The sequence below is a fragment of the Taudactylus pleione genome, unplaced genomic scaffold (assembly GCF_031769625.1).
Source record: "Taudactylus pleione unplaced genomic scaffold, aTauple2 ptg001299l, whole genome shotgun sequence".
NCBI lineage: Eukaryota > Metazoa > Chordata > Amphibia > Anura > Myobatrachidae > Taudactylus > Taudactylus pleione.
Genome location: NW_028285699.1, coordinates 78,005 through 150,093, shown reverse-complemented (window position 1 = coordinate 150,093; position 72,089 = coordinate 78,005). Strand labels below are relative to the sequence as shown.

At 47.2% G+C, this 72,089-nt stretch overlaps 1 protein-coding gene across 2 annotated transcripts; it reads right to left on the bottom strand.

Moving 5' to 3' along the window:
• Positions 1-21,756: 21,756 nt before the first annotated feature.
• On the bottom strand, positions 21,757-57,569 carry LOC148443328 (beta-enolase). 2 transcript variants are annotated; one of them, XM_088462970.1, is made up of 12 exons: positions 57,507-57,569; positions 45,247-45,336; positions 44,553-44,648; positions 43,062-43,120; positions 41,386-41,455; positions 41,129-41,262; positions 35,700-35,922; positions 28,704-28,901; positions 25,627-25,828; positions 23,531-23,639; positions 22,534-22,592; positions 21,757-22,323 (listed from the first exon to the last, which is right to left on the bottom strand). In XM_088462970.1, exons 2-12 carry the CDS (start codon positions 45,329-45,331, stop codon positions 22,254-22,256), a joined length of 1,305 nt encoding a protein of 434 aa, XP_088319096.1. In that variant the 5' UTR covers positions 45,332-45,336; positions 57,507-57,569; the 3' UTR covers positions 21,757-22,253. The 2 variants fall into 2 exon arrangements, with proteins under 2 accessions (XP_088319096.1, XP_088319097.1); XM_088462971.1 differs by lacking the exon at positions 57,507-57,569 and adding an exon at positions 54,705-54,768.
• Positions 57,570-72,089: the final 14,520 nt, after the last annotated feature.

Here is a 72,089-nt window from a genome sequence, read left to right as displayed (position 1 = left end):
GTATATCAGACATGAAGACCGGGTGCAGGACACAGTGGATGTACAGGGGATAGGCTATACCGTATATCAGACATGAAGACCGGGTGCAGGACACAGTGGATGTACAGGGGATAGGCTATACCGTATATCAGACATGAAGACCGGGTGCAGGACACAGTGGATGTACAGGGGATAGGCTATACTGTATATCAGACATGAAGACCGGGTGCAGGACACAGTGGATGTACAGGGGATAGGCTATACCGTATATCAGACATGAAGGCCGGGTGCAGGACACAGTGGATGTACAGGGGATAGGCTATACCGTATATCAGACATGAAGGCCGGGTGCAGGACACAGTGGATGTAGGCTATACCGTATATCAGACATGGAGACCGGGTGCAGGACACAGTGGATGTACAGAGGATAGGCTATACCGTATATCAGACACGAAGACCGGGTGCAGGACACAGTGGATGTACAGCGGATAGGCTATACCGTATATCAGACACGAAGACCGGGTGCAGGACACAGTGGATGTATAGGGGATAGGCTATACCGTAGATCAGACACGAAGACCGGGTGCAGGACACAGTGGATGTACAGGGGATAGGCTATACCGTATATCAGACATGAAGACCGGGTGCAGGACACAGTGGATGTACAGGGGATAGGCTATACCGTATATCAGACATGGAGACCGGGTGCAGGACACAGTGGATGTACAGGGGATAGGCTATACCGTATATCAGACATGAAGACAGGGTGCAGGACACAGTAGATGTACAGGGGATAGGATATACCGTATATCAGACATAGGATATACCGTATATCAGACATGAAGACCGGGTGCAGGACACAGTGGATGTACAGGGGATAGGCTATACCGTATATCAGACATGAAGACCGGGTGCAGGACACAGTGGATGTACAGGGGAAAGGCTATACTGTATATCAGACATGAAGACCGGGTGCAGGACACAGTGGATGTACAGGGGATAGGCTATACTGTATATCAGACATGAAGACAGGGTGCAGGACACAGTGGATGTACAGGGGATAGGCTGTAACGTATATCAGACATGAAGACCGGGTGCAGGACACAGTGGATGTACAGAGGATAGGCTGTACCGTATATCAGACATGAAGACCGGGTGCAGGACACAGTGGATGTACAGAGGATAGGCTGTACCGTATATCAGACATGAAGACCGGGTGCAGGACACAGTGGATGTACAGGGGATAGGCTATACCGTATATCAGACATGAAGACCGGGTGCAGGACACAGTGGATGTACAGGGGATAGGCTATACCGTATATCAGACATGAAGACCGGGTGCAGGACACAGTGGATGTACAGCGGATAGGCTATACCGTATATCAGACATGAAGACCGGGTGCAGGACACCGTGGATGTACAGCGGATAGGCTATACCGTATATCAGACATGAAGACCGGGTGCAGGACACCGTGGATGTACAGGGGATAGGCTGTACCGTATATCAGAAATGATGACCGGGTGCAGGACACCGTGGATGTATAGGGGATAGGCTGTACCGTATATCAGACATGAAGACCGGGTGCAGGACACAGTGGATGTACAGGGGATAGGCTATACCGTATATCAGACATGAAGACCGGGTGCAGGACACAGTGGATGTACAGGGGATAGGCTATACCGTATATCAGACATGAAGACCGGATGCAGGACACAGTGGATGTACAGGGGATAGGCTATACCGTATATCAGACATGAAGACCGGGTGCAGGACACAGTGGATGTACAGCGGATAGGCTATACCGTATATCAGACATGAAGACCGGGTGCAGGACACCGTGGATGTACAGCGGATAGGCTATACCGTATATCAGACATGAAGACCGGGTGCAGGACACCGTGGATGTACAGGGGATAGGCTATACCGTATATCAGAAATGATGACCGGGTGCAGGACACCGTGGATGCATAGGGGATAGGCTATACCGTATATCAGAAATGATGACCGGGTGCAGGACACAGTGGATGTACAGGGGATAGGCTATACCGTATATCAGACATGAAGACCGGGTGCAGGACACAGAGGATGTACAGAGGATAGGCTATACCGTATATCAGACATGAAGACCGGGTGCAGGACACAGTGGATGTACAGGGGATAGGCTATACCGTATATCAGACATGAAGGCCGGGTGCAGGACACAGTGGATGTATAGGGGATAGGCTATACTGTATATCAGACATGAAGACCGGGTGCAGGACACAGTGGTACGTACAGGGGATAGGCTATACTGTATATCAGACATGGAGACCGGGTGCAGGACACAGTGGATGTATAGGGGATAGGCTATACTGTATATCAGACATGGAGACCGGGTGCAGGACACAGTGGATGTATAGTGGATAGGCTATACTGTATATCAGACATGGAGACCGGGTGCAGGACACAGTGGATGTACAGCGGATAGGCTATACCGTATATCAGACATGGAGACCGGGTGCAGGACACAGTGGATGTACAGGGGATAGGCTATACCGTATATCAGACATGATGGCCGGGTGCAGGACACAGTGGATGTACAGGGGATAGGCTATACCGTATATCAGACATGAAGACCGGGTGCAGGACACAGTGGATGTACAGAGGATAGGCTATACTGTATATCAGACATGAAGACCGGGTGCTCAGACATGAAGACCGGGTGCAGGACACAGTGGATGTACAGGGGATAGGCTATACCGTATATCAGACATGAAGACCGGGTGCAGGACACAGTGGATGTACAGAGGATAGGCTATACCGTATATCAGACATGATGGCCGCGTACAGGACACAGTGGAACGTACAGTGGATAGGCTATACCGTATATCAGACATGAAGACCGGGTGCAGGACACAGTGGATGTACAGGGGATAGGCTATACTGTATATCAGACATGAAGACCAGGTGCAGGACACAGTGGATGTACAGGGGATAGGCTATACCGTATATCAGACATGATGGCCGCGTGCAGGACACAGTGGATGTACAGGTGATAGGCTATACCGTATATCAGACATGAAGACCGGGTGCAGGACACAGTGGATGTACAGGGTATAGGCTATACCGTATATCAGACATGAAGACCGGGTGCAGGACACAGTGGATGTACAGGGGATAGGCTATACCGTATATCAGACATGAAGACCGGGTGCAGGACACAGTGGATGTACAGGGGATAGGCTATACCGTATATCAGACATGAAGACCGGGTGCAGGACACAGTGGAGGTACAGGGGACAGGCTATACCGTATATCAGACATGAAGACCGGGTGCAGGACACAGTGGATGTACAGGGGATAGGCTATACCGTATATCAGACATGAAGACCGGGTGCAGGACACAGTGGATGTACAGGGAAATAGGCTATACCATATATCAGACATGAAGACCGGGTGTAGGACACAGTGGATGTACAGGGGATAGGCTATACCGTATATCAGACATGAAGACCGGGTGCAGGACACAGTGGATGTACAGGGGATAGGCTATACTGTATATCAGACATGAAGACCGGGTGCAGGACACAGTGGAGGTACAGGGGACAGGCTATACCGTATATCAGACATGAAGACCGGGTGCAGGACACAGTGGATGTACAGGGGATAGGCTATACCGTATATCAGACATGAAGACCGGGTGCAGGACACAGTGGATGTACAGGGAAATAGGCTATACCATATATCAGACATGAAGACCGGGTGTAGGACACAGTGGATGTACAGGGGATAGGCTATACCGTATATCAGACATGAAGACCGGGTGCAGGACACAGTGGATGTACAGGGGATAGGCTATACCGTATATCAGACATGAAGACCGGGTGCAGGACACAGTGGATGTACAGGGGATAGGCTATACTGTATATCAGACATGAAGACCGGGTGCAGGACGCAGTGGATGTACAGGGGATAGGCTGTACTGTATATCAGACATGAAGACCGGGTGCAGGACACAGTGGATGTACAGGGGATAGGCTATACCGTATATCAGACATGAAGACCGGGTGCAGGACACAGTGGATGTACAGGGGATAGGCTATACTGTATATCAGACATGAAGGCCGGGTGCAGGACACAGTGGATGTACAGGGGATAGGCTATACAGTATATCAGACATGGAGACCGGGTGCAGGACACAGTGGATGTAGGCTATACCGTATATCAGACATGAAAACCTGGTGCAGGACACAGTGGATGTACAGGGGATAGGCTGTAACGTATATCAGACATGGAGACCGGGTGCAGGACACAGTGGATGTAGGCTATACCGTATATCAGACATGAAAACCTGGTGCAGGACACAGTGGATGTACAGAGGATAGGCTATACCGTATATCAGACATGAATACCGGGTGCAGGACACAGTGGTACGTACAGGGGATAGGCTATACTGTATATCAGACATGAAGACCGGGTGCAGGACACAGTGGATGTATAGGGGATAGGCTATACTGTATATCAGACATGGAGTCCGGGTGCAGGACACAGTGGATGTACAGCGGATAGGCTATACCGTATATCAGACATGGAGACCGGGTGCAGGACACAGTGGATGTACAGGGGATAGGCTATACCGTATATCAGACATGATGGCCGGGTGCAGGACACAGTGGATGTACAGGGGATAGTCTATACCGTATATCAGACATGAAGACCGGGTGCAGGACACAGTGGATGTAGGCTATACCGTATATCAGACATGAAAACCTGGTGCAGGACACAGTGGATGTACAGGGGATAGGCTGTACCGTATATCAGACATGAAGACCGGGTGCAGGACACAGTGGATGTACAGAGGATAGGCTGTACCGTATATCAGACATGAAGACCGGGTGCAGGACACAGTGGATGTACAGGACACAGAGGATGTACAGGGGATAGGCTATACCGTATATCAGACATGAAGACCGGGTGCAGGACACAGTGGATGTACAGGGGATAGGCTATACCGTATATCAGACATGAAGACCGGGTGCAGGACACAGTGGATGTACAGAGGATAGGCTATACCGTATATCAGACATGAAGACCGGGTGCAGGACACAGTGGATGTACAGGGGATAGGCTATACCGTATATCAGACATGAAGACCAGGTGCAGGACACAGTGGATGTACAGGGGATAGGCTATACCGTATATCAGACATGAAGGCCGGGTGCAGGACACAGTGGATGTACAGGGGATAGGCTATACCGTATATCAGACATGAAGGCCGGGTGCAGGACACAGTGGATGTACAGGGGATAGGCTATACCGTATATCAGACATGAAGGCCGGGTGCAGGACACAGTGGATGTACAGGGGATAGGCTATACCGTATATCAGACATGAAGGCCGGGTGCAGGACACAGTGGATGTACAGGGGATAGGCTATACCGTATATCAGACATGAAGACCGGGTGCTCAGACATGAAGACCGGGTGCAGGACACAGTGGATGTACAGGGGATAGGCTATACCGTATATCAGACATGAAAACCGGGTGCAGGACACAGTGGATGTACAGGGGATAGGCTATACCGTATATCAGACATGGAGACCGGGTGCAGGACACAGTGGATGTACAGGGGATAGGCTATACCGTATATCAGACATGAAGACCGGGTGCAGGACACAGTGGATGTACAGGGGATAGGCTATACCGTATATCAGACATGAATACCGGGTGCAGGACACAGTGGTACGTACAGGGGATAGGCTATACTGTATATCAGACATGGAGACCGGGTGCAGGACACAGTGGATGTATAGGGGATAGGCTATACTGTATATCAGACATGGAGTCCGGGTGCAGGACACAGTGGATGTACAGCGGATAGGCTATACCGTATATCAGACATGGAGACCGGGTGCAGGACACAGTGGATGTACAGGGGATAGGCTATACCGTATATCAGACATGATGGCCGGGTGCAGGACACAGTGGATGTACAGGGTATAGGCTATACTGTATATCAGACATGAAGACCGGGTGCTCAGACATGAAGACCGGGTGCAGGACACAGTGGATGTACAGGGGATAGGCTATACCGTATATCAGACATGAAAACCGGGTGCAGGACACAGTGGATGTACAGGGGATAGGCTATACCGTATATCAGACATGAAAACCGGGTGCAGGACACAGTGGATGTACAGAGGATAGGCTATACTGTATATCAGACATGAAGACCGGGTGCTCAGACATGAAGACCGGGTGCAGGACACAGTGGATGTACAGGGGATAGGCTATACTGTATATCAGACATGAAGACCGGGTGCAGGACACAGTGGAGGTACAGGGGACAGGCTATACCGTATATCAGACATGAAGACCGGGTGCAGGACACAGTGGATGTACAGGGGATAGGCTATACCGTATATCAGACATGAAGACCGGGTGCAGGACACAGTGGATGTACAGGGAAATAGGCTATACCATATATCAGACATGAAGACCGGGTGTAGGACACAGTGGATGTACAGGGGATAGGCTATACCGTATATCAGACATGAAGACCGGGTGCAGGACACAGTGGATGTACAGGGGATAGGCTATACTGTATATCAGACATGAAGACCGGGTGCAGGACGCAGTGGATGTACAGGGGATAGGCTGTACTGTATATCAGACATGAAGACCGGGTGCAGGACACAGTGGATGTACAGGGGATAGGCTATACCGTATATCAGACATGAAGACCGGGTGCAGGACACAGTGGATGTACAGGGGATAGGCTATACTGTATATCAGACATGAAGACCGGGTGCAGGACACAGTGGATGTACAGGGGATAGGCTATACCGTATATCAGACATGAAGGCCGGGTGCAGGACACAGTGGATGTACAGGGGATAGGCTATACCGTATATCAGACATGGAGACCGGGTGCAGGACACAGTGGATGTAGGCTATACCGTATATCAGACATGAAAACCTGGTGCAGGACACAGTGGATGTACAGGGGATAGGCTGTAACGTATATCAGACATGGAGACCGGGTGCAGGACACAGTGGATGTAGGCTATACCGTATATCAGACATGAAAACCTGGTGCAGGACACAGTGGATGTACAGAGGATAGGCTATACCGTATATCAGACATGAATACCGGGTGCAGGACACAGTGGTACGTACAGGGGATAGGCTATACTGTATATCAGACATGAAGACCGGGTGCAGGACACAGTGGATGTATAGGGGATAGGCTATACTGTATATCAGACATGGAGTCCGGGTGCAGGACACAGTGGATGTACAGCGGATAGGCTATACCGTATATCAGACATGGAGACCGGGTGCAGGACACAGTGGATGTACAGGGGATAGGCTATACCGTATATCAGACATGATGGCCGGGTGCAGGACACAGTGGATGTACAGGGGATAGTCTATACCGTATATCAGACATGAAGACCGGGTGCAGGACACAGTGGATGTAGGCTATACCGTATATCAGACATGAAAACCTGGTGCAGGACACAGTGGATGTACAGGGGATAGGCTGTACCGTATATCAGACATGAACACCGGGTGCAGGACACAGTGGATGTACAGAGGATAGGCTGTACCGTATATCAGACATGAAGACCGGGTGCAGGACACAGTGGATGTACAGGACACAGAGGATGTACAGGGGATAGGCTATACCGTATATCAGACATGAAGACCGGGTGCAGGACACAGTGGATGTACAGGGGATAGGCTATACCGTATATCAGACATGAAGACCGGGTGCAGGACACAGTGGATGTACAGAGGATAGGCTATACCGTATATCAGACATGAAGACCGGGTGCAGGACACAGTGGATGTACAGGGGATAGGCTATACCGTATATCAGACATGAAGACCAGGTGCAGGACACAGTGGATGTACAGGGGATAGGCTATACCGTATATCAGACATGAAGGCCGGGTGCAGGACACAGTGGATGTACAGGGGATAGGCTATACCGTATATCAGACATGAAGGCCGGGTGCAGGACACAGTGGATGTACAGGGGATAGGCTATACCGTATATCAGACATGAAGGCCGGGTGCAGGACACAGTGGATGTACAGGGGATAGGCTATACCGTATATCAGACATGAAGGCCGGGTGCAGGACACAGTGGATGTACAGGGGATAGGCTATACCGTATATCAGACATGAAGACCGGGTGCTCAGACATGAAGACCGGGTGCAGGACACAGTGGATGTACAGGGGATAGGCTATACCGTATATCAGACATGAAAACCGGGTGCAGGACACAGTGGATGTACAGGGGATAGGCTATACCGTATATCAGACATGGAGACCGGGTGCAGGACACAGTGGATGTACAGGGGATAGGCTATACCGTATATCAGACATGAAGACCGGGTGCAGGACACAGTGGATGTACAGGGGATAGGCTATACCGTATATCAGACATGAATACCGGGTGCAGGACACAGTGGTACGTACAGGGGATAGGCTATACTGTATATCAGACATGGAGACCGGGTGCAGGACACAGTGGATGTATAGGGGATAGGCTATACTGTATATCAGACATGGAGTCCGGGTGCAGGACACAGTGGATGTACAGCGGATAGGCTATACCGTATATCAGACATGGAGACCGGGTGCAGGACACAGTGGATGTACAGGGGATAGGCTATACCGTATATCAGACATGATGGCCGGGTGCAGGACACAGTGGATGTACAGGGTATAGGCTATACTGTATATCAGACATGAAGACCGGGTGCTCAGACATGAAGACCGGGTGCAGGACACAGTGGATGTACAGGGGATAGGCTATACCGTATATCAGACATGAAAACCGGGTGCAGGACACAGTGGATGTACAGGGGATAGGCTATACCGTATATCAGACATGAAAACCGGGTGCAGGACACAGTGGATGTACAGAGGATAGGCTATACTGTATATCAGACATGAAGACCGGGTGCTCAGACATGAAGACCGGGTGCAGGACACAGTGGATGTACAGGGTATAGCCTATACTGTATATCAGACATGAAGACCGGGTGCTCAGACATGAAGACCGGGTGCAGGACACAGTGGATGTACAGGGGATAGGCTATACTGTATATCAGACATGAAGACCGGGTGCAGGACACAGTGGATGTACAGGGGATAGGCTATACCGTATATCAGACATGAAGACCGGGTGCTCAGACATGAAGACCGGGTGCAGGACACAGTGGATGTACAGGGTATAGGCTATACTGTATATCAGACATGAAGACCGGGTGCTCAGACATGAAGACCGGGTGCAGGACACAGTGGATGTACAGGGGATAGGCTATACTGTATATCAGACATGAAGACCGGGTGCAGGACACAGTGGATGTACAGCGGATAGGCTATACTGTATATCAGACATGAAGACCGGGTGCAGGACACAGTGGATGTACAGGGGATAGGCTATACCGTATATCAGACATGAAGACCGGGTGCAGGACACAGTGGATGTACAGGGGATAGGCTATACCGTATATCAGACATGAAGACCGGGTGCAGGACACAGTGGAGGTACAGGGGATAGGCTATACCGTATATCAGACATGAAGACCGGGTGCAGGACACAGTGGATGTACAGGGGATAGGCTATACCGTATATCAGACATGAAGACCGGGTGCAGGACACAGTAAATGTACAGGGGATAGGCTATACCGTATATCAGACATGAAGACCGGGTGCAGGACACAGTGGATGTACAGGGGATAGGCTATACCGTATATCAGACATGAAGACCGGGTGCAGGACACAGTGGTACGTACAGGGGATAGGCTATACTGTATATCAGACATGGAGACCGGGTGCAGGACACAGTGGATGTACAGGGGATAGGCTATACTGTATATCAGACATGGAGACCGGGTGCAGGACACAGTGGTACGTACAGGGGATAGGCTATACTGTATATCAGACATGAAGACCGGGTGCAGGACACAGTGGATGTACAGAGGATAGGCTATACTGTATATCAGACATGGAGACCGGGTGCAGGACACGGTGGATGTACAGGGGACAGGCTATACCGTATATCAGACATGAAGACCGTGTGCAGGACACAGTGGATGTACAGGGGATAGGCTATACTGTATATCAGACATGAAGACCGGGTGCAGGACACAGTGGAACGTACAGTGGATAGGCTATACCGTATATCAGACATGGAGACCGGGTGCAGGACACAGTGGATGTACGGAGGATAGGCTATACCGTATATCAGACATGAAGACCGGGTGCAGGACACAGTGGATGTACAAGGGATAGGCTATACCGTATATCAGACTTGAAGACCGGGTGCAGGACACAGTGGATGTACAGAGGATAGGCTATACTGTATATCAGACATGGAGACCGGGTGTAGGACACAGTGGAACGTACAGGGGATAGGCTATACTGTATATCAGACATGGAGACCGGGTGCAGGACACAGTGGATGTACAGGGGATAGGCTATACCGTATATCAGACATGAAGACCGGGTGCAGGACACAGTGGATGTATAGGGGATAGGCTATACCGTATATCAGACATGAAGACCGGGTGCAGGACACAGTGGTACGTACAGGGGATAGGCTATACTGTATATCAGACATGAAGACCGGGTGCAGGACACAGTGGATGTACAGGGGATAGGCTATACCGTATATCAGACATGAAGACCGGGTGCAGGACACAGTGGATGTACAGGGGATAGGCTATACCGTATATCAGACATGAAGACCGGGTGCAGGACACAGTGGATGTACAGGGGATAGGCTATACCGTATATCAGACATGGAGACCGGGTGCAGGACACAGTGGATGTACAGGGGATAGGCTATACCGTATATCAGACATGAAGACCGGGTGCAGGACACAGTGGTACGTACAGGGGATAGGCTATACTGTATATCAGACATGGAGACCGGGTGCAGGACACAGTGGATGTACAGGGGATAGGCTATACCGTATATCAGACATGAAGACCGGGTGCAGGACACAGTGGTACGTACAGGGGATAGGCTATACCGTATATCAGACATGGAGACCGGGTGCAGGACACAGTGGATGTACAGGGGATAGGCTATACCGTATATCAGACATGGAGACCGGGTGCAGGACACAGTGGATGTACAGGGGATAGGCTATACTGTATATCAGACATGAAGACCGGGTGCAGGACACAGTGGATGTACAGGGGATAGGCTATACTGTATATCAGACATGAAGACCGGGTGCAGGACACAGTGGATGTACAGGGGATAGGCTATACTGTATATCAGACATGAAGGCCGGGTGCAGGACACAGAGGATGTACAGGGGATAGGCTATACCGTATATCAGACATGGAGACCGGGTGCAGGACACAGTGGATGTACAGGGGATAGGCTATACCGTATATCAGACATGAAGACCGGGTGCAGGACACAGTGGATGTACAGGGGATAGGCTATACCGTATATCAGACATGAAGACCGGGTGCAGGACACAGTGGATGTACAGGGGATAGGCTATACCGTATATCAGACATGAAGACCGGGTGCAGGACACAGTGGTACGTACAGGGGATAGGCTATACTGTATATCAGACATGGAGACCGGGTGCAGTACACAGTGGATGTACAGAGGATAGGCTATACCGTATTTCAGACATGAAGACCGGGTGCAGGACACAGTGGATGTACAGGGGATAGGCTATACCGTATATCAGACATGAAGACCGGGTGCAGGACACAGTAGATGTATAGGGGATAGTATATACCGTATATCAGACATAGGATATACCGTATATCAGACATACAGACCGGGTGCAGGACACAGTGGATGTACAGGGGATAGGCTATACCGTATATCAGACATGAAGACCGGGTGCAGGACACAGTGGAACATACAGGGGATAGGCTATACCGTATATCAGACATGAAGACCGGGTGCAGGACACAGTGGATGTACAAAGGATAGGCTATACCGTATTTCAGACATGAAGACCGGGTGCAGGACACAGTGGATGTACAGGGGATATGCTATACCGTATATCAGACATGAAGACCGGGTGCAGGACACAGTGGATGTACAGAGGATAGGCTATACCGTATATCAGACATGAAGACCGGGTGCAGGACACAGTGGTACGTACAGGGGATAGGCTATACCGTATATCAGACATGAAGACCGGGTGCAGGACACAGTGGATGTACAGGGGATAGGCTATACCGTATATCAGACATGAAGACCGGGTGCAGGACACAGTGGATGTACAGGGGATAGGCTATACTGTATATCAGACATGAAGACCGGGTGCAGGACACAGTGGATGTACAGGGGATAGGCTATACCGTATATCAGACATGAAAGCCGGGTGCAGGACACAGTGGATGTACAGGGGATAGGCTATACTGTATATCAGACATGAAGACCGGGTGCAGGACACAGTGGATGTACAGGGGATAGGCTATACCGTATATCAGACATGAAGGCCGGGTGCAGGACACAGTGGATGTAGGCTATACCGTATATCAGACATGAAAACCTGGTGCAAGACACAGTGGATGTACAGGCATAGGCAATACCGTATATCAGACATGGAGACCGGGTGCAGGACACAGTGGATGTACAGAGGATAGGCTATACCGTATATCAGACACGAAGACCGGGTGCAGGACACAGTGGATGTACAGGGGATAGGCTATACCGTATATCAGACATGAAGACCGGGTGCAGGACACAGTGGATGTACAGGGGATAGGCTATACCGTATATCAGACATGAAGACCGGGTGCAGGACACAGTAAATGTACAGGGGATAGGCTATACCGTATATCAGACATGAAGACCGGGTGCAGGACACAGTGGATGTACAGGGGATAGGCTATACCGTATATCAGACATGAAGACCGGGTGCAGGACACAGTGGTACGTACAGGGGATAGGCTATACTGTATATCAGACATGGAGACCGGGTGCAGGACACAGTGGATGTACAGAGGATAGGCTATACTGTATATCAGACATGAAGACCGGGTGCAGGACACAGTGGATGTACAGGGGATAGGCTATACTGTATATCAGACATGGAGACCGGGTGCAGGACACAGTGGTACGTACAGGGGATAGGCTATACTGTATATCAGACATGAAGACCGGGTGCAGGACACAGTGGATGTACAGAGGATAGGCTATACTGTATATCAGACATGGAGACCGGGTGCAGGACACGGTGGATGTACAGGGGACAGGCTATACTGTATATCAGACATGAAGACCGGGTGCAGGACACAGTGGATGTACAGGGGATAGGCTATACTGTATATCAGACATGAAGACCGGGTGCAGGACACAGTGGAACGTACAGTGGATAGGCTATACCGTATATCAGACATGGAGACCGGGTGCAGGACACAGTGGATGTACGGAGGATAGGCTATACCGTATATCAGACATGAAGACCGGGTGCAGGACACAGTGGATGTACAGGGGATAGGCTATACCGTATATCAGACATGAAGACCGGGTGCAGGACACAGTGGATGTACAGAGGATAGGCTATACTGTATATCAGACATGGAGACCGGGTGTAGGACACAGTGGAACGTACAGGGGATAGGCTATACTGTATATCAGACATGGAGACCGGGTGCAGGACACAGTGGATGTACAGGGGATAGGCTATACCGTATATCAGACATGAAGAACGGGTGCAGGACACAGTGGATGTACAGGGGATAGGCTATACCGTATATCAGACATGAAGACCGGGTGCAGGACACAGTGGAACATACAGGGGATAGGCTATACCGTATATCAGACATGAAGACCGGGTGCAGGACACAGTGGATGTACAGGGGATATGCTATACCGTATATCAGACATGAAGACCGGGTGCAGGACACAGTGGATGTACAGAGGATAGGCTATACCGTATATCAGACATGAAGACCGGGTGCAGGACACAGTGGATGTATAGGGGATAGGCTATACCGTATATCAGACATGAAGACCGGGTGCAGGACACAGTGGTACGTACAGGGGATTGGCTATACCGTATATCAGACATGAAGACCGGGTGCAGAACACAGTGGATGTACAGGGGATAGGCTATACCGTATATCAGACATGAAGACCGGGTGCAGGACACAGTGGATGTACAGGGGATAGGCTATACCGTATATCAGACATGGAGACCGGGTGCAGGACACAGTGGATGTACAGAGGATAGGCTATACTGTATATCAGACATGGAGACCGGGTGCAGGACACGGTGGATGTACAGGGGACAGGCTATACTGTATATCAGACATGAAGACCGGGTGCTGGACACAGTGGATGTACAGGGGATAGGCTATACTGTATATCAGACATGAAGACCGGGTGCAGGACACAGTGGATGTACAGGGGATAGGCTATACTGTATATCAGACATGAAGACCGGGTGCAGGACACAGTGGAACGTACAGTGGATAGGCTATACCGTATATCAGACATGGAGACCGGGTGCAGGACACAGTGGATGTACGGAGGATAGGCTATACCGTATATCAGACATGGAGACCGGGTGCAGGACACAGTGGATGTACAGGGGATAGGCTATACCGTATATCAGACATGAAGACCGGGTGCAGGACACAGTGGATGTACAGAGGATAGGCTATACTGTATATCAGACATGGAGACCGGGTGTAGGACACAGTGGAACGTACAGGGGATAGGCTATACTGTATATCAGACATGGAGACCGGGTGCAGGACACAGTGGATGTACAGGGGATAGGCTATACCGTATATCAGACATGAAGACCGGGTGCAGGACACAGTGGAACATACAGGGGATAGGCTATACCGTATATCAGACATGAAGACCGGGTGCAGGACACAGTGGATGTACAGGGGATATGCTATACCGTATATCAGACATGAAGACCGGGTGCAGGACACAGTGGATGTACAGAGGATAGGCTATACCGTATATCAGACATGAAGACCGGGTGCAGGACACAGTGGAACATACAGGGGATAGGCTATACCGTATATCAGACATGAAGACCGGGTGCAGGACACAGTGGATGTATAGGGGATAGGCTATACCGTATATCAGACATGAAGACCGGGTGCAGGACACAGTGGTACGTACAGGGGATTGGCTATACCGTATATCAGACATGAAGACCGGGTGCAGGACACAGTGGATGTACAGGGGATAGGCTATACCGTATATCAGACATGAAGACCGGGTGCAGGACACAGTGGATGTACAGGGGATAGGCTATACCGTATATCAGACATGGAGACCGGGTGCAGGACACAGTGGATGTACAGGGGATAGGCTATACCGTATATCAGACATGAAGACCGGGTGCAGGACACAGTGGTACGTACAGGGGATAGGCTATACCGTATATCAGACATGGAGACCGGGTGCAGGACACAGTGGATGTACAGGGGATAGGCTATACTGTATATCAGACATGGAGACCGGGTGCAGGACACAGTGGATGTACAGGGGATAGGCTATACTGTATATCAGACATGAAGACCGGGTGCAGGACACAGTGGATGTACAGGGGATAGGCTATACTGTATATCAGACATGAAGACCGGGTGCAGGACACAGTGGATGTACAGGGGATAGGCTATACTGTATATCAGACATGAAGACCGGGTGCAGGACACAGTGGATGTACAGGGGATAGGCAATACTGTATATCAGACATGAAGACCGGGTGCAGGACACAGTGGATGTACAGGGGATAGGCTATACTGTATATCAGACATGAAGGCCGGGTGCAGGACACAGAGGATGTACAGGGGATAGGCTATACCGTATATCAGACATGAAGACCGGGTGCAGGACACAGTGGATGTACAGGGGATAGGCTATACCGTATATCAGACATGAAGACCGGGTGCAGGACACAGTAGATGTATAGGGGATAGTATATACCGTATATCAGACATAGGATATACCGTATATCAGACATACAGACCGGGTGCAGGACACAGTGGATGTACAGGGGATAGGCTATACCGTATATCAGACATGAAGACCGGGTGCAGGACACAGTGGAACATACAGGGGATAGGCTATACCGTATATCAGACATGAAGACCGGGTGCAGGACACAGTGGATGTACAGAGGATAGGCTATACCGTATTTCAGACATGAAGACCGGGTGCAGGACACAGTGGATGTACAGGGGATATGCTATACCGTATATCAGACATGAAGACCGGGTGCAGGACACAGTGGATGTACAGAGGATAGGCTATACCGTATATCAGACATGAAGACCGGGTGCAGGACACAGTGGATGTAGGCTATACCGTATATCAGACATGAAGACCGGGTGCAGGACACAGTGGATGTACAGGGGATAGGCTATACCGTATATCAGAAATGAAGACCGGGTGCAGGACACAGTGGATGTACAGGGGATAGGCTATACTGTATATCAGACATGAAGACCGGGTGCAGGACACAGTGGATGTACAGGGGATAGGCTATACCGTATATCAGACATGAAGGCCGGTGCAGGACACAGTGGATGTACAGGGGATAGGCTATACTGTATATCAGACATGAAGACCGGGTGCAGGACACAGTGGATGTACAGGGGATAGGCTATACCGTATATCAGACATGAAGGCCGGGTGCAGGACACAGTGGATGTAGGCTATACCGTATATCAGACATGAAAACCTGGTGCAGGACACAGTGGATGTACAGGGATAGGCTATACCGTATATCAGACATGGAGACCGGGTGCAGGACACAGTGGATGTACAGAGGATAGGCTATACCGTATATCAGACACGAAGACCGGGTGCAGGACACAGTGGATGTACAGGGGATAGGCTATACCGTATATCAGACATGAAGGCCGGGTGCAGGACACAGTGGATGTACAGGGGATAGGCTATACCGTATATCAGACATGAAGGCCGGGTGCAGGACACAGTGGATGTAGGCTATACCGTATATCAGACATGAAAACCTGGTGCAGGACACAGTGGATGTACAGGGATAGGCTATACCGTATATCAGACATGGTGACCGGGTGCAGGACACAGTGGATGTACAGAGGATAGGCTATACCGTATATCAGACACGAAGACCGGGTGCAGGACACAGTGGATGTATAGGGGATAGGCTATACCGTATATCAGACACGAAGACCGGGTGCAGGACACAGTGGATGTACAGGGGATAGGCTATACCGTATATCAGACATGAAGACCGGGTGCAGGACACAGTGGATGTACAGGGGATAGGCTATACCGTATATCAGACATGAAGACCGGGTGCAGGACACAGTAGATGTACAGGGGATAGGATATACCGTATATCAGACATAGGATATACCGTATATCAGACATGAAGACCAGGTGCAGGACACAGTGGATGTACAGGGGATAGGCTATACCGTATATCAGACATGAAGACCGGGTGCAGGACACAGTGGATGTACAGGGGATAGGCTATACTGTATATCAGACATGAAGACCGGGTGCAGGACACAGTGGATGTACAGAGGATAGGCTATACCGTATATCAGACATGAAGACCGGGTGCAGGACACAGTGGATATACGGTACAGCCTATCCTCTGTACATCAGACATGAAGACCGGGTGCAGGACACAGTGGATGTACAGAGGATAGGCTATACCGTATATCAGACATGAAGACCGGGTGCAGGACACAGTGGATGTACAGAGGATAGGCTGTACCGTATATCAGACATGAAGACCGGGTGCAGGACACAGTGGATGTACAGGGGATAGGCTATACCGTATATCAGACATGAAGACCGGGTGCAGGACACAGTGGATGTACAGCGGATAGGCTATACCGTTTATCAGACATGAAGACCGGGTGCAGGACACCGTGGATGTACAGGGGATAGGCTATACCGTATATCCGAAATGATGACCGGGTGCAGGACACCGTGGATGTACAGGGGATAGGCTATACCGTATATCAGAAATGATGACCGGGTGCAGGACACAGTGGATGTACAGGGGATAGGCTATACCGTATATCAGACATGAAGACCGGGTGCAGGACACAGTGGATGTACAGAGGATAGGCTATACCGTATATCAGACATGAAGACCGGGTGCAGGACACAGTGGATGTACAGGGGATAGGCTATACCGTATATCAGACATGGAGACCGGGTGCAGGACACAGTGGATGTACAGAGGATAGGCTATACCGTATATCAGACATGAAGACCGGGTGCAGGACACAGTGGATGTACAGGGGATAGGCTATACCGTATATCAGACATGAAGACCGGGTGCAGGACACAGTGGATGTATAGGGGATAGGCTATACCGTATATCAGACATGAAGGCCGGGTGCAGGACACAGTGGATGTACAGGGGATAGGCTATACCGTATATCAGACATGAAGACCGGGTGCAGGACACAGTGGATGTACAGGGGATAGGCTATACCGTATATCAGACATGGAGACCGGGTGCAGGACACAGTGGATGTACAGGGGATAGGCTATACCGTATATCAGACATGGAGACCGGGTGCAGGACACAGTGGATGTATAGGGGATAGGCTATACTGTATATCAGACATGAAGACCGGGTGCAGGACACAGTGGTACGTACAGGGGATAGGCTATACTGTATATCAGACATGGAGACCGGGTGCAGGACACAGTGGATGTACAGCGGATAGGCTATACCGTATATCAGACATGGAGACCGGGTGCAGGACACAGTGGATGTACAGGGGATAGGCTATACCGTATATCAGACATGATGGCCGGGTGCAGGACACAGTGGATGTACAGGGGATAGGCTATACCGTATATCAGACATGAAGACCGGGTGCAGGACACAGTGGATGTACAGGGTATAGGCTATACTGTATATCAGACATGAAGACCGGGTGCTCAGACATGAAGACCGGGTGCAGGACACAGTGGATGTACAGGGGATAGGCTATACCGTATATCAGACATGAAGACCGGGTGCAGGACACAGTGGATGTACAGGGGATAGGCTATACCGTATATCAGACATGAAGACCGGGTGCTCAGACATGAAGACCGGGTGCAGGACACAGTGGATGTACAGGGTATAGGCTATACTGTATATCAGACATGAAGACCGGGTGCTCAGACATGAAGACCGGGTGCAGGACACAGTGGATGTACAGGGGATAGGCTATACTGTATATCAGACATGAAGACCGGGTGCAGGACACAGTGGATGTACAGGGGATAGGCTATACCGTATATCAGACATGAAGACCGGGTGCAGGACACAGTGGATGTACAGAGGATAGGCTATACCGTATATCAGACATGAAGACCGGGTGCAGGACACAGTGGAGGTACAGGGGACAGGCTATACCGTATATCAGACATGAAGACCGGGTGCAGGACACAGTGGATGTACAGGGGATAGGCTATACCGTATATCAGACATGAAGACCGGGTGCAGGACACAGTGGTACGTACAGGGGATAGGCTATACTGTATATCAGACGTGGAGACCGGGTGCAGGACACAGTGGATGTACAGGGGATAGGCTATACTGTATATCAGACATGGAGACCGGGTGCAGGACACAGTGGTACGTACAGGGGATAGGCTATACTGTATATCAGACATGAAGACCGGGTGCAGGACACAGTGGATGTACAGAGGATAGGCTAAACTGTATATCAGACATGGAGACCGGGTGCAGGACACAGTGGATGTACAGGGGATAGGCTATACTGTATATCAGACATGAAGACCGGGTGCTGGACACAGTGGATGTACAGGGGATAGGCTATACTGTATATCAGACATGAAGACCGGGTGCAGGACACAGTGGAACGTACAGTGGATAGGCTATACCGTATATCAGACATGAAGACCGGGTGCAGGACACAGTGGATGTACGGAGGATAGGCTATACCGTATATCAGACATGAAGACCGGGTGCAGGACACAGTGGATGTACAGGGGATAGGCTATACTGTATATCAGACATGAAGACCGGGTGCAGGACACAGTGGAACATACAGGGGATAGGCTATACCGTATATCAGACATGAAGACCGGGTGCAGGACACAGTGGATGTACAGGGGATATGCTATACCGTATATCAGACATGAAGACCGGGTGCAGGACACAGTGGATGTACAGAGGATAGGCTATACCGTATATCAGACATGAAGACCGGGTGCAGGACACAGTGGATGTATAGGGGATAGTCTATACCGTATATCAGACATGATGGCCGGGTGCAGGACACAGTGGATGTACAGGGGATAGTCTATACCGTATATCAGACATGAAGACCGGGTGCAGGACACAGTGGATGTACAGGGTATAGGCTATACTGTATATCAGACATGAAGACCGGGTGCTCAGACATGAAGACCGGGTGCAGGACACAGTGGATGTACAGGGGATAGGCTATACCGTATATCAGACATGAAGACCGGGTGCAGGACACAGTGGATGTACATGGGATAGGCTATACTGTATATCAGACATGGATAGGCTATACCGTATATCAGACATGAAGACCGGGTGCAGGACACAGTGGATGTACAGGGAATAGGCTATACCGTATATCAGACATGAAGACCGGGTGCAGGACACAGTGGATGTACAGGGGATAGGCTATACCGTATATCAGACATGAAGACCGGGTGCAGGACACAGTGGATGTACAGGGGATAGGCTATACCGTATATCAGACATGAAGACCGGGTGCAGGACACAGTGGATGTACAGGGGATAGGCTATACCGTATATCAGACATGAAGACCGGGTTCAGGACACAGTGGATGTACAGGGGATAGGCTATACCGTATATCAGACATGAAGACCGAGTGCAGGACACAGTGGATGTACAGGGGATAGGCTATACCGTATATCAGACATGAAGACCGGGTGCAGGACACAGTGGATGTATAGGGGATAGGCTATACCGTATATCAGACATGAAGACCGGGTGCAGGACACAGTGGATGTACAGGGGATAGGCTATACCGTATATCAGACATGAAGACCGGGTGCAGGACACAGTGGATGTACAGGGGATAGGCTATACCGTATATCAGACATGAAGACCGGGTGCAGGACACAGTGGATGTACAGGGGATAGGCTATACCGTATATCAGACATGGAGACCGGGTGCAGGACACAGTGGATGTACAGGGGATAGGCTATACCATATATCAGACTTGAAGACCGGGTGCAGGACACAGTGGAACGTACCATTCAGGTACCAATAACGCTATTATTCCCCATTATTCTACATAGTAACATTATGAGGTGTGCAGCAGCTATGCCAACACACACAGAGATAAGCAGATCTGGGTGACAGAATCTGGCGGTGGCAGCAAGTACTCCCCTATAGCTAGCGCACAGTTGGCACTCGCAGCCAGTGAGGTTCTGGTGGTGCCGGGTAAACGCATTCTATGACTATTCTCTTATAGATAAATCCCCTGCACCCCGGGATATACCTGTCCCTTAGTCCTTCTCAGAGTCCTCGCCTGGACACCGGGACGTAATGTTCTCCATAAATAACATTTCTATATGACTGATATTAGTCAGTACAACAGCCCGGTGCTTTGTCAATGTATTATTACTTACGTGCCGCGCCGTACATACAGTCGGGGGGTTTGTCGTTGTATTATTACTTACGTGCCGCGCCGTACATACAGTCGGGGTGTTTGGGAGTAAAACGCTTTATGTCGTCTGATAAATAAGACAATTACTCATTTCTGTTTTTCATTTACATTTTTTTTTTTATTATTTAATTTGGAATTAGTGTTGGAGGCCCAGAGCCGTTACCTTACAGTGTATTACCTTCTCTGTATGTCACTTTCTATGCATATAGTACACACGTGATGTCACCCCTGTGACCTGTACAATCGGAGAGTTCTGAGGTCATCCCTTATATCTGTGTATTACGCTGCTCCCCTGTACTATAAATGGTTATGACTTGTGTACTGCTATGTAGCAGGGGAGAGGGTGTTATATCATGTAGAGGTCTCTGTACTGATTGCCCACCTCATGTTGTACATGCACATATATGTTCGGGGGTACCCATGTTGCAGGTAGACACTTTGCCCCTGACTGTAAGGTCACATTATAAGGTTACGGCAGATAACGTGGCGGTTTCAGGGTGGTGGATCCCTATAGGAGATGGTTCTGGGGTGTTGGTGCGAGGTGCTGCAGAGGGTGCGGGGATATTGGGGTGGTACTGCCAAGGTTCCAGGCACGGAGAGGTCTCTCTTTACTTGGCCCTGGGGTTCCTGAATTTCCGTCCGGCAAACTGAGCTTTGTCCCCCAGCTCCTCCTCGATCCTGTAATAAGTCAGGAGACGCGGATGAGGTTCCAGACATGTTTATAAAGCGTTTCAGTTACTGATGTGGTTACATGCACAGCATCAATGTCCAGGAGGATCCCCCCCCCCTAATATACTACGTCAGTATTAGCCACACTCCCAGGTACCCCAGGCCCAATATCTCTGACCCTCTATAGGACATCCGCATCACTGGGAGTAATGCTCTTACCTCATCAGCTGGTTGTACTTGGACAGTCTCTCTGACCTACAGGGGGCGCCAGTTTTAATCTGAGGAGAGAGAGGAGGGTATTAAGCATTTAACTTTATGTTACAGAAGAGTCTGTTTTATTCTCTATGGCAGAGCTCCCAAAACTCCGCCATTACAGGCCAGATGTTAAGGATATCCATGCTTGAGCACAGACTTATTCAGTACCTCAGTGAATTTGATTTAACCTTCTGGATTCTAGCATGGATATCCTTAAAACCTGGACTGTACTAGTTTGGGAACCTCTGCTCTATGGTATCAGCCCCTTCCTAACCCACCATATATGTGCTCATATTATTCCCCTGCTCATTCTGATGAGTGCAGTTGTATTTCCAGTGCCAGCCCTGCATTGTTACACTGTAATCCCTCTATCCGCTCATTGTGTATAGGAGTTATGTAGGAGTAATTACACACAGCCCCTCCAGGTGCACCAAACCCTCCCTCATCAGTCCTATACTGTACATCAGTGCCCTTCCCTCCCTCACCTGCCCCGGGCACAGGCCCCTCCCTCACCTGCCTCGGGCACAGGCCCCTCCCTCACCTGCCCCGGGCACAGGCCCCTCCCTCACCTGCCCCGGGCACAGGCCCCTCCCTCACCTCTCCCGTACACGGGCCCCTCCCTCACCTCTCCCGTACACGGCCCCTCCCTCACGTACACATCACCTCCCTCACCTGTCCCGTACACGCCCCCTCCCTCACCTCTACCGTGCACGGCCACTCCCTCACGTACACATCCCGTCCCTCACCCGTCCCATACACGGCCCCTCCCTCACCTCTCATGTACACATCCCGTCCCTCACCTGTCCCTTGCACGGCCCCTCCCTCACCTGTCCCGTACACAGCCCCTCCCTCACCTCTCCTGTGCACGGCCCCTCCCTCACCTGTCCCGTACACGGCCCCTCCCTCACCTGTCCCGTGCACAGGCCCCTCCCTCACCTCTCGTACACATCCCCTCCCTCACCTGTCCTGTACACAGTCCGACCACCAGATCAGCAATGAAAGTGTCCTCCGTCTCTCCGGAGCGATGGCTGACCATCACACCCCATCCGTTGGACTGGGCCAGCTTACACCTGCAGAGGTGATACTCCAATGATTATAGAGGTACACAGGTAGGATCTGTACACACACAATGTAAGGACAATCGGTGCCTTTATGGGAACAGCTTGTAACACACATAACAGGCATGTTCTAAGCGTGTGCTTCATGTGTCTTCAGCTTCAGAGCTGCAGGTAATGTCTACCATTATATAGAACAAATGGACACTCAGAGATAATGTACAAATTGTCCGCAGAGCAAAATGCACCTGTGCTCCCTCAGTTAGCCGGATACACAGAGCAAGATGGCGGCCTATGCGGGGGAACAAGTGTTTGTAGAGGAAATTTAGAGGATCTGGGCATATTGTGGGCGCACCTACTGATGTACAGAACACGGGCACTGGTGCTCCTGGGTCTTGCAGAGCTGTGTAGGTGGGGGGGGGGGGGTACTAAATAAAGTGGTCAGAGGGTAGACTTACAGTCAGGTGCATAAATATTGGGACATTGACAGAATTTTCATATTTTGGCCTCTATTCACCACCATGATGGCTTTGAAATGAAACAAACAAGATGTGCTTTACCTGCAGACTTTCAGATTTAATTTGAGGGTAATTACATCCAAATCGGGTGAACGGTGTTGGAATTACAACAGTTTCAATATGTACACTCACGCCTGCAGACAGCGCCCCACACTCACGCCTGCAGACAGCGCCCGATACTCACGCCTGCAGACAGCGCCCGATACTCACGCCTGCAGACAGCGCCCGATACTCACGCCTGCAGACAGCACCCCATACTCACGCCTGCAGACAGCACCCCATACTCACGCCTGCAGACAGCACCCCATACTCACGCCTGCAGACAGCACCCCATACTCACGCCTGCAGACAGCGCCCGATACTCACGCCTGCAGACAGCGCCCGATACTCACGCCTGCAGACAGCGCCCGATACTCACGCCTGCAGACAGCACCCGATACTCACGCCTGCAGACAGCACCCGATACTCACGCCTGCAGACAGCGCCCCATGCTTACGCCTGCAGACAGCGCCCCATACTCACGCCTGCAGACAGCGCCCCATACTCACGCCTGCAAACAGCACATGATACTCACGCCTGCAGACAGCGCCCCATACTCACGCCTGCAGACAGCGCCCGATACTCACGCCTGCAGACAGCACCCGATACTCACGCCTGCAGACAGCACCCGATACTCACGCCTGCAGACAGCACCCCATACCCACGCCTGCAGACAGCACCCCATACTCACGCCTGCAGACAGCACCCCATACCCACGCCTGCACACAGCACCCCATACCCACGCCTGCAGACAGCACCCCATACCCACGCCTGCAGACAGCACCCCATACCCACGCCTGCAGACAGCACCCCATACCCACGCCTGCAGACAGCACCCCATACTCACGCCTGCACACAGCACCCCATACTCACGCCTGCACACAGCGCCCCATACTCACGCCTGCACACAGCGCCCCATAATCACGCCTGCACACAGCGCCCCATACTAACGCCTGCAGACAGCGCCCGATACTCATGCCTGCAGACAGCGGCCGATACCCACGCCTGCAGACAGCGCCCGATACCCACGCCTGCAGACAGCACCCCATACTCACGCCTGCAGACAGCGCCCGATACTCACGCCTGCAGACAGCACATGATACTCACGCCTGCAGACAGCACCCGATACCCACGCCTGCAGACAGCACCCGATACCCACGCCTGCAGACAGCACCCGATACCCACGCCTGCAGACAGCACCCGATACCCACGCCTGCAGACAGCACCCGATACTCACGCCTGCAGACAGCACCCGATACCCACGCCTGCAGACAGCACCCGATACTCACGCCTGCAGACAGCACCCGATACTCACGCCTGCAGACAGCACCCGATACTCACGCCTGCAGACAGCACCCGATACTCACGCCTGCAGACAGCACCCGATACTCACGCCTGCAGACAGCACCCCATACTCACGCCTGCAGACAGCACCCGATACTCACGCCTGGATGGACTCGCTCACTGATCCGATCTGATTGACTTTCAGCAGGAGACAGTTACAGGCCTTCTGCTCCACAGCCTTCTGTATCCTCTTAGGGTTTGTCACAGTCAGATCATCCCCAACTACCTGGATGTCAACAGTGGACAGGAAGCTCTTCCAGGTGTCCCAGTCATCCTGATCAAAGGGGTCCTCAATGGAGACCACTGCGGGAAGAAGAAAGGTCAATGTATAGGGGAGGCAGGGCCGGATTAAGGCTTGTGGGGGCCCCGGGGCAACTAAATTATGGGGGCCGCCTCCAAGTCACACGGCGCCTGTGCTAATAATCTAACCTGTGACTACGTCCGGTCCCGCACCCCCCAGCCCCATAAGGAGCCTCTCTTACCTTAAGTGTCCCGGCCGGCAGACCGGGCAGAGCTGCTCCTGGGTTCCCTCCTCAGCGTCACGGACATGTGTCACATGACGCTGATAAGGGGAATCGGGAGCCGCTCAGAGTCTGTGCTGCATACAGCAGCACATACAATAGAACAGCCATGGCTTCTAAGCCCGGCCCCCATTCGGGAACAGGTTCCGCTGGACACCTGTTCTCGGCAGGGTCACATCGACCCTGTGGGGGCCCCTCTATGTGTGGGGGCCCAGGGATGACCCCCCCTGTCGCCCCCCCCCCTCCTTAATCCGGCCCTGGGGGGAGGGATAGGCTCATAGCTCCCTTCTGTCTGTGTCACCCTGCAGGGGGAGGGACAGGCTCATAGCTCCCTTCTGTCTGTGTCACCCTGCAGGGGGAGGGACAGGCTCATAGCTCCCTTCTGTGTGTGTCACCCTGCAGGGGGAGGGACAGGCTCATAGCTCCCTTCTGTCTGTGTCACCCTGCGGGGGGAGGGACAGGCTCATAGCTCCCTTCTGTCTGTGTCACCCTGCGGGGGGAGGGATAGACTCATAGCTCCCTTCTGTCTGTGTCACCCTGCAGGGGGAGGGACAGGCTCATAACTCCCTTCTGTCTGTGTCACCCTGCAGGGGGAGGGACAGGCTCATAGCTCCCTTCTGTCTGTGTCACCCTGCAGGGGGAGGGACAGGCTCATAGCAACCTTCTGTCTGTGTCACCCTGCAGGGGGAGGGACAGGCTCATAGCAACCTTCTGTCTGTGTCACCCTGCAGGGGGAGGGACAGGCTCATAGCTCCCTTCTGTCTGTGTCACCCTGCGGGGGGAGGGATAGACTCATAGCTCCCTTCTGTCTGTGTCACCCTGCAGGGGGAGGGACAGGCTCATAGCTCCCTTCTGTCTGTGTCACCCTGCAGGGGGAGGGACAGGCTCATAGCAACCTTCTGTCTGTGTCACCCTGCAGGGGGAGGGACAGGCTCATAGCAACCTTCTGTCTGTGTCACCCTGCAGGGGGAGGGATAGGCTCATAGCTCCCTTCTGTCTGTGTCACCCTGCAGGGGGAGGGACAGGCTCATAGCTCCCTTCTGTCTGTGTCACCCTGCAGGGGGAGGGACAGGCTCATAGCTCCCTTCTGTGTGTGTCACCCTGCAGGGGGAGGGACAGGCTCATAGCTCCCTTCTGTCTGTCTCACCCTGCAGGGGGAGGGACAGGCTCATAGCTCCCTTCTGTCTGTGTCACCCTGCGGGGGGAGGGACAGACTCATAGCTCCCTTCTGTCTGTGTCACCCTGCAGGGGGAGGGACAGGCTCATAGCTCCCTTCTGTCTGTGTCACCCTGCAGGGGGAGGGACAGGCTCATAGCTCCCTTCTGTCTGTGTCACCCTGCAGGGGGAGGGACAGGCTCATAGCTCCCTTCTGTCTGTGTCACCCTGCAGGGGGAGGGACAGGCTCATAGCAACCTTCTGTCTGTGTCACCCTGCAGGGGGAGGGACAGGCTCATAGCAACCTTCTGTCTGTGTCACCCTGCAGGGGGAGGGACAGGCTCATAGCTCCCTTCTGTCTGTCTCACCCTGCAGGGGGAGGGACAGGCTCATAGCTCCCTTCTGTCTGTCTCACCCTGCAGGGGGAGGGACAGGCTCATAGCTCCCTTCTGTCTGTCTCATCCTGCAGGGGGAGGGACAGGCTCATAGCTCCCTTCTGTCTGTCTCACCCTGCAGGGGGAGGGACAGGCTCATAGCTCCCTTCTGTCTGTCTCACCCTGCAGGGGGAGGGACAGGCTCATAGCTCCCTTCTGTCTGTCTCACCCTGCAGGGGGAGGGACAGGCTCATAGCTCCCTTCTGTCTGTCTCACCCTGCAGGGGGAGGGACAGGCTCATAGCTCCCTTCTGTCTGTCTCACCCTGCAGGGGGAGGGACAGGCTCATAGCTCCCTTCTGTCTGTGTCACCCTGCAGGGGGAAGGACAGGCTCATAGCTCCCTTCTGTCTGTCTCACCCTGCAGGGGGAGGGACAGGCTCATAGCTCCCTTCTGTCTGTCTCACCCTGCAGGGGGAGGGACAGGCTCATAGCTCCCTTCTGTCTGTCTCACCCTGCAGGGGGAGGGACAGGCTCATAGCTCCCTTCTGTCTGTCTCACCCTGCAGGGGGAGGGACAGGCTCATAGCTCCCTTCTGTCTGTGTCACCCTGCAGGGGGAAGGACAGGCTCATAGCTCCCTTCTGTCTGTGTCACCCTGCAGGGGGAGGGACAGGCTCACAGCTCCCTTCTGTCTGTCTCACCCTGCAGGGGGAGGGACAGGCTCATAGCTCCCTTCTGTCTGTCTCACCCTGCAGGGGGAGGGACAGGCTCATAGCTCCCTTCTGTCTGTCTCACCCTGCAGGGGGAGGGACAGGCTCATAGCTCCCTTCTGTCTGTGTCACCCTGCAGGGGGAAGGACAGGCTCATAGCTCCCTTCTGTCTGTGTCACCCTGCAGGGGGAGGGACAGGCTCACAGCTCCCTTCTGTCTGTGTCACCCTGCAGGGGGAGGGACAGACACATAGCACCCATCTTTCGGGAAGTATTGGCAGGTACCCTTGTACAAAAAGGGGGAGTGGCCCTTTGCCCGTTCAAGGGTCGCGACCTTGCAAGAAATGCTATGCCAGCGATCCGTGATGGCGGGCAGTGCCTGAAAAGTGGGAGTTGTGAGACCCTCAGTCTCCTCTCTTACCGGGATAGTTCTTGATAAATGTCTTATACAGGTTGCCGAGCTCTTCCCCAGAGATGTACCGGTTTGGGTCATCGGGAGATTTGAAGTCCAGATCGTATTTCCCTTTGCGGAAGAATTCAGACGCAGCAACGTCCATCCCTATCACGATCTTGTCGGGATACCCGGCCTTCTCAATGGCCGCTTTCAGGAGTTCCAGAGCTGGAGAGACAGACCAGCAGCATTCATGTACATGTCCTTCTACAAAGCCCTTATATTATATAGCCTGCAGCCATTGTATTATATAGTGTTATATCACAATATACAGCACCATACAGAGCGTTTTGTGCAATTAGAATGTTTTTGTTGTGACGGTAGAGAACTGGGAATACCCGGAGGAAACCCAATAGAAGATGCAATATCCACACAGACCCCCCAGAGCTGAGTGTCAGCAATGCTAACCACTGTGCCACTGTGTATTATTTTATATTCAGCTCGTTTCAGAGACTGGGGATATGTGCACAGGTCGTCATGATACACAAATTGTATTACTCTGCGGGATTCATGTTCTCAGCTCTTTTTCTCTAGTCCTATAATAGATCAGCAGCCCAGTATAGGAGTGTAATGGTGGAACTTCTGAGTTTAGACCCACATTTCATTCATATAATCATCAATGGGCATAGAAGTGGGGTACACTGCTAGTACAGTCTCACAGATGGGTATAGATGTGGGGTACACTGCTAGTACAGTCTCACAGAAGGGTATAGATGTGGGGTACACTGCTAGTACAGTCTCACAGATCGGTTTAGATGTGGGGTACACTGCTAGTAGTGTCTCACAGATCGGTATAGATGAGGGGTACACTGCTAGTACAGTCTCACAGATCGGTATAGATGTGGGGTACACTGCTAGTACAGACTCACAGATCGGTTTAGATGAGGGGTACACTACCGGTAACAGTCACAGATGGGTATAATATTTATTACAATCAAAGATGGGCATAGATGTGGGGTACAGTACCAGTTACAGTCACTGATGGGTATATATGTGGGGTACAGTACCAGTGATGAGTATAGATTTGGGGTACAGTAGCAGTTACAGATGGGTATAGATGTGAGGTACAGTATTGGTTACAGTCACAGATGGGTATAGATGTAGGAAACACTACCGGTTACAGTCACAGATGGGTATAGATGTAGGAAACACTACAGGTTATGGTCTTGGATGGGTATAGATGTGAGGTACAGTACCAGTTACAGTCACTGATGGTATAGATGTGGGGTACAGTACCAGTTATGGGTATAGATGCGGGGTACACTACAGGTTACAGTCTTGGATCGGTATAGATGTGGGGTACACTGCTAGTAGTGTCTCACAGATCGGTATAGATGTGGGGTACACTGCTAGTACAGTCTCACAGATCGGTTTAGATGAGGGGTACACTACCGGTAACAGTCACAGATGGGTATAATATTTATTACAATCAAAAATGGATATAGATGTGGGGTACAGTACTAGTTACAGTCACAGATGGATATAGATGTGGGGTACAGTACTAGTTACAGTCACAGATGGGTATAGATGTAGGGTACAGTACCAGTTACAGTCACAGATGGGTATAGATGTGGGGTACAGTACCAGTGATGGGTATAGATGTGGGGTACAGTACGAGTTACAGTCACTGATGGGTATAGATGTGAGGTACAGTACCAGTGATGGGTATAGATGTGGGGTACAGTACGAGTTACAGTCACTGATGGGTATAGATGTGAGGTACAGTACCAGTGATGGGTATAGATGTGGGGTACAGTACTAGTTACAGTCACTGATGGGTATAGATGTGGGGTACAGCACCAGTTACAGTCACCGATGGGTATAGATGTGAGGTACAGTAGCAGTTACAGATGGGTATAGATGTGAGGTACAGTATTGGTTACAGTCACAGATGGGTATAGATGTAGGAAACACTACAGGTTATGGTCTTGGATGGGTATAGATGTGAGGTACAGTACCCGTTACAGTCACTGATGGGTATAGATGTGAGGTACAGTACCAGTTACAGTCACTGATGGGTATAGATGTGGGGTACAGTACCTAGTGAATGGTGTGGATGCGGGGTACACTACATGTTACAGTCACTGATGGGTATAGATGTGAGGTACAGTACCAGTGATGGGTATAGATGTCAGGTACAGTACCAGTTACAGTCACTGATGGGTATAGATGTAGGAAACACTACATGTTACAGTCTTGGATGGGTATAGTTGTGGGGTACAGTACCAGTGATGGGTATAGTTGTGAGGTACAGTACCAGTGATGGGTATAGATGTTGGGTACAGTACCAGTGATGGGTATATGTGTGGGGTACAGTTCCAGTGTTGGGTATATGTGTGGGGTAGACTACATGGTACAGTCACTGATGGGTATAGATGTGAGGTACAGTACCAGTGATGGGTATAGATGTTGGGTACAGTACCAGTGATGGGTATATGTGTGGGGTACAGTTCCAGTGTTGGGTATATGTGTGGGGTAGACTACATGGTACAGTCACTGATGGGTATAGATGTGAGGTACAGTACCAGTGATGGGTATAGATGTGGGGTACAGTACCAGTGATGGGTATAAATGTGAGGTACAGTATCAGTGATGGGTATAGATGTGAGGTAAAGTATCAGTGATGGGTATAGGTGTGGGGTACAGCACCAGTGATGGGTATAGGTGTGGGGTACAGGTCGAGTGATGGGTATAGATTTGGGGTACAGTACCAGTTATGTGTATAGATGTGGGGTACACTACATGTTACAGTCACTGATGGGTATAGATTTGGGGTACAGTACCAGTTACAGTCACTGATGGGTATATATGTGGGGTACAGTATGGGTTACAGTCACTGATGGGTATAGATGTGAGGTACAGTACCAGTGATGGGTATAGATATGGGGTACAGCACCAGTTACAGTCACCGATGGGTATAGATGTGAGGTACAGTACGAGTTACAGTCACTGATGGGTATAGATGTGGGGTACAGTACCAGTTATGGGTATAGATGTGGGGTACACTACAGGTTACAGTCTTGGATCGGTATAGATGTGTGGTACACTACCAGTAACAGTCACAGATGGGTATAATATTTATTACAATCAAAAATGGATATAGATGTGGGGTACAGTACTAGTTACAGTCACTGATGGGTATATATGTGGGGTACAGTACCAGTGATGGGTATAGATGTGGGGTACAGTACTAGTTACAGTCACAGATGGGTATAGATGTGGGGTACAGTACCAGTTACAGTCACAGATGGGTATAGATGTGGGGTACAGTACCAGTTACAGTCACTGATGGGTATAGATGTGAGGTACAGTACCAGTGATGGGTATAGATGTGGGGTACAGTACCAGTTACAGTCACTGATGGGTATAGATGTGAGGTACAGTACCAGTGATGGGTATAGATGTGGGGTACACTACAGGTTACAGTCTTGGATGGGTATAGATGTGAGGTCCAGTACCAGTGAGTGGTGTGGATGTGGGGTACAGTGCCAGTTACAGTCACTGATGGGTATAGATGTGGGGTACAGTACCTAGTGAATGGTGTGGATGCGGGGTACACTACATGTTACAGTCACAGATGGGTATAGATGTGGGGTACAGTACCAGTTACAGTCACAGATGGGTATAGATGTGGGGTACAGTACCAGTTACAGTCACTGATGGGTATAGATGTGGGGTACAGTACCAGTTACAGTCACTGATGGGTATAGATGTGAGGTACAGTACCAGTGATGGGTATAGATGTGGGGTACAGTACCAGTTACAGTCACAGATGGGTATAGATGTGGGGTACAGTACCAGTTACAGTCACAGATGGGTATAGATGTGGGGTACAGTACCAGTTACAGTCACTGATGGGTATAGATGTGAGGTACAGTACCAGTGATGGGTATAGATGTGGGGTACAGTACCAGTTACAGTCACTGATGGGTATAGATGTGAGGTACAGTACCAGTGATGGGTATAGATGTGGGGTACAGTACCAGTTACAGTCACTGATGGGTATAGATGTGAGGTACAGTACCAGTGATGGGTATAGATGTGGGGTACAGTACCAGTTACAGTCACTGATGGGTATAGATGTGGGGTACAGCACCAGTTACAGTCACCGTTGGGTATAGATGTGATGTACAGTAGCAATTACAGATGGGTATAGATGTGAGGTACAGTATTGGTTATTGTTACAGATGGGTATACATGTAGGAAACACTAGAGGTTATGGTCTTGGATTGGTATAGATGTGAGGTACAGTACCAGTTATGGGTATAGATGTGGGGTACACTACAGGTTACAGTCTTGGATGGGTATAGATGTGAGGTCCAGTACCAGTGAGTGGTGTGGATGTGGAGTACAGTGCCAGTTACAGTCACTGATGGGTATAGATGTGGGGTACAGTACCTAGTGAATGGTGTGGATGCGGGGTACACTACATGTTACAGTCACTGATGGGTATAGATGTGAGGTACAGTACCAGTGATGGGTATAGATGTGGGGTACAGTACCAGTTACAGTCACTGATGGGTATAGATGTAGGAAACACTACAGGTTACAGTCTTGGATGGGTATAGTTGTAGGGTACAGCACCAGTGATGGGTATAGTTGTGAGGTACAGTACCTGTGATGGGTATAGATGTTGGGTACAGTACCAGTGATGGGTATATGTGTGGGGTACAGTTCCAGTGTTGGGTATATGTGTGGGGTACACTACATGGTACAGTCACTGATGGGTATAGATGTGAGGTACAGTACCAGTGATGGGTATAGATGTGGGGTACAGTACCAGTTACAGTCACTGATGGGTATAGATGTGGGGTACAGTACCAGTGATGGGTATAAATGTGAGGTACAGTATCAGTGATGGGTATAGATGTGAGGTACAGTACCAGTGATGGGTATAGGTTTGGGGTACAGGTTCAGTGATGGGTATAGGTGTGGGGTACAGGTTCAGTGATGGGTATAGGTGTGGGGTACAGTTCCAGTGATGGGTATAGGTGTGGGGTACAGTTCCAGTGATGGGTATAGGTGTTGGGTACAGTACCAGTGATGGGTATAGATTTGGGGTACAGTACCAGTTATGTGTATAGATGTGGGGTACACTACATGTTACAGTCACTGATGGGTATAGATTTGGGGTACAGTACCAGTTACAGTCACTGATGGGTATATATGTGGGGTACAGTACGGGTTACAGTCACTGATGGGTATAGATGTGAGGTACAGTACCAGTGATGGGTATAGATGTGGGGTACAGCACCAGTTACAGTCACCGATGGGTATAGATGTGAGGTACAGTAGCAGTTACAGATGGGTATAGATGTGAGGTACAGTATTGGTTACAGTCACAGATGGGTATAGATGTAGGAGACACTACCGGGTACAGTCACAGATGGGTATAGATGTAGGAAAGACTACAGGTTATGGTCTTAGATGGGTATATATGTGAGGTACAGTACCAGTTACAGTCACTGATGGTATAGATGTGGGGTACAGTACCAGTTATGGGTATAGATGTGGGGCACACTACCGGTAACAGTCACAGATGGGTATAATATGTATTACAATCAAAAATGGATATAGATGTGGGGTACAGTACTAGTTACAGTCACAGATGGGTATAGATGTGGGGTACAGTACCAGTTACAGTCACTGTTGGGTATAGATGTGGGGTACAGTAACAGTGATGGGTATAGATGTGGGGTACAGTACGAGTTACAGTCACTGATGGGTATAGATGTGAGGTACAGTACCAGTGATGTGTATAGATGTGGGGTACAGCACCAGTTACAGTCACCGATGGGTATAGATTTGAGGTACAGTATTGGTTACAGTCACCGATGGGTATAGATTTGAGGTACAGTTACAGTCACAGATGGGTATAGATGTAGGAAACACTACAGGTTATAGTCTTGGATGGGTATAGATGTGAGGTACAGTACCAGTTACAGTCACTGATGGGTATAGGTGTGGGGTACAGTACCAGTGATGGGTATAGATTTGGGGTACAGTACCAGTTATGTGTATAGATGTGGGGTACGCTACATGTTACAGTCACTGATGGGTATAGATGTGAGGTACAGTACCAGTGATGGGTATAGATGTGAGGTACAGTACCAGCGATGGGTATAGGTGTGGGGTACAGTACCAGTGATGGGTATAGGTGTGGGGTACAGTACCAGTGATGGGTATAGGTGTGGGGTACAGTACCAGTGATGGGTATGTGTGTGGGGTACAGTACCAGTGATGGGTATATGTGTGAGGTACAGTTCCAGTGATGGGTATATGTGTGGGGTACAGTTGTGTCTAACCAGAAATGTGGGGTTAGTGACATAGATCAGCACCTGTGATAGGTGTAAAAGTCGGTCCCTAAATATATATTTCTCGGTTACCCTCTGATATTCCCCATTTTGGTTCCTGACGTGAATCTTTCCCATTACATAGACTCGGTGGAGCTGACCATGCTGTGTGCTGCACAAATAGCTGTGATAGTACGCTCGGATCCAGGACCCCATGACTGTATATAGTGACTGGAAGTGACGCTCATTGTAACTGGCTACCGGCCATCATACAATACCTTCACATTCCCCCCTCATTCCAGCCACACCCGGCCATGGTCACCTATCGCCAATGGTGGCTGTATTACTGCTGGCTGGAAGTGGTATTCTCTTACAGTATTCATACGCTCTGTCCATACTGACATATGTAACATGTTTCCCCGCACTCCTAGATTGTAAGCTCATGGGGCAGGGCCATCTTTCCCTAGTGATTCAAGTCCACGTAGTATCCCCTCAGCGCACAGCACTGACTAATATATCAGTTCTGTATGAATAAAGGATAGTAATATACAGTATAGTAATAATATCTTTAGAAGTGGATACAGTACATGATGTATAGACAATTACTGTTCTGCAATTGAATATTATTAATTCATTATACAATGTCCCTTCTTGTTCATCCTCCCAATCTCACCCTCATTGTTCTCCAAGATATTGGGGGCGAAGCCGCCCTCATCACCAACATTGGTAGCGTCCTTGCCATACTTTGACTTGATGACACCCTTCAGGTTATGATAGACCTCCGCTCCGATGCGCATGGCCTCCCGGAAGGTTGCTGCCCCCACTGGTAGGATCATGAATTCCTGCATGGCCAACTTGTTCCCGGCGTGTGAGCCTCCATTAATGACATTGAATGCCTGAGCAGAGACAAACAGCAGTCTACCGTCACCAGGGGAGAGAGATAGAGGGAGCAGAGGAGGACAGTAACAGTATGAGGAGAGGGGACAGTATCAGAATGGGGCGATGAGGACAGTATCAGAATGGGGCGATGGGGACGGGACAGTAACAGTATGAGGAGAGGAGGACAGTAACAGTATGAGGAGAGGAGGACAGTAACAGAATGGGGAGAGGAGGACAGTAACAGAGTGAGGAGAGGAGGACAGTAACAGAATGAGGAGAGGAGGACAGTAACAGAATGAGGAGAGGAGGACAGTAACAGAATGAGGAGAGGAGGACAGTAACAGAATGAGGAGAGGAGGACAGTAACAGTATGAAGAGAGGAGGACAGTAACAGTATGAGGAGATGGGGACAGTAACAGAATGGGGAGAGGAGGACAGTAACAGTATGAGGAGATGGGGACAGTATCAGAATGGGGAGAGGAGGACAGTATCAGAATGGGGAGAGGAGGACAGTATCAGAATGGGGAGAGGAGGACAGTATCAGAATGGGGAGAGGAGGACAGTATCAGAATGGGGAGAGGGGTCAGTATCAGAATGAGGAGAGGGGGACAGTAACAGTATGAGGAGATGGGGACAGTATCAGAATGGGGAGAGGAGGACAGTATCAGAATGGGGAGAGGAGGACAGTATCAGAAGGGGGAGAGGGGGACAGTATCAGAATGGGGAGAGGGGGACTGTATCAGAATGGGGAGAGGGGGACTGTATCAGAATGGGGAGAGGGGGACAGTAACAGTATGAGGAGAGTAACAGTATGAGGAGAGGGGGACAGTAACAGAATGAGGAGAGGGGGACAGTAACAGTATGAGGAGAGGAGGACAGTAACAGAATGGGGAGAGGAGGACAGTATCAGAATGGGGAGAGGAGGACAGTATCAGAATGGGGAGAGGAGGACAGTATCAGAATGGGGAGAGGGGGACAGTATCAGGGGAGAGGGGGACAGTATCAGAATGGGGAGAGGGGGACAGTATCAGAATGGGGAGAGGAGGACAGTAACAGTATGAGGAGAGGAGGACAGTAATAGTATGGGGAGGGGAGGACAGTACCAGAATGGGGAGAGGAGGACAGTAACAGTATGAGGAGATGGGGACAGTATCAGAATGGGGAGAGGAGGACAGTATCAGTATGAGGAGAGGAGGACAGTAATAGTATGAGGAGAGGAGGACAGTATCAGAATGGGGAGAGGAGGACAGTAACAGAATGAGGAGAGGAGGACAGTATCAGAATGGGGAGAGGGGGACAGTATCAGAATGGGGAGAGGGGGACAGTAACAAAATGAGGAGATGGGGACAGTAACAAAATGAGGAGAGGGGGACAGTAACAAAATGAGGAGAGGGGGACAGTAATAGTATGAGGAGAGGAGGACAGTATCAGAATGGGGAGAGGGGGACAGTATCAGAATGGGGAGAGGGGGACAGTATCAGAATGGGGAGAGGGGGACAGTATCAGAATGGGGAGAGGGGGACAGTATCAGAATGAGGAGATGGGGACAGTAACAGTATGAGGAGACAGTAACAGAATGAGTAGAGGAGGACAGTAACAGAATGAGGAGAGGAGGACAGTAACAGAATGAGGAGAGGAGGACAGTAACAGAATGAGGAGATGGGGACAGTAACAGAATGGGGAAAGGAGGACAGTATCAGTATGAGGAGAGGAGGACAGTAATAGTATGAGGAGAGGAGGACAGTATCAGAATGGGGAGAGGGGGACAGTATCAGAATGGGGAGAGGGGGACAGTATCAGAATGGGGAGAGGGGGACAGTATCAGAATGGGGAGAGGGGGACAGTATCAGAATGAGGAGAGGAGGACAGTAACAGAATGGGGAGAGGAGGACAGTAACAGAATGAGGAGATGGGGACAGTAACAGTATGAGGAGACAGTAACAGAATGAGTAGAGGAGGACAGTAACAGAATGAGGAGAGGAGGACAGTAACAGAATGAGGAGAGGAGGACAGTAACAGAATGAGGAGATGGGGACAGTAACAGAATGGGGAAAGGAGGACAGTATCAGTATGAGGAGAGGAGGACAGTAATAGTATGAGGAGATGAGGACAGTATCAGAATGGGGAGAGGGGGACAGTATCAGAATGGGGAGAGGGGGACAGTATCAGAATGGGGAGAGGGGGACAGTATCAGAATGAGGAGATGGGGACAGTAACAGTATGAGGAGACAGTAACAGAATGAGTAGAGGAGGACAGTAACAGAATGAGGAGAGGAGGACAGTAACAGAATGAGGAGAGGAGGACAGTAACAGAATGAGGAGATGGGGACAGTAACAGAATGGGGAAAGGAGGACAGTATCAGTATGAGGAGAGGAGGACAGTAATAGTATGAGGAGAGGAGGACAGTATCAGAATGGGGAGAGGGGGACAGTATCAGAATGGGGAGAGGGGGACAGTATCAGAATGGGGAGAGGAGGACAGTAACAGAATGAGGAGATGGGGACAGTAACAGAATGGGGAAAGGAGGACAGTATCAGTATGAGGAGAGGAGGACAGTAATAGTATGAGGAGAGGAGGACAGTATCAGAATGGGGAGAGGGGGACAGTATCAGAATGAGGAGAGGAGGACAGTAACAGAATGAGGAGAGGAGGACAGTAACAGAATGAGGAGATGGGGACAGTAACAGAATGGGGAAAGGAGGACAGTATCAGTATGAGGAGAGGAGGACAGTAATAGTATGAGGAGAGGAGGACAGTATCAGAATGGGGAGAGGGGGACAGTATCAGAATGGGGAGAGGGGGACAGTATCAGAATGGGGAGAGGGGGACAGTATCAGAATGGGGAGAGGGGGACAGTATCAGAATGAGGAGAGGAGGACAGTAACAGAATGGGGAGAGGAGGACAGTAACAGAATGAGGAGATGGGGACAGTAACAGTATGAGGAGACAGTAACAGAATGAGTAGAGGAGGACAGTAACAGAATGAGGAGAGGAGGACAGTAACAGAATGAGGAGATGGGGACAGTAACAGAATGGGGAAAGGAGGACAGTATCAGTATGAGGAGAGGAGGACAGTAATAGTATGAGGAGAGGAGGACAGTATCAGAATGGGGAGAGGGGGACAGTATCAGAATGGGGAGAGGGGGACAGTATCAGAATGGGGAGAGGGGGACAGTATCAGAATGGGGAGAGGGGGACAGTATCAGAATGGGGAGAGGGGGACAGTATCAGAATGAGGAGATGGGGACAGTAACAGTATGAGGAGACAGTAACAGAATGAGTAGAGGAGGACAGTAACAGAATGAGGAGAGGAGGACAGTAACAGAATGAGGAGAGGAGGACAGTAACAGAATGAGGAGATGGGGACAGTAACAGAATGGGGAAAGGAGGACAGTATCAGTATGAGGAGAGGAGGACAGTAATAGTATGAGGAGAGGAGGACAGTATCAGAATGGGGAGAGGGGGACAGTATCAGAATGGGGAGAGGGGGACAGTATCAGAATGGGGAGAGGGGGGACAGTATCAGAATGGGGAGAGGGGGACAGTATCAGAATGAGGAGAGGAGGACAGTAACAGAATGGGGAGAGGAGGACAGTAACAGAATGAGGAGATGGGGACAGTAACAGTATGAGGAGACAGTAACAGAATGAGTAGAGGAGGACAGTAACAGAATGAGGAGAGGAGGACAGTAACAGAATGAGGAGAGGAGGACAGTAACAGAATGAGGAGATGGGGACAGTAACAGAATGGGGAAAGGAGGACAGTATCAGTATGAGGAGAGGAGGACAGTAATAGTATGAGGAGAGGAGGACAGTATCAGAATGGGGAGAGGAGGACAGTAACAGAATGAGGAGAGGAGGACAGTATCAGAATGGGGAGAGGGGGACAGTATCAGAATGGGGAGAGGGGGACAGTAACAAAATGAGGAGAGGGGGACAGTAACAGTATGAGGAGATGGGGACAGTATCAGAATGGGGAGAGGGGGACAGTATCAGAATGAGGAGAGGAGGACAGTAACAGAATGGGGAGAGGAGGGCAGTAACAGAATGAGGAGATGGGGACAGTAACAGTATGAGGAGACAGTAACAGAATGAGTAGAGGAGGACAGTAACAGAATGAGGAGAGGAGGACAGTAACAGAATGGGGAAAGGAGGACGGTATCAGAATGAGGAGAGGAGGACAGTAACAGAATGAGGAGAGGAGGACAGTAACAGAATGGGGAAAGGAGGACGGTATCAGAATGAGGAGAGGAGGACAGTATCAGAATGAGGAGAGGAAGACAGTAACAGAATGAGGAGAGGAGGACAGTAACAGAATGAGGAGAGGAGGACAGTATCAGAATGGGGAGAGGAGGACAGAAATAGAGGAGAGGAGGACAGTATCAGTATGAGGAGAGGAGGACAGTAACAGTATGAGGAGAGGAGGACAGTAACAGTATGAGGAGAGGAGGACAGTATCAGTGTGAGGAGAGGAGGACAGTATCAGAATGGGGAGAGGAGGACAGTATCAGAATGGGGAGAGGAGGACAGTATCAGAATGGGGAGAGGAGGACAGTAATAGAGGAGAGGAGGACAGTATCAGTATGAGGAGAGGAGGACAGTAACAGAATGGGGAGAGGAGGGCAGTAACAGAATGAGGAGATGGGGACAGTAACAGTATGAGGAGACAGTAACAGAATGAGTAGAGGAGGACAGTAACAGAATGAGGAGAGGAGGACAGTAACAGAATGGGGAAAGGAGGACGGTATCAGAATGAGGAGAGGAGGACAGTAACAGAATGAGGAGAGGAGGACAGTAACAGAATGGGGAAAGGAGGACGGTATCAGAATGAGGAGAGGAGGACAGTATCAGAATGAGGAGAGGAAGACAGTAACAGAATGAGGAGAGGAGGACAGTAACAGAATGAGGAGAGGAGGACAGTATCAGAATGGGGAGAGGAGGACAGAAATAGAGGAGAGGAGGACAGTATCAGTATGAGGAGAGGAGGACAGTAACAGTATGAGGAGAGGAGGACAGTAACAGTATGAGGAGAGGAGGACAGTATCAGTGTGAGGAGAGGAGGACAGTATCAGAATGGGGAGAGGAGGACAGTATCAGAATGGGGAGAGGAGGACAGTATCAGAATGGGGAGAGGAGGACAGTAATAGAGGAGAGGAGGACAGTATCAGTATGAGGAGAGGAGGACAGTAACAGAATGAGGACGACAGTAACAGTAATACTTACAGGGACAGGAAGTATAATATCGGGGTTTCCTGCCAGGTCGGCAATGTGTCGGTACAGGGGGACCCCTTTTTCTGCTGCACCAGCCTTGCATACCGCCAGTGACACCCCCAGAATGGCATTAGCACCAAATTTTGCTGGTAAAGTAGAAAATATCAGCATTATAACCTCGTCCTGCACTGACATGGTCACGGGGCCCAGATCCCCAACTCCCTTTCACGCTCAGCGACGCCATTTATACGCTCACTGGTCTTACTTACATTTATTCTCCGTCCCATCGAGCTCAAGCATTAACTTATCGATCTTTTCTTGCTCCACAACGCTGAATTTCTGAGAGTAAAGAGCAGAGATTACAGTCGTTAATGGGAAACCCTCACTATGCTCTGCGGAGTGAGCATCTCACCTGGGGCGCACTGCAAGATGCACCGGGCAGGTCTATAGGGCACCTAGGGCTTGGTTCTGTGTTACGACTTTGGGTAGGAGGATGAGATAAGGGGGCAGACATTGAGCTGAGACATCGGATGCACAGGACTTTGGGTAGGAGGATGAGATAAGGGGGGCCATACATTGAGCTGAGACATCAGATGCACAGGACTTTGGGTAGGAGGATGAGATAAGGGGGGCCATACATTGAGCTGAGACATCGGATGCACAGGACTTTGGGTAGGAGGAGGAGATAAGGGGGGGGGGCAGACATTGAGCTGAGATATGTTAGATGCACAGGAATTTGGGTAGGAGGATGAGATAAGGGGGGGCAGATATTGAGCTGAGACATCAGATGCACAGGACTTTGGGTAGGAGGATGAGATAAGGGGGGCCATACATTGAGCTGAGACATCAGATGCACAGGACTTTGGGTAGGAGGATGAGATAAGGGGGGCCATACACTGAGCTGGGACATCAGATGCACAGGACTTTGGGTAGGAGGATGAGATAAGGGGGGGCAGATATTGAGCTGAGATGTTGGATGCACAGGAATTTGGGTAGGAGGATGAGATAAGGGGGGGCATACATTGAGCTGAGACATCGGATGCACAGGACTTTGAGTAGGACTATGAGATAAGGGCAGGGCAGATATTGAGCTGAGGTGTCTTTGAGGTGGTGTTGATCCTGAGAATCCGGCTTCTCAGTGGGGTCCAGGGTATCTTACCAGTTTTTGGTGGCTTGCGTTTATGGTAAGACCTGGAATGAAGTAACAGCACCTGATTCAGAGGTGGAAGGAGTTGCAGTACCGGCTGCAATTTTTGTCGCAGACGATCCTGCCAATTTATGCCAAATCTACAGCCGATGGGCCTCCTACTGAGATGCCCGCCAGCTGCGGCTCTAATCTGCCATTGTGCGCAAATTGTCACAACATTGATCGGACATCGGCTGCACTATCGGGCATTAGAGTGGTACATGGCCACCAGTGCCAATGGAACCGAGACAGTCATGCCCGCCGCCGATAGCCACCTCTCCAGCCAGCACCCAGGAACAGCCATCGGAATTACATAGATCTCCATGCAATTCCGAGCTGCGCCCCCCGGCGGTAAGCATTGCAGATCTGACAGCTGCAGCCCACGAGGGCGAAGTAGAAGCCCCCTCAGTTAAATCAATATGGAATGTTCTGTGGAATCCCCTATATAGAACAGCCACAAAACTGCCATGTTGGGCCTTGATGGAAGTCACTCCTTTGATGTCCCAAATGTTGGCATAACAATTCTGTCATGCAGAACATCGAGCTAAATTCTGTAGATCGAACTAAAAAGAGATAACTATATATCTGCGTCAGTGTACGTCGGGCGCACAAAACGTAGAGATGAGACTTGACCACGTTAGCTGTAACAAACGTGGCATTACCCTATTCGTACACAACATAATGTAGGGAAGTTGGACATACACAAGATGCAACAGCGGCTTCACAGCGTTAGTGATAGATGCCCACGTGGCAATGTACCTTTTCCAGCAAAGCTGGTACGATGGTCTTATTGATGTGATCCACGGCCTTCAGGACACCTGCAGAGAAGGCGAAAGATGGGTGAGATAATCTGCAGTGCTCTCTATACAGCAACATACAGTAAACACGTTACTGAAATAAAAAGTAACAATATATAGCAAACAGGCTTAATCGTGAGCTAAAATTGGTGCTTGGCATATAACGATATGTTTTGGCATGAGGACATCGTATTCTAGAAGAGTTATAATTCCTGACATCTAGGCGTATTGCAAAAGGTTACATCTTTGTAATCTTTTATTGCATTTGACGTAACTAAATATCCCTTTTAAGTTACATTTACCCCATTTTTGGTCTCATAGAACCCGCATTGATAAAAAGGAGTAGCGTGGCGAGTGACACCTCTAGAATCAAGTAGAACAGAGAGCTGAAGTGTCTAATCTTCTTCCCTAGTCTATGGACGTCCTGTATGATGCCCGCAATGGTTTGAGTCACTGAGTTTTTGATGACAAGACGCATTTTGCACCGAGGCTCCTGTAGAATGGCAGTGTCTGGTGACTGTCCTGGTGCCTGGCGACTGTCCTGGTGACTGTCCTGGTGCCTATCCTGATGTCTGGTGACTGTCCTGGTGCCTATCCTGGTGCCTGGTGACTGTCCTGGTGCCTGGTGACTGTCCTGGTGCCTGGTGACTGTCCTGGTGACTGGTGCCTGTCCCGATGCCTGGTGACTGTCCTGGTGCCTGGTGACTGTCCTGGTGCCTGGTGACTGTCCTGGTGTCTGGTGACTGGCCTGGTGCCTGGTGACTGGCCTGGCGACTGTCCTGTGCCTGGCGACTGTCCTGGTGCCTGGCGACTGTCCTGGTGCCTGGTGCCTGTCCTGGTGCCTGGTGCCTGTCCTGGTGCCTGGTGACTGTCCTGGTGACTGGTGACTGTCCTGGTGCCTGGTGACTGTCCTGGCGACTGTCCTGTGCCTGGCGACTGTCCTGGTGACTGGTGACTGTCCTGGTGACTGGTGACTGTCCTGGTGACTGGTGACTGTCCTGGTGACTGGTGACTGTCCTGGTGACTGGTGCCTGTCCCGATGCCTGGTGCCTGTCCTGGTGCCTGGTGCCTGTCCTGATGTCTGGTGACTGTCCTGGTGCCTGGCGACTGTCCTGGTGCCTGTCCTGGTGCCTGTCCTGGTGCCTGGCGACTGTCCTGGTGTCTCCTGATTAATTTAACCCATGAACACTGCTAATCAGAGCTGTGATTTCGGTGAATAATTAGCTTGTTTTATGTAACGAGAAGGGATGGCTGGACAGTGGTAGCAGGTTGCACTTTATTGGGAGTCTGACATCTACATTTTTGCATATTTTGATCCTCCGTTTTTTCGCACTCCTAGGCGTCTCCTAACAACGCAAAGTAGGCACCATGAAATGCGTTGTGCGGGATTATAGTCTTGAACCTTGCAGCGCGCATCGAGTACGCCCCACACAACAGTCCCCATGTGACTCACCTTTCCCCAGGTACCGAGCTTTGTCACCATCTCTCAGCTCGAGGGCCTCGTAGATCCCTGTGGATGCGCCACTCGGGACGGCCGCCCGGAAGAGACCTGTAACCAAGAGAAACCGAAAGTCACTGGTGATCACCCCAATGTCATCTATTAAACATTGAGCTGACTCTGCTAAGTGTTGTGTGAAACTATATGATCACAAGACTTATTGTGTATAAAAGTTTCCCAGATTCGGTAGTTATTATAATGGTTTGTCCTGTGCCCGGTGCGCAGTTCCAGGCTGCCCCTATACCACACTGCAGCCCAGGTACTAACACACACAGCAGTTATCACCACTAATCACACAACACTCAGCGAGGCTCTGCGGCACATTACCTTTTAGAAAACACATTTCTAATGAACATTTTAACACTGCACAGTGCCGATATCCATCGCAAATGGCACCACAGCACGAGAGGTTAACCCTTTCGTACCACTGCCACCATTTTGGCCACGAGGAGTGGGTTCCCCAGCTAAAACCCTCATATATATATTTTATTGCCCACATTTCATCTCCACGTCCCCTTTGTACATTTTATTTGCATTTTTTGCTAAATAGTTGCACATTTAGAATGAAAGAGGTATGAAATAATGACATTGTATTTCTCTAATATTCTAAAGTCTTTTTATATTACTATGGACAATACCAGTAACTCACCTTTGCCGGTATACAGGTCAACCTCTACGGTTGGGTTACCCCTTGAGTCCAGGATCTCCCTGGCGTGAATCTTCTGAATCGACATCTTGCCTTAAAGAAAAATAGAACTATAAATACACACACATATATACACAAATGCACACACACACACACACATATATATATATACACAAATACACACACATATATATACACACACACACACATATATACACAAATGCACACACACACACATATATATATATATATATATATATATATATATACATACATACACACACAAATATACACACACATATATATATATATATATACACACACACACACATATATACACAAATACACACACATATATATACACACACACACATATGTACACAAATACACACATACACACACAAATGCACACACACATATATACACACACATATATACACAAATACACACACACATATATACACACACACACATATGTACACAAATACACACACATATATACACACACACACATATGTACAGACACTAGCGTGCAAATACTTTGTTTTGAATCACTAAGAAATTATTTGGTTTTAGACAGAATTGATTCTTTGTTTAGTAAATGGCCTGGTAACTTCAACTGACATTATAGACAATACATTGACACTTCATAACTTGTTATGTTATATAACTGTTCTAATCATTAGACTTTACATTCATGGACTCCTCCTTGTGCAGCTTGCAGACATGTGATGTTCTAGCCGTCAGTCTTTGGAGCCATTTGGGGGGAGATCTGTAGCCAAGATTTCTGTTCCCCTCAGTGGCGACTGGCTTGTCGGGCATTTCGCCCTGACGTTACTCTATGAGGCCAGCATCCCGCAGCTGCCTTTTACTGTGGCCGTTGACACTAGTACTAGACGTGTACAATTTTATTTATCCGCCAGCACAGGGCCTGTGAAGGGGTCCGTTTCCCAAACTGCGGACTCGGATGTACGCTGTGCAATAGCGCATCTGGGTCTTCCACTTCTGTTTCTATCCTGATTACATCCAGATTCCGCTTTTCACCTTCGCAAGAAATCTTTAGTTTCCTGACCGTCGGACACATGGAGCCGCCTTCGTTCCTCAAAACCACATTTCATGCGTCTTGGGAACGCCGTTCTGTTTTGGCCAGAATTCAGCTTCAGAAATGTCAGCGCAAGACTGCAGCTCATAACCCAAAGGTAAGACAGCCGCCGCAGCGTACAGAGTAATGGGGGATCAGCTGTACCGTCATAATAATACTACATACATTGAGAACTGGTCACTGATAATGATCACACTCCTCTATTATTAATATCATTTTATTGGCACCACAAAACGCTCACAGCATCATACAGAATAAACATACAAAACATTTGACTTTAATAGGGCACTAGATCTTAAATACAATACAACAATAAATACCATAGCATATGTACCAAGCATTAACATCCCACCAGACTGGGAAGGACAGGTGACTGGGGCACGGGTTGGGCAACTCACTGTAGCTAGCGGGAGTCATGGGTGGGAATCAGTTCAGCACTCAGTGATCCTGTGCCCGGCGTATGGGTGAGCACACAGCATTCGGAGACACTGAATAAGGGAGCGGAGCCCTGGTGACATGGAGAGTGCTAGGGAAGTACAAGAGGGAGGAGGGCCCTGCCTGTCAGAGCTTACATACCAAGGGGAAGGGAATAACAGCTGCAGGGTGATATACTGTAGGAAATATAAATAATAGGAGGGTTGGAGAAGTATCGGTGTAAGAGGAAGGCTGGTAAGCGTTAATAAAAAGGTATGTTTTAAGGGCCTGTTTAAAACTGGAGCGGCTGTGATAGAGTCCGACTGGGCCAGTAAGTGACTTTCAGAGAATGGGGCACCTCTAGCCAGGGTAGACCCGTGCGTAGTTGGCCCCCCTCCTCCGAACAGTGGGAAGATGTAGACATGGAGATACACTTGCCGGTACCAGTTAGGTATACTCTGTGTGCAGGGCGTGTGGTGCAGGACCACCCTGGACCCACGTGCATCGCACACACTGCTCCTATTGTAGATCTGCCTATGCCTCCAGTGCAGTGATTCCCAACCTCGGTCCTCAAGGCACACTAACAGTCCTGGTTTTAGTGATATCCATGGTTGAGCACAGATGGTTAAAATCAAAATAACTGAGGTACTAAGTAAGTCACCTGTGCTCAAGTATGGTTATCCTTAAAACCTGGACTGTTAGTGTGCCTTGAGGACCGTGGTTGGGGAACCCCTGCTCTGGTGATATCTTGGTGGCAAGCGTGAGATAAAGTGAGCAGAGTTGGTTAGAGGAGGAGCGGAGAGAGATGAGGTTAGAGATGTAGGGATTGGAGAAGTGGTTTATGGCTTTGTAGGTGAGGGTGAGGATATGGAACTCGAATCTGAGTGGGATAGGGAGCCTATGAAGCAGGTTGTAGATGGGTAAGCAGAAGCCATATGGTGGAGAGGAAAAGGAGATGAGCAGAAGTAATAGAAATAGATTGAAGTGGGGAGAGATGAGAGATAGTGAGGTTACAGTAGTCTAGGTGGGAGATGATGAGAACATGAATGAGACTTTTGGTGGTATCACGGGTAAGGAAGGGCACATTCTGATGTTACAGAGCTGGAAGAGGCACAATTGAGAGATGCCTTAATATTGGGAGTGTAAAGGGGAGCAGAGGGGAGGATGACACCGAAGCAGAGGATATGGGGGACAGAAGAGAGGATAATGCTATCAAGAGAGAGGGTGTTGTTATTGAAAGAGAGGGGGGGAGAGGAAGAGAGACCTTGGAAGGGGGAGAGCAAAAATATATTTGGTCTTGGCCATGTTGAGTTGCAGGATGTGCTGAGACATAGGAGGAGGTGGCAGGATGGTAATTGGAGAGGAGTGAGAGGTCAGGAGGGGAGACATGGATTTGAGTGTCATCAGTGTACAGATGATAATGAAAGCCAAAGGAGCTGATTAGATTTCCAAGGGAGGAGAAGGAAATGAGAAGGGCCCTTGGGGACACTACAGGTAGAAGTAGTGAGAGGGGAGGAGGAGGAGACAGAAAAAGTGGTTGGTAAGGTCGGTATTGAACCATGAGAGAGCAGAGTCTCGGAGGCTGAAGGAGCAGAGAATATGGAGAAGGCTAGGGGGGGTCAACTGTGACAGATAGCAGCTGACAGATCAGAGGATGAGGAGAGAGAAGTGACCCTTGCAAGTGGCTGTGAGAAGGTCATTGGTGACCTTGGTGAGGTCAATTTTAGTGGTGTGGTGGGGACGCAAACCAGATTGAAGAGAGAGTCGCAAGTGCATAGAAAGGAGCTTGGCGGCATAGGGGAGGAGAGAGATGGGGCAGTAGTTACAGAGGGAGTCACGGTCAACTGAAGGTTTCTTAAGGATGGGTGATACAAGGACGTATATATGAAGGAAGAGGGGAGGGAGCCAGAGGAAAGGGACAGGATAAAGAGATGGGCGACGTGGGAGCAGACATTGGAAGAAAAGAGCAAAGGAGGGTGAATGGGTCAAGGTGGAGGGGTCAACGGATTAGAGGAGGACCTGGACTTTAATACGGAGTATAAACTAATACTGTCATTAAACCAAGAAAGGTACAATAACCTCAGCGCTGATTAGTGGTAGACTTAGATATACTCCCAAATGAATGGGAATGATTGTACAGGTAGCTGCAAATTACCCCAAAATTATTGGGACATGGTAATTAGTGAAAGTTAATCACATTTATTAGCAACAAACACAAGTGTTCAGAAATAGACAATAAAACACATAACAATGCCATAAAATGCAGAATATAAAAGGTCCTCTATTCCCTACTATAATGGGCCAGTGGGGTGTAAGCAGATGGTGTTGGCCAATTTCCGAACAGAGGCAAGTTCACCAACACACCACAAGCGCCAGCCTCCCCGTAGCCGGTAGGTCGGAGGCCCTGGTTAGTAGGGCACAGCGCCTGCACCATGCATTTAGGATCAGATGTCAGATGCTGGTCACTCTCTTTGTTATCCCACATATAATATATGGTGATTATTTAGATGATCAGGACCGCCTTCATTTACAATTCGGTGCAGTATCTTAGGTTCCCGCAATAAAGTATCATGAGGAAGGTGTTAAAAAAGAAAACTTCAATATATCCAATTCAAGATACAATAGGAACACAAACAACCGTTCTGACTTCCGGGTCCATTATGTCATTTCCGGTTCCCCAACTCCCGGTCCTAGTGGTGGAACATACTATCAGGATACTCCCGGTGCCGCAGTATGCAGGAAGGGTAACACTTGTGGTGTGTGGTTGAACTTTCCGCTGACCAGGAATTGGCCAACAGCATCTGTCTACACCCGACTGGCCCTTTATGCTATGGAAATAGAGCAGGGGTGCTCAAACTCGGTCCTCAGGACCCCACACAGGTCACTTTTTCTAGCTCACCCAGCAGGAGCACAGGTGTAATCATTACTCACTGACACATTTCCCAGGTCTCCCAGCCGGAGCACAGGTGTACTCATTACTCACTGATACATTTGCAGACAAAATCTCAGGTGCACAACTCCAAATTATTAATAATATATATAAATGCAATAAAATTTTGCAATCAATAGAGGTTTTTAGCATAATCATGGCCAAGGTTATGGGCCTACCCACCATATCCAGGTAACCTCTTTCGGGCAGGTCCCTAACATACTAAGGTTCATATCCAGAGCGCAGGACCCCCCAAAACCGGCCCAGCTAAGCCGCCCCAGGGCACCACCATAGTAAGAAAAGTGCAGTGTAAAGAGATAGTTAGGAGCAGCTGCTGCTGCATATAAAGAATGAAAATAAAAAAGTGAGGTACATATATATTAGACACACAGTGAAGGGTTAAAATTAGGGATGTGCAGGCTCGGTTCTACTTGGTTCCGTTCGTTTTTTTTTACCAAATCTTATTGGCTATCCAAAACTCATAACAGCTGATACCCAATAAGATTCGGTTAAAAAAAAACGAACGGAACCGAGTAGAACCGAGCCTGCACATCCCTAGTTAAAATGTGTTTAAAAGGAAAATGTGTTGTAATGCGGTGCCCTGAGACAGATCAACCAACGCAATCCAGGGGGACCCACGCCCCAAAAATGAACCAAAGTTGCACTACAGTATATAACTTGTAGGACTTACCTAGAATTGTGCCTAATACAGTGTGCATATACATTACCATACTCCAAGCTTTTATACCAATACCTCTGTTTCTGTGCCTGTAATTAGTCTCATCAGGTAGCACCTCCCATTATATATATATATATATATATATATATATATATAGTCAGGTTGTGCAGTCCAGAAATCTTTCCCATATACTCCATTTAATGTGCTTTATTGCACACCTGAGGGAAAGGAGACGCCCTCATTCTGGATTAGCACCCTTCCTTATTGGTATAAAAGCAGTATGGTAATGTATATGCACCAAACTTGCCTACCCTACCCTCCTGAAAATCGGGTGCCGCTCCCGACCTCCCGGGAAGGCAGGCAATCCTCCCGGCCCCGGCGATGTGTCCGGACCCCCCCACGCTTTTAAATAGAAACCCCGGCAGCAGGGGGGCTGGTGACGCAATTCGCGCTGAATCGCGTCATCGTGGCTCCGCCCCCGGCTGCACAATGCCATTAATCACGGCATTGTGAAGAGGGGGCGGAGCCACGATGACGCGTTCACGCGGTCACGCCCCCATGCTCCGCCCCCAATGCCGCGTCATGTGCCGGGCCCCACCCCCTTTGGCCGCGTCACGCCCCCAGCCCTGTAAGTCCGACAGCTCCCTCCCGGAAGGAGGGGGCTAAATGTCGGCATGCATGATATGCACACTGTATTAGGCACAATTCTAGGTAAGTCCTACAAGTTATATACTGTAGTGCAATTTTGGTTCATTTTTGGGGCGTGGGTCCCCCTGGATTGCGTTGGTTGGTCTGTCTCAGGGCACCGCATTATAACACATTTTCCTTTATAACAAATTTTAACCCTTCACTGTGTGTCTAATATACATGTACTTCACTTTTTTATTTTCATTCTTTATATGCAGCAGCAGCTGCTCCTAACTATCTCTTTACACTGCACTTTTCTTACTATGGCGGTGCCCTGGGGCGGCTTAGCTTGGCCGGTTTTGGGGGGTCCTGCGCTCTGGATTTGAACCCTAGTATGTTAGGGACCTGCCCGAAAGAGGTTACCTGGATATGGTGGGTAGGCCCATAACCTTGGCCATGATTATGCTAAAAACCTCTATTGCTTGCAAAATGTTATTGCATTTATATATTATTAATAATTTGGAGTTGTGCACCTGAGATTTGTCTGTTTCTGTGCCTGCAATTAGTCTCATCAGGTAGCACCTCCCATTATATATATATATGAGTCAGGTTGTGCAGTCCAGAAATCACTGACACATTTCCCAGGTCACCCAGCAGGTGCACAGGTGTAGTCATTACTCACTGGCACGTTTTAAAAGATCCACAGGTGGAGCTAATTATTTCACTTATGATTCTGTGAGGAGACCTGGAAAACATGCACTGTTTGGGGTCCTGAGGACCGAGTTTGAGAACCTGTGCAATAGAGGACCTTTTGTATTCTACATTTTACGACATTATTTATGATGTTTTATTGTCCGTTTCTGAACACTTGTGGTTGTTACTAAAATATGTGATTAATTTTCACTATTTACCTTGTCCCAAATATTTTTGGGTAATTCACAACTAAAATAATTTCCATTCATTTGTGGTATGTCTATATCTACCACTGAGTAGCGCTGACTTACATTTGCTTTTCTTGGTTTTATGAAAAAATGTTTAAAGTATTGGTGTTTTACTTATAATGTTAATTATATCTTCTGCATATTGGTGCATACTGTGCTCTATAAGGTTTTTCTCCATATTATCAGTATACACTGATAATGGTCACACCGCTCTGTATAATAATACTGAGTATACACTGATAATGGTCACACCGCTCTGTATAATAATACTGAGTATACACTGATAATGATCACACTGCTCTGTATAATAATACTGAGTATACACTGATAATGGTCACACCGCTCTGTATAATAATACTGAGTATACACTGATAATGATCACACTGCTCTGTATAATAATACTGAGTATACACTGATAATGGTCACACTGCTCTGTATAATAATACTGAGTATACACTGATAATGGTCACACTGCTCTGTATAATAATACTGAGTATACGCTGATAATGGTCACACTGCTCTGTATAATAATACTGAGTATACGCTGATAATGATCACACTGCTCTGTATAATAATACTGAGTATACACTGATAATGGTCACACCGCTCTGTATAATAATACTGAGTATACACTGATAATGGTCACACCGCTCTGTATAATAATACTGAGTATACACTGATAATGGTCACACCGCTCTGTATAATAATACTGAGTATACACTGATAATGGTCACACCGCTCTGTATAATAATACTGAGTATACACTGATAATGGTCACACCGCTCTGTATAATAATACTGAGTATACGCTGATAATGGTCACACTGCACTGTATAATAATACTGAGTATACGCTGATAATGATCACACCGCTCTGTATAATAATACTGAGTATACACTGATAATGGTCACACCGCTCTGTATAATAATACTGAGTATACACTGATAATGGTCACACCGCTCTGTATAATAATACTGAGTATACACTGATAATGGTCACACCGCTCTGTATAATAATACTGAGTATAGACTGATAATGGTCACACCGCTCTGTATAATAATACTGAGTATACACTGATAATGATCACACCGCTCTGTATAATAATACTGAGTATACGCTGATAATGGTCACACCGCTCTGTATAATAATACTGAGTATACGCTGATAATGGTCACACCGCTCTGTATAATAATACTGAGTATACGCTGATAATGGTCACACCGCTCTGTATAATAATACTGAGTATACGCTGATAATGATCACACCGCTCTGTATAATAATACTGAGTATACGCTGATAATGGTCACACCGCTCTGTATAATAATACTGAGTATACGCTGATAATGGTCACACCGCTCTGTATAATAATACTGAGTATACGCTGATAATGATCACACCGCTCTGTATAATAATACTGAGTATACGCTGATAATGGTCACACCGCTCTGTATAATAATACTGAGTATACACTGATAATGGTCACACCGCTCTGTATAATAATACTGAGAATACGCTGATAATGGTCACACCGCTCTGTATAATAATACTGAGTATACGCTGATAATGGTCACACCGCTCTGTATAATAATACTGAGTATACGCTGATAATGGTCACACCGCTCTGTATAATAATACTGAGTATACGCTGATAATGGTCACACCGCTCTGTATAATAATACTGAGTATACGCTGATAATGGTCACACCGCTCTGTATAATAATACTGAGTATACACTGATAATGGTCACACCGCTCTGTATAATAATACTGAGTATACACTGATAATGGTCACACTGCTCTGTATAATAATACTGAGTATACACTGATAATGGTCACACCGCTCTGTATAATAATACTGAGTATACACTGATAATGGTCACACCGCTCTGTATAATAATACTGAGTATACACTGATAATGGTCACACCGCTCTGTATAATAATACTGAGTATACACTGATAATGGTCACACCGCTCTGTATAATAATACTGAGTATACACTGATAATGGTCACACCGCTCTGTATAATAATACTGACTATACACTGATAATGGTCACACCGCTCTGTATAATAATACTGATTATACACTGATAATGGTCACTCTGCCTATATAATAATACTGAGTATACACTGATAATGGTCACACCGCTCTGTATAATAATACTGAGTATACGCTGACAATGGTCACACCGCTCTGTATAATAATGCTGAGTATACGCTGACAATGGTCACACCGCTCTGTATAATAATGCTGAGTATACGCTGACAATGGTCACACCGCTCTGTATAATAATGCTGAGTATACGCTGACAATGGTCACACCGCTCTGTATAATAATACTGAGTATACGCTGATAATGGTCACACCGCTCTGTATAATAATACTGAGTATACGCTGATAATGGTCACACCGCTCTGTATAATAATACTGAGTATACGCTGATAATGGTCACACCGCTCTGTATAATAATACTGAGTATACGCTGATAATGGTCACACCGCTCTGTATAATAATACTGAGTATACGCTGATAATGGTCACACAGCTCTGTATAATAATACTGAGTATACGCTGATAATGGTCACACCGCTCTGTATAATAATACTGAGTATACGCTGATAATGGTCACACCGCTCTGTATAATAATACTGAGTATACGCTGATAATGGTCACACCGCTCTGTATAATAATACTGAATATATGCTGATAATGGTCACACTGCTCTGTATAATACTACTTAGTATCTATGGAAAGGACAGTAAGTTATATTTACTAGATCAGTGGTTCTCAAGACCCCACACAGGTCCCATTTCCCAGGTCACCCAGCAGGTGCACAGGTGTACTCATTACTCACTGACACATTTTAAAAGATCCACAGGTGGAGCTAATTATTTCACTTGTGATTCTGTGAGGGAACCTGGAAAACATGCACTGTTTGGGGTCCTGAGGACCGAGTTTGAGAACCTGTGTACTAAAGCATCGATATTGTGTTTCTGAGGCTACATCATACATTTACTAATACTACAACATAAATAAAAAATTGTGTTAGTAATTGTGCGATTTAGCCCCAGAAACCCAACATCAATCAAAATTGACCTTTATACCCCGAAGTGTGCGCTGGGCTAGTAATGTATGACTACGTGCCTAAGTGTGTGCTGGGCTAGTAATGTATGACTACGTGCCTAAGTGTGTGCTGGGCTAGTAATGTATGACTACGTGCCTAAGTGTGTGCTGGGCTAGTAATGTATGACTACGTGCCTAAGTGTGTGCTGGGCTAGTAATGTATGACTACGTGCCTAAGTGTGTGCTGGGCTAGTAATGTATGACTACGTGCCTAAGTGTGTGCTGGGCTAGTAATGTATGACTACGTGCCTAAGTGTGTGCTGGGCTAGTAATGTATGAGTACGTGCCTAAGTGTGTGCTGGGCTAGTAATGTATGACTACGTGCCTAAGTGTGTGCTGGGCTAGTAATGTATGACTACGTGCCTAAGTGTGTGCTGGGCTAGTAATGTATGACTACGTGCCTAAGTGTGTGCTGGGCTAGTAATGTATGACTACGTGCCTAAGTGTGTGCTGGGCTTGTAATGTATGAGTACGTGCCTAAGTGTGCGCTGGGCTAGTAATGTATGAGTACGTGCCTAAGTGTGTGCTGGGCTAGTAATGTATGACTACGTGCCTAAGTGTGCGCTGGGCTAGTAATGTATGACTACGTGCCTAAGTGTGTGCTGGGCTAGTAATGTATGACTACGTGCCTAAGTGTGTGCTGGGCTAGTAATGTATGACTACGTGCCTAAGTGTGTGCTGGGCTAGTAATGTATGACTACGTGCCTAAGTGTGTGCTGGGCTAGTAATGTATGACTACGTGCCTAAGTGTGTGCTGGGCTAGTAATGTATGACTACGTGCCTTAGTGTGTGCTGGGCTAGTAATGCATGACTACGTGCCTAAGTGTGTGCTGGGCTAGTAATGTATGACTACGTGCCTAAGTGTGTGCTGGGCTAGTAATGCATGAGTACGTGCCTAAGTGTGTGCTGGGCTAGTAATGCATGAGTACGTGCCTAAGTGTGTGCTGGGCTAGTAATGCATGACTACGTGCCTAAGTGTGTGCTGGGCTAGTAATGTATGACTACGTGCCTAAGTGTGTGCTGGGCTAGTAATGTATGACTACGTGCCTAAGTGTGTGCTGGGCTAGTAATGTATGACTACGTGCCTAAATGTGTGCTGGGCTAGTAATGTATGACTACGTGCCTAAGTGTGTGCTGGGCTAGTAATGTATGACTACGTGCCTAAGTGTGCGCTGGGCTAGTAATGTATGACTACGTGCCTAAGTGTGTGCTGGGCTAGTAATGTATGAGTACGTGCCTAAGTGTGCGCTGGGCTAGTACTGTATGACTACGTGCCTAAGTGTGTGCTGGGCTAGTAATGTATGAGTACGTGCCTAAGTGTGTGCTGGGCTAGTAATGTATGAGTACGTGCCTAAGTGTGTGCTGGGCTAGTAATGTATGACTACGTGCCTAAGTGTGTGCTGGGCTAGTAATGTATGAGTACGTGCCTAAGTGTGTGCTGGGCTAGTAATGTATGACTACGTGCCTAAGTGTGTGCTGGGCTAGTAATGTATGAGTACGTGCCTAAGTGTGTGCTGGGCTAGTACTGTATGACTACGTGCCTAAGTGTGTGCTGGGCTAGTAATATATGACTACGTGCCTAAGTGTGTGCTGGGCTAGTAATGTAGGAATACGTGCCTAAGTGTGTGCTGGGCTAGTAATGTATGACTACGTGCCTAAGTGTGTGCTGGGCTAGTAATATATGACTACGTGCCTAAGTGTGTGCTGGGCTAGTAATGTATGACTACGTGCCTAAGTGTGTGCTGGGCTAGTAATGTATGACTACGTGCCTAAGTGTGTGCTGGGCTAGTAATGTATGACTACGTGCCTAAGTGTGTGCTGGGCTAGTAATGTATGACTACGTGCCTAAGTGTGTGCTGGGCTAGTAATGTATGACTACGTGCCTAAGTGTGTGCTGGGCTAGTAATGTATGACTACGTGCCTAAGTGTGTGCTGGGCTAGTAATGTATGACTACGTGCCTAAGTGTGCGCTGGGCTAGTAATGTATGACTACGTGCGGGATTGAATTTGGAATCCACAATGATGCCTGCGCCCTGCCTATAAATAGAGCGATGTATCTGAGGACAGAGAAAGGTCAGGACAGTAATAGCATCAGCCAAAGGTCACAGCGTCCCCCCCGTCCCCCCACCACACGCTGCCCTGTAACCTGTTATTTCTCCTCCAGCTGAATATCCCGACAATACCGCATACACAGTGACACACACCTCATACAGTATACAACTACATAGATAGATATATATATACATATACACACACATATACATAATGATTTACAGACCCAGCAAATTGATACAGTGTGTAGATGTATAACCAGCAGATGATGAGACTCCTATATAATAGGGACAGGGGACAGCTGTAATAATAATAATGTGTGTACTATAGCCATGTACTGTATATGTGTGACACACAGGAGATAACACACATACACAGAGAGCAGGGAGACAGCGCTTACCTCTGTGCCTGGGTGCCACTGGCCGGAGCTGTCTCAGCTCTGTGTGTCCCTCCTTATATAGAGGGAGGGGGACAGGGACACAGAGGTAGGAGGGGCCAGCTGCACACACACTACTACACCATACACACATCACACACACTGCTACACCATACACACATCACACACACTGCTACACCATACACACATCACACACACTGCTACACCATACACACATCACACACACTGTACACCATACACACATCACACACACTGCTACACCATACACACATCACACACACTACTACACCATACACACATCACACACACTGCTACACCATACACACATCACACACACTCCTACACCATACACACATCACACACACTGCTACACCATACACACATCACACACACTGCTACACCATACACACATCACACACACTACTACACCATACACACATCACACACACTACTACACCATACACACATCACACACACTGCTACACCATACACACATCACACACACTGCTACACCATACACACATCACACACACTGCTACACCATACATACATCACACACACTGCTACATCATACACACATCACACACACTGCTACACCATACACACATCACACACACTGCTACACTATACACACATCACACACACTGCTACATCATACACACATCACACACACTGCTACATCATACACACATCACACACACTGCTACACCATACACACATCACACACACTGCTATACCATACACACATCACACACACTTCTACACAATACACACTACTACATCATACACACATCACACACACTACTACACCATACACACATCACACACACTGCTACACCATACACACATCACACACACTACTACACTATACACACATCACACACACTGCTACATCATACACACATCACACACACTGCTACACCATACACACATCACAAACACTACTACACCATACACACATCACACACACTGCTACACAATACACACTACTACATCATACACACATCACACACGCTACTACACCATACACACATCACACACACTACTACACTATACACACATCACACACACTGCTACACTATACACACATCACACACACTGCTACATCATACACACATCACACACACTGCTACACCATACACACATCACACACACTGCTACACCATACACACATCACACACACTGCTACATCATACACACATCACACACACTACTACATCATACACACATCACACACACTGCTACACCATACACACATCACAAACACTGCTATACCATACACACATCACACACACTGCTACACAATACACACTACTACATCATACACACATCACACACACTACTACACCATACACACATCACACACACTACTACACTATACACACATCACACACACTGCTACACTATACACACATCACACACACTGCTACATCATACACACATCACACACACTGCTACATCATACACACATCACACACACTGCTACACCATACACACATCACACACACTGCTACACCATACACACATCACACACACTGCTATACCATACACACATCACACACACTGCTACACAATACACACTACTACATCATACACACATCACACACACTACTACACCATACACACATCACACACACTGCTACACCATACACACATCACACACACTACTACACTATACACACATCACACACACTGCTACATCAAACACACATCACACACACTGCTACACCATACACACATCACACACACTGCTATACCATATACACATCACACACACTACTACATCATACACACATCACACACACTTCTACACCATACACACACTGCTACACCATACACACATCACACACACTACTACATCATACACACATCACACACACTACTACACCATACACACATCACACACACTGCTACACCATACACACATCACACACACTACTACACCATACACACATCACACACACTGCTACACCATACACACATCACACACACTACTACATCATACACACATCACACACACTACTACACCATACACACATCACACACACTGCTACACCATACACACATCACACACACTACTACACCATACACACATCACACACACTACTACATCATACACACATCACACACTGCTACACCATACACACATCACACACACTACTACACCATACACACATCACACACACTACTACATCATACACACATCACACACACTACTACACCATACACACATCACACACACTACTACACCATACACACATCACACACACTGCTACACCATACACACATCACACACACTGCTACATCATACACACATCACACACACTGCTACATCATACACACATCACACACACTGCTACACCATACACACATCACACATACTGCTACACCATACACACATCACACACACTGCTATACCATACACACATCACACACACTGCTACACAATACACACTACTACATCATACACACATCACACACACTACTACACCATACACACATCACACACACTGCTACACCATACACACATCACACACACTACTACACTATACACACATCACACACACTGCTACATCATACACACATCACACACACTGCTACACCATACACACATCACAAACACTGCTATACCATACACACATCACACACTGCTACAAAAAACACACTACTACATCATACACACATCACACACATTACTACACCATACACACATCACATACACAGCTACACCATACACACATCATACACACTACTACACCATACACACATCACACACACTGCTATACCATACACACATCACACACACTCCTACATCATACACACATCACACACACTGCTACACCATACACACATCACACACACTGCTACACCATACACACATCACACACACTACTACACTATACACACATCACACACACTGCTACATCATACACACATCACACACACTACTACATCATACACACATCAAACACACTAATACACCATACACACATCACACACACTACTACATCATACACACATCACACACACTGCTACATCATACACACATCACACACACTACTACACCATACACACATCCTGCTACATCATACACACATCACACACACTGCTACATCATACACACATCACACACACTGCAACACCATACACACATCACACACTGCTACATCATACACACATCACACACACTGCTACACCATACACACATCACACACACTGCTACACCATACACACATCACACACACTGCAACACTATACACACATCACACACACTGCTACACCATACACACATCACACACACTGCTACACCATACACACATCACACACACTGCTACACCATACACACATCACACACACTGCTACATCATACACACATCACACACACTGCTACATCATACATAAAACACGCACACTGCTACACAATACACACATCACACACACTGCTACACAATACACACATCACACACACTGCTACACAATACACACATCACACACACACATGATACATCACACACTGCTCCGCCATACACACAACTAATACATCACACATACTGGACCTCATTTAGAGCCGCTCGCTCGCATCCAGCGTATGCAAATTTGTCCAAGTGACGGCATTGGAAGCGATCGCTCGCCAAGGCATAAGCACACCCACTTTGGCTGTGCGAGCGATCGCTCTGTGTATGCAGACGCCCAGTAGTGCACGTCATCCCCAGGTAGTGTATTAAAACATTGGTACATCGAGGACCATCGGTAGCGATCGCAGCGCTTGTGGTTGCCTTACCCTGCAGCAAGCACTGCGAGGACTTCAGTGTATAAAACAGGCATGTGACGTGTACTATTACGCTGGCTGTTAATTATGCACACCTTAAAAACAGCGTTGAAACACTCAGTCACTCCTGCGTTCGCACCTCCACTCCCCCGTTATTAGTGTCTGCCCCTGTTACCACACACAAACCGCCTCTCCTGTCTCTCATTACACTGGGCTGTCTTTGCTAAGCGAGCGAGCGGGATGCGATCGCACAGAGTAGTTCATGAACGCGCAGAACGAAGCATGCGCGTTCGCAAACCATCGGCCCGCTTTGCGAGCACACAGCGCTTGCGAGCGGCTCTGAATGAGGTCCACTGCTCCATCATTCACACAACTAATACATCACACACACTGCTCCATCATACACACAACTAATACATCACACAAACTGCTCCATCATACACACAACTAATACATCACACACACTGCTCCATCATACACACAACTAATACATCACACACACTGCTCCATCATACACACAACTAATACATCACACACACTGCTCCATCATACACACAACTAATACATCACACACACTGCTCTATCATACACACAACTAATACATCACACACACTGCTCCATCATACACACAACTAATACATCACACACACTGCTTCATCAAACACAACTAGTACATCACACACACTGCTCCATCATACACACAACTAATACATCATACACACTGCTCCATCATACACACAACTAAAACATCACACACACTGCTCCATCATACACACAACTAATACATCATACACACTGCTTCATCATACACACAACTAATACATCACACACTGCTCCATCATACACACAACTAATACATCACACACACTGCTCCATCATACACACAACTAATACATCACACACACTGCTCCATCATACACACAACTAATACATGACACACACAACTAATACATCACACACACTGCTCCATCCTACACACAACTAATACATCATACACACTGCTTCATCATACACACTACTAATACATCACACACACTGCTCCATCATACACACAACTAATACATGACACACACAACTAATACATCACACACACTGCTCCATCCTACACACAACTAATACATCATACACACTGCTTCATCATACACACTACTAATACATCACACACACTGCTCCATCATACACACAACTAATACATCACACACAACTAATACATCACACACACTGCTCCATCATACACACTACTAATACATCACACACACTGCTCCATCATACACACAACTAATACATCACACACACAACTAATACATCACACACACTGCTCCATCATACACACAACTAATACATCATACACACTGCTCCATCATACACACAACTAATACATCATACACACTGCTCCATCATACACACAACTAATACATCATACACACTGCTTCATCATACACACACTGCTCCATCATACATACAACTAATACATCACACACACTGCTCCATCATACACACAACTAATACATCATACACACAACTAATACATCACACACACTGCTTCATCATACACACAACTAATACATCATACACACAACTAATACATCACACACACTGCTTCATCATACACACAACTAATACATCACACACACTGCATCATCATACACACAACTAATACATCACACACACTGCTCCATCATACACACAACTAATACATCACACACACTGCTCCATCATACACACAACTAATACATCACACACACAACTAATACATCACACACACTGCTCCATCATACACACAACTAATACATCATACACACTGCTCCATCATACACACAACTAATACATCACACACACAACTAATACATCACACACACTGCTCCATCATACACACAACTAATACATCACACACACTGCTTCATCATACACACAACTAATACATCACACACACTGCTCCATCATACACACAACTAATACATCACACACACAACTAATACATCACACACACTGCTTCATCACACACACAACTAATACATCAAACACACTGCTCCATCATACACACAACACACACAACTATTAAATCACACACACTACTTAATCATGATACATGATACATCATACACACTGCTCCATCATACACACAACTAAAACATCACACACACTGCTCCATCACACACACAACTATTAAATCAAACACATTGCTCCATCATACACACACACACACAACTAATACATCAAACACATTGCTCCATCATGCACACACAACTAATACATCACACTCTGCTCCATCATATGCACAATACATCACACACTGCTCCATCATATACACAATACATCACACACTGCTCCATCATACACACAACTAATACATCACACACACTGCTTCATCATACACACAACTAATACATCACACACACTGCTTCATCATACACACAACTAATACATCATACACACAACTAATACATCACACACACTGCTTCATCATACACACAACTAATATATCACACACACTGCTTCATCATACACACAACTAACACATCACACACACTGCTTCATCATACACACAACTAATACATCACACACACTGCTCCATCATACACACAACTAATACATCACACACTGCTCCATCACACACACTGCTTCATCATACACACAACACACACAACTAATACATCAAACACATTGCTCCATCATACACACACAACTAATACATCACACACTGCATCATACACACAACTAATACATCACACACACTGCTTCATCACACACACAACTAATACATCACACACACTGCTCCATCACACACACAACTAATACATCACACACACTGCTCCATCATACACACAACTAATACATCACACACACTGCTTCATCATACACACTACTAATACATCACACACACTGCTCCATCATACACACAACTAATACATCATACACACTGCTTCATCATACACACAACTAATATATCACACACACTGCTTCATCATACACACAACTAACACATCACACACACTGCTTCATCATACACACAACTAATACATCACACACACTGCTTCATCATACACACAACTAATACATCACACACTGCTCCATCATACACACTGCTCCATCACACACACTGCTTCATCATACACACAACACACACAACTAATACATCAAACACATTGCTCCATCATACACACACAACTAATACATCACACACTGCATCATACACACAACTAATACATCACACACACTGCTTCATCACACACACAACTAATACATCACACACACTGCTCCATCATACACACAACTAATACATCACACACACTGCTCCATCATACACACAACTAATACATCATACACACTGCTTCACCATACACACAACTAATACATCACACACTGCTTCATCATACACACAACTAATACATCATACACACTGCTCCATCATACACACAACTAATACATCATACACACTGCTCCATCATACACACAACTAATACATCATACACACAACTAATACATCACACACACTGCTCCATCATACACACAACTAATACATCATACACACTGCTTCATCATACACACTGCTCCATCATACACACAACTAATACATCACACACACTGCTCCATCATACACACAACTAATACATCATACACACAACTAATACATCACACACACTGCTTCATCATACACACAACTAATACATCACACACACTGCATCATCATACACACAACTAATACATCACACACACTGCTCCATCATACACACAACTAATACATCACACACACTGCTCCATCATACACACACTTAATACATCACACACACAACTAATACATCACACACACTGCTCCATCATACACACAACTAATACATCATACACACTGCTTCATCATACACACAACTAATACATCACACTCTGCTTCATCATACACACAACTAATACATCACACACACTGCTCCATCATACACACAACTAATACATCATACACACTGCTCCATCATACACACAACTAATACATCACACACACTGCTTCATCATACACACTGCTTCATCTTACACACTGCTCCATCATACACACAACTAATACATCACACACACTGCTCCATCATACACACAACTAATACATCATACACACAACTAATACATCACACACACTGCTTCATCATTCACACAACTAATACATCACACACACTGCATCATCATACACACAACTAATACATCACACACACTGCTCCATCATACACACAACTAATACATCACACACACTGCTCCATCATACACACAACTAATACATCACACACACTGCTTCATCATACACACAACTAATACATCACACACACTGCTTCATCATACACACAACTAATACATCACACACACTGCTTCATCATACACACAACTAATACTTCACACACACTGCTCCATCATACACACAACTAATACATCAAACACACTGCTTCATCATACACACAACTAATACATCACACACACTGCTTCATCATACACACAACTAAAACATCACACACACTGCTTCATCATACACACAACTAATACATCACATACACTGCTCCATCATACACACAACTAATACATCACACACACTGCTCCATCATACACACAACTAATACATCACACACACTGCTTCATCATACACACAACTAATACATCACACACACTGCTTCATCATACACACAACTAATACATCACACACACTGCTTCATCATACACACAACTAATACATCACACACACTGCTCCATCATACACACAACTAATACATCAAACACACTGCTTCATCATACACACAACTAATACATCAAACACACTGCTCCATCATACACACAACTAATAAGTCAAACACACTGCTCCATCATACACACAACTAATACATCAGACTGCTTCATCATACACACAACTAATACATCACACACACTGCTCCATCATACACACAACTAATACATCACACACACTGCTCCATCATACACACAACTAATACATCACACACACTGCTCCATCATACACACAACTAATACATCACACACACTGCTTCATCATACACACAACTAATACATCACACACTGCTTCATCATACACACAACTAATACATCACACACACTGCTTCATCATACACACAACTAATACATCACACACACTGCTCCATCATACACACAACTAATACATCATACACACTGCTCCATCATACACACAACTAATACATCACACACACTGCTCCATCATACACACAACTAATACATCATACACACAACTAATACATCACACACACTGCTCCATCATACATACAACTAATACATCATACACACTGCTTCATCATACACACTGCTCCATCATACACACAACTAATACATCACACACACTGCTCCATCATACACACAACTAATACATCATACACACAACTAATACATCACACACACTGCTCCATCATACACACAACTAATACATCACACACACTGCATCATCATACACACAACTAATACATCACACACACTGCTCCATCATACACACAACTAATACATCACACACACTGCTCCATCATACACACACTTAATACATCACACACACAACTAATACATCACACACACTGCTCCATCATACACACAACTAATACATCATACACACTGCTTCATCATACACACAACTAATACATCACACACACTGCTCCATCCTACACACAACTAATACATCACACACACTGCTTCATCATACACACTGCTTCATCTTACACACTGCTCCATCATACACACAACTAATACATCACACACACTGCTCCATCATACACACAACTAATACATCATACACACAACTAATACATCACACACACTGCTTCATCATACACACAACTAATACATCACACACACTGCATCATCATACACACAACTAATACATCACACACACTGCTCCATCATACACACAACTAATACATCACACACACTGCTCCATCATACACACAACTAATACATAACACACACTGCTTCATCATACACACAACTAATACATCACACACACTGCTTCATCATACACACAACTAATACATCACACACACTGCTCCATCATACACACAACTAAAACATCACACACACTGCTCCATCACACACACAACTATTAAATCAAACACATTGCTCCATCATACACACACACACACAACTAATACATCAAACACATTGCTCCATCATGCACACACAACTAATACATCACACTCTGCTCCATCATATGCACAATACATCACACACTGCTCCATCATATACACAATACATCACACACTGCTCCATCATACACACAACTAATACATCACACACACTGCTTCATCATACACACAACTAATACATCACACACACTGCTTCATCATACACACAACTAATACATCATACACACAACTAATACATCACACACACTGCTTCATCATACACACAACTAATATATCACACACACTGCTTCATCATACACACAACTAACACATCACACACACTGCTTCATCATACACACAACTAATACATCACACACACTGCTCCATCATACACACAACTAATACATCACACACTGCTCCATCACACACACTGCTTCATCATACACACAACACACACAACTAATACATCAAACACATTGCTCCATCATACACACACAACTAATACATCACACACTGCATCATACACACAACTAATACATCACACACACTGCTTCATCACACACACAACTAATACATCACACACACTGCTCCATCACACACACAACTAATACATCACACACACTGCTCCATCATACACACAACTAATACATCACACACACTGCTTCATCATACACACTACTAATACATCACACACACTGCTCCATCATACACACAACTAATACATCATACACACTGCTTCATCATACACACAACTAATATATCACACACACTGCTTCATCATACACACAACTAACACATCACACACACTGCTTCATCATACACACAACTAATACATCACACACACTGCTTCATCATACACACAACTAATACATCACACACTGCTCCATCATACACACTGCTCCATCACACACACTGCTTCATCATACACACAACACACACAACTAATACATCAAACACATTGCTCCATCATACACACACAACTAATACATCACACACTGCATCATACACACAACTAATACATCACACACACTGCTTCATCACACACACAACTAATACATCACACACACTGCTCCATCATACACACAACTAATACATCACACACACTGCTCCATCATACACACAACTAATACATCATACACACTGCTTCACCATACACACAACTAATACATCACACACTGCTTCATCATACACACAACTAATACATCATACACACTGCTCCATCATACACACAACTAATACATCATACACACTGCTCCATCATACACACAACTAATACATCATACACACAACTAATACATCACACACACTGCTCCATCATACACACAACTAATACATCATACACACTGCTTCATCATACACACTGCTCCATCATACACACAACTAATACATCACACACACTGCTCCATCATACACACAACTAATACATCATACACACAACTAATACATCACACACACTGCTTCATCATACACACAACTAATACATCACACACACTGCATCATCATACACACAACTAATACATCACACACACTGCTCCATCATACACACAACTAATACATCACACACACTGCTCCATCATACACACACTTAATACATCACACACACAACTAATACATCACACACACTGCTCCATCATACACACAACTAATACATCATACACACTGCTTCATCATACACACAACTAATACATCACACTCTGCTTCATCATACACACAACTAATACATCACACACACTGCTCCATCATACACACAACTAATACATCATACACACTGCTCCATCATACACACAACTAATACATCACACACACTGCTTCATCATACACACTGCTTCATCTTACACACTGCTCCATCATACACACAACTAATACATCACACACACTGCTCCATCATACACACAACTAATACATCATACACACAACTAATACATCACACACACTGCTTCATCATTCACACAACTAATACATCACACACACTGCATCATCATACACACAACTAATACATCACACACACTGCTCCATCATACACACAACTAATACATCACACACACTGCTCCATCATACACACAACTAATACATCACACACACTGCTTCATCATACACACAACTAATACATCACACACACTGCTTCATCATACACACAACTAATACATCACACACACTGCTTCATCATACACACAACTAATACTTCACACACACTGCTCCATCATACACACAACTAATACATCAAACACACTGCTTCATCATACACACAACTAATACATCACACACACTGCTTCATCATACACACAACTAAAACATCACACACACTGCTTCATCATACACACAACTAATACATCACACACACTGCTCCATCATACACACAACTAATACATCACACACACTGCTCCATCATACACACAACTAATACATCACACACACTGCTTCATCATACACACAACTAATACATCACACACACTGCTTCATCATACACACAACTAATACATCACACACACTGCTTCATCATACACACAACTAATACATCACACACACTGCTCCATCATACACACAACTAATACATCAAACACACTGCTTCATCATACACACAACTAATACATCAAACACACTGCTCCATCATACACACAACTAATAAGTCAAACACACTGCTCCATCATACACACAACTAATACATCAAACAGACTGCTTCATCATACACACAACTAATACATCACACACACTGCTCCATCATACACACAACTAATACATCACACACACTGCTCCATCATACACACAACTAATACATCACACACACTGCTCCATCATACACACAACTAATACATCACACACACTGCTTCATCATACACACAACTAATACATCACACACTGCTTCATCATACACACAACTAATACATCACACACACTGCTTCATCATACACACAACTAATACATCACACACACTGCTCCATCATACACACAACTAATACATCATACACACTGCTCCATCATACACACAACTAATACATCACACACACTGCTCCATCATACACACAACTAATACATCATACACACAACTAATACATCACACACACTGCTCCATCATACATACAACTAATACATCATACACACTGCTTCATCATACACACTGCTCCATCATACACACAACTAATACATCACACACACTGCTCCATCATACACACAACTAATACATCATACACACAACTAATACATCACACACACTGCTCCATCATACACACAACTAATACATCACACACACTGCATCATCATACACACAACTAATACATCACACACACTGCTCCATCATACACACAACTAATACATCACACACACTGCTCCATCATACACACACTTAATACATCACACACACAACTAATACATCACACACACTGCTCCATCATACACACAACTAATACATCATACACACTGCTTCATCATACACACAACTAATACATCACACACACTGCTCCATCCTACACACAACTAATACATCACACACACTGCTTCATCATACACACTGCTTCATCTTACACACTGCTCCATCATACACACAACTAATACATCACACACACTGCTCCATCATACACACAACTAATACATCATACACACAACTAATACATCACACACACTGCTTCATCATACACACAACTAATACATCACACACACTGCATCATCATACACACAACTAATACATCACACACACTGCTCCATCATACACACAACTAATACATCACACACACTGCTCCATCATACACACAACTAATACATCACACACACTGCTTCATCATACACACAACTAATACATCACACACACTGCTTCATCATACACACAACTAATACATCACACACACTGCTTCATCATACACACAACTAATACATCACACACACTGCTCCATCATACACACAACTAATACATCAAACACACTGCTTCATCATACACACAACTAATACATCACACACACTGCTTCATCATACACACAACTAATACATCATACACACTGCTTCATCATACACACAACTAATACATCACACACACTGCTCCATCATACACACAACTAATACATCACACACACTGCTCCATCATACACACAACTAATACATCACACACACTGCTTCATCATACACACAACTAATACATCACACACACTGCTTCATCATACACACAACTAATACATCACACACACTGCTTCATCATACACACAACTAATACATCACACACACTGCTCCATCATACACACAACTAATACATCAAACACACTGCTTCATCATACACACAACTAATACATCAAACACACTGCTCCATCATACACACAACACACACACTGCTTCATCATACATACAACTAATAAGTCAAACACACTGCTCCATCATACACACAACTAATACATCAAACAGACTGCTTCATCATACACACAACTAATACATCACACACACTGCTCCATCATACACACAACTAATACATCATACACAACTAATACATCATACACACTGCTCCATCATACACACAACTAATACATCATACACACAACTAATACATCACACACACTGCTCCATCATACACACAACTAATACATCATACACACTGCTTCATCATACACACTGCTCCATCATACACACAACTAATACATCACACACACTGCTCCATCATACACACAACTAATACATCATACACACAACTAATACATCACACACACTGCTCCATCCTACACACAACTAATACATCAC

What these genes read in the sequence shown, in the direction of transcription:
- LOC148443328 (XM_088462970.1), bottom strand. Translation starts at nt 45,331, where the DNA reads ATGTCGATTCAGAAGATTCACGCCAGGGAGATCCTGGACTCAAGGGGT. An exon ending in TATCTTGGAGAACAATGAGG is followed by an intron (nt 28,902 to 35,699) that starts GTGAGATTGGGA and finishes CTGTCTCTCCAG; the next exon opens with CTCTGGAACTCCTGAAAGCG. An exon ending in AAGTACAACCAGCTGATGAG is followed by an intron (nt 22,324 to 22,533) that starts GTAAGAGCATTA and finishes GACTTATTACAG; the next exon opens with GATCGAGGAGGAGCTGGGGG.